Source organism: Indicator indicator, chromosome 24 (genome assembly GCF_027791375.1).
Source record: "Indicator indicator isolate 239-I01 chromosome 24, UM_Iind_1.1, whole genome shotgun sequence".
NCBI lineage: Eukaryota > Metazoa > Chordata > Aves > Piciformes > Indicatoridae > Indicator > Indicator indicator.
In genome coordinates, this window is record NC_072033.1 from 4851853 (window position 1) to 4923941 (window position 72089).

Sequence of the window (72089 nt, forward strand, 5' to 3'; positions counted from 1 at the left end):
ATGTGCTTTAAATGCACATCTAGCAAAGTAAAACTTGTGCTTTGTAAAGCTGAACCTCTCAGTTCTTGGGTGGGATCTCTCCCCTTGCCTGAAGATGCCAACAGGAATGAGCATTACCAGGATGGGGTCATCATAACTCCATACCCAGCTCCAGGTGAATAGAGAAACAACGAGTGAAAAACAATCAGACAAACCAACCCTCACAACTTAGTGTGAAATGGATAGAGGATAATTCCCTCAATTATTAATGTTTTTGTTTGTGGTAGTTTTGACAGAGGTATGTATGAGTAACATAACCTGAGAAGTTGAACATGTTTTAGGTGTGAGAGATGTGTTTGCTGGCAGTCTGATGAATAGATAACAACTTGATTTCTAAACGCATCTTAGGAAAAACTATTTAATTGGCTATAATTATATTGTATCCTACACTTGAGCAAACATACCTGTGTACTTGCATCTCTGCTTAACTTGTGTGTATCACAGGTATGTGGCTGGGTACAACAGGAGCCTCTTTTCCCATCTACTCTTTCTCTTGTATTTATAGCACACAGCCACTGCCTTTCAGCTAAGACCACAGCCATTTGTGAAATAAGGACAGAGAAAACAGCATTATTTTTCTCCTAAGTGGATCTGCATGCACAATACGGGTAAGTAAGAGGGCAGAAATCCTCCCTGATAGACACAGAGCTATGGCTGCAGCAATCCTGGCCAAGCCTCTTGGTGTTATCGTTACCAAATTAGCAGCTGGAGACCCTGCAAAGGGAATAGCTCTAAAATACTTTGCAACATCTCAAGGTCATGGGATGTTGTGCTGCAAGGTTTCCAGACCATGGTGCTGCCTGAACACCACCAGCAGGCCGAAAGACCAGGACTGATAGGCTTTGGCCCTTGACACCTGGGAAGAAAAGAGGGAAATGAAGACTGGGTTTACTACTGATGTTTACCAAAATCTCTAAAATATTAAATAAAACTAGATCATCTTAGGCTAAAAGTGGCTTTACCATATGTACACTGTCCAGCTTGCAAATCTCCCTCTGCATATTTCTCTCTGTTTATAAACATGCACACACACACACACACACACACACATATATATCTCATCAGTAGTAGGAGCTGAATTTTCCACAGGTGTTTTTTTTTTTTTTTTTGTGGCTTGTAATGAGGTGGATAATTTAAAATCTGTTCTGTATGGTCAAGGATCCAGCTCACAAAAAGCATTACACATTATTAGCTTCAATTGGTCTTTTAACATCCGTCTTAAAGGGTCAATAAATGAGTTTGCCTAGAGGTAAAGCAGTTGTTATCATGTGTAGGGTTACAGTCACAGCTGGAGGGCACTGGCAGGGACAGGCTGTCTGCCTGTGTAGGAGACTTCAGTCTCTAGAGTCAGTGTTCTATTAATTTTACAGTACCTTAAATTCATACTGTAATTATGAGAAATAAGCAGAGAGGGAAAGATCTTTTAATAGAAAATAGGTTTTAAAAAATCTGGAGCCTATTACCCCACCACATTCTAATTATGTTACAGCTGGACTTTTATCTCAGTACATTGCAAATAAATTCAGACTGATGTAGCTTGGATGTGTTTCCCAACTTGACAACAGGAACCTGTAGACAGGAAAGAGAAGAGAGCAGAGCAACCAGCATGAAGCCTGGGGAGTGTCAGATTTGGAGTTTTAGCTTTTAATCTTTAAATACCTGGGCTGAAATTGGGTGACTTAATTCAAAAGCCAAAGTAAATTCAGTGGTCTCATACAAGCCCCTAGTGGACATCACTTACCCAGTTGAAGAGAGCACCATGTGTTTAAACATGATGAGGTCTTTGATTAGAAAACAAAGCTTGGAATATCCTTCACTAGGAGGACTAGAAAACTTTTTAAAGGGAAAGCTGATGTACATCATCCCACAGCTGTCTGGGATGAATTGTGATGCAAGGCAGCAACTGCATAGGTATGGCCAGCTCAAAGCTACAGAAGTTGTAGAATTTGTCTGTTGACTTGGTGAGCATTGACTGAAATGTGCTCAAAGCCTGGAGCTATGTTAATTGGATACTTCAGTTCTGGCTTGAAGTGTAGAGTAAAGGAAACTCGCATGACATTGTTAACACAGATATTTTCCCATTTAGCTAAAAAACAACAAGAGAGGATTGCAAACATTACTTCATAGGATAAGTCTTAAGACATCAAGAACTTAAGATGATTTGTAAGCACAAGGCTGGTATTTGACCCTTCCCTCCACAGTGATCAGGACATTGGGTCACAGAGTCTCTGCGTATCTGCAAGCAACATCCAGACATCCAAGAAGGCTGCTGTGACATAAGCTCTGTAAGGAGCGTTTAATATTGGCTTCACATGATCTGCTACAGACTTTGCTCAAATTCCTTCATATATCTGAGGGATGGGATAGTGGTGGTGGAAACGGGGGAGAGAAATTTTGGGAACTGAGACTAACTTCGGTCAGACCTTTATGAGGACAATTTGAAGCTCTCTCCTTGCGAGGTTAAGAGCAAGCGCATGGCTAATCCCTGCAAGCTCCCTCCTGGCTCCTGAGCAGCAGCAGCCTGTGCTGTGCCCATGGTTAGCACATCTCAGGGTGGTCCTGTCTCCTGAGACCTGGCTCATCTGAGCCTTCCTTCTGCCATCTGCTTCATTTTTTCTCTCCTTTTCATAGAATCAGCTGCTTATGAAGAGAAAGCTGTTCAGCAGAGGCCCAAGAAGCCACACTCATTGATATGAGTCTCTCTCATCCCTTGATACAGGCACTGTTAATTTAGAAAAGGACCTGACAGAAGCTCCTCAGGAATAGTGTGTATCTGGCATCTACTTTAGTATGGATGTGGGAAGGTGTTTTGTATAAATCCTGTTCTCTTTTCCAGCTGTGAGGAAGAGCAGGGGCTGTACCTTCCCAGCACCGATATAGGGTCAGGAATGGGACATCTTCTGTTCTTGAGAGATGTCATAGTGCAGATGTACAGTCTCCAGGGAAAAATATATGCTTTTGAGCTGCTCCTGCCCTCTGCTTCTCTTCCTTTCCAGTCTTCTGGGTTTCTTCCACCAGCCTTGTCCTTGTGAATGTATTTATTCTGTGCTTCCTTCCTTCCAGTCGTTCTTATTCCTGATCCAGTGGGTTGTAGCCTGAGCCAGAGTTTTGGGCTGCATCTGCACCACAGCAAACATCACTGCACCATTACAAAAGTCACTACACCACGTGCCACTGCGCTGCAGCAAATGTCACTGCATCACTCACAGCTCTGCTGCCAAGGGACACACAGACTGTGTTTCCCAGGATTGCTCCAAGGTGGGAATATCTGTGGAGACAGAAGCTTTTTCTTAAATGTAAGTATCAGTAAACACTTCACAGAAGGCACTGTTCTAATCCTGGGGAGCATCTATGCCCATATAGATGATTCTTTATTTGTTCCCATCTAATTAAGGAGCCAGAACGTGAGCGATTTGTCCAGAAAAAAACAGCTTAATTTTTCCAGTCCTCCTCTCTCCAGTCTTGCCTACCACGTGAAGACTGGAGTGCCCTTCACACAAGAAGTTATCCAAATAATTTCAAATAGTAATAAGCATAATTAAAATTTAAGGATAGTTTGTGATTGTTCATGAACAGCTAGAAACTGGGGAAAGAGGCAAGGTCAGCTGAAGTGAGCCTTATAACTCTGTTCTGCTGAGGAGATAGATAAGTTGTACATAGTCCTTAGGTTGACCCAATGCATAAAAACAAATCCTGCAGCCAGCTTTAGAGATAAGCATAACTCCAGAGTTCCCTGGACAATGTTTTCCAACACTAATGTACAGTCCAGCCCAGGGACTTCAAGCAAATGAGCAGATTTGGCTGTGGAAAGAGTTTTGCTTCCTCCTTCCCTTGCAGCACAATTTTGGGCAGAGGGAAAAGTTTACTTTTAAAAGTTTCATGCTATTAGTATGATGTTGGTAAGTTACTGTGTCTGTATTTCAGCCCTTAGCAAATATTATGCAGTAAAATATGAGTGTGAGATCTTTTCCAACTTTGCCCCTGCTTTCCTATGCCAGTGCTTTTAGAGGCAGCCAGAACTGTTTGGTACGGTCGTGTGAAAGATGCAAGCTCAAAATAAGTCCCTTATAGACCAAGCTTGTCCCTGTCACAAATTCTGTGATGTGCTCAGCCCAAAGGAAGTGGGATACTTATTGCAGGAAAGGGAACAACTATGCAAACCTGTGGCTTCTAGAAATCTCCTTTCTCTTGGCTGCAGTGGATGTGTTTTGGAAAGAGGGACAAGGGGGCAGGAATGCAAAAGTTTTTGCCAAAGTAATATACCTTCTTCCAAAGGTATCAGTTCAGAACCCTTCCTTGACAAGAAATTAGTGAAGGATTTGATCCAAAGGCTACTTGTCAGGAGCCCATTAACTGTACTGGGGTTTGGACTGGGCCCCAAATCCTACAGCTGTGCCTATTAATTATTAAGTAAAAAGGGTTGGCAAAGTTTTTCATCCACTGTAAACAAACACATTTCCACTATGAAGTGCATTTAATGGAGTTTTGCAGCATTGGTCTCCCGGGCAAGCACGTTAGTCTCTGTTTTCTCTCCACATCCTAATGGCCACAGCCAGGAGGGGGGCTGGTTTTTATCCACATTGAGTGGAGAGGCATAAATTGGCATTCCATATCATCATAAAGAAAAATTCCCAGCAATTATTAAAAGATTCTTATCTCTTGCTCCCTACATGGATAATGAGATCCCTCTCTGCTGGACTGAGACAGCCTGTCTCTCAGCTCACTTAATGAAATGGACCCAAGTTTGCAAATTAGCATAGCCCTGACTCCAAATGTAACCTCTTGTTGTCTAGTTGTACATCAAGGCCCCTGGCTTATGTCTTTTCTTATTAACACCCCGTAATCATGTCAACCCTTTTTAGTTTTCATTTCCTGTTTCCTTTTACAAATTCACTTTTGGGTTTTGAGCACACTGTTGGATGCTTTTGGATGAGCTGGGATTTTATTTTTGTCTCATTTTTAACATCACTGAAGTAGTTTATCTGTAGGTAGTGCTGTGCATCTGGGGAAACTGTTTTCTGTTCCATATTTCTGCTGGTTCCTTGCCTTGTGATCGTAAAGCAACTCTTTTTCTATGTCTCTGCTCGTTTCCACTTCTTGATTTTTATATTTTAGACTGTAGGACTTATGGGGCAGAGGTTTTGTCTTGCCATATGTTTGGTGGGTACCTTGCAGAGTGCTTTTTTGTTTCTGTGAGGACGTCTGTGTAATAGATTATTAATAATAATGAGGCACAGAAATGTTGTACTCTAGCAAACACAACATGCTAAAGGCTTTCTATGAAGTCAAGAAGGCTGAACCCTTTGAAAGTCTTTCTCCTTCTCTCTCCCCTGACGTGAAACTTCATTGCTGGACCTTTAGAGTAATAAATCAAAGCAGCCAAAAGAAGTGAATCATCATTTCTTTTGCCTATTTGTAGCTGACCCAGTCTGGGATTGATAAGGGAATGCCCTTCCACTTTATCCACTACACTACTAATTATCCTTCACTTTCATGAGCGCTAAAATCCACTCACACATTAGAATAAAAAAAAAGAAACAGGGAAGTGACTACTTGTGTACAGATAAGTAGCAGACCACAGTGTTAGCTGGGTAATAATGCTTCCTTAAGATTTCTCTTTTTTACCCTGGAATTCATTTTCTCTCACTCACATCCCTTGCAGTAAAAAATACTTACAGTTTGTAACACAAAAGATAATTCTTCAATGCAAAGCTTAAGTGTACGTCTTCAAAAGATTTATTCCTTTATCAAGTATTAATTTAAGAAGGGGTGCCTTGTAGGTAAGGCAATGACATCAGTGGTAGGTTACAGGGCAGCAGATTTATTAATTTAATAGGTTTATCCATTTTACAGCTTGGATAATCATATTTCACTAAACGGGTACACAAGGAGGCCTCAGCCCATCTGACAGCTTTATTCTTGTGCAAGTTAACAAGCACATTTTGTACTTATGACCTTGTGAATTGTAAAAGTGCGAGGAGCTGGAGAGGAATGACAGACCCAATCCAAGAAACGTGTTAGCATTTTGGTTTTCCTCAGTGAGATTTATAAAGGGAGCAGTGAGGAGTTTCAGCTACAAAGGCAACTTAAACGTTTGTTAATTTATTTGCTTTAAGAAAATATGCAGAACTTAAAAAAAAAAATTGATGGAATGTTAACCTAAAAAATATGAACCTAATTTGTTTATTAAAAAGAAAGAAATAAATCAGTTAATCAAAAGAATTGCTCCCTTGACAATTGAGGAGTTATTCTTGATCTGGGACGACTAGAAAAGAACCAGGCTGGTTTTGCCTAAGGTAAAGCTGTTTGCTATACGCTCCTTGTGCCACTCTGTGCTTGCTGTGGCCACTAAATTCCCTCTAGAAGTGTTTAAAATTCTTGAAACTGGCTGGAAAAATAATGAGAATGAAGTTAGGCTTTTAAAAATGCGTAGTTAAAAGCCATTTTACAGCAAAAACCCTCATGTATACAGTTGTCATTTTAAAGCATTGCATGTTTACTATATAGGACAGCCAGCAAGCATCCACTCCTTTAAGAGTTCTTTTGTTGTTGTTGTTGGGGTTTTTTTGGGTTTTTTTTGTTCTTATTGAAACTCTGGGGAGAAAAAGAAAATATTTTCCTATTTGTGTAAAAGCTCACGCTTAAAACTGGAGGTTTCTGTAAAACCCACGTTTCAGTTTCTTGTTGAAAGGATGATATATTCAGGAAGAAGATATTTCCTGTGCAAAATAACATTCAGCTGAAACCTAGCTTCTCTTCAGAAAATGTAACACAAAAGTAGAGGCTAATCCTACTCTGTCCTTATAATAAAAGCAAAAAGCTGAGCTACTTTTGCTCTACTAACTTCAGGCTCTTCAAATGAAAGAACAAATACCTTGGACCTCATCATAAAATGGTACATTTGGCAACACTGAAAGAATTGTAGACCTCGGGGATTTGTTTGCATTTATATTCCAGCTCCTCTACGCCTTTCTTGACATGTAAAAAGGGATATTTCGTGCAAATCAGAATTAGGCCATGAAGACAGGAATTTGAAATGCTTGGATATTAGTAGAACATGACAGGCCAGTGGTGAGACACAATGTGCTCTTAATTTACTTTCCTCTGCATTCTTCACGTCCTGCATGTCACTCATTTTTGACAGCAGGCGATGGCTGTTTAGCTCTTCCTAACAAGTGGCAAGATCTCTCTGTTCATTTTGAGTGCTGAGGAAAGTGGAACACTTTGTCCAGTGCTTGAGTATGTGGAGGAAATGCCACACTGGGGTGTGCAAGCATAGGGCTGCCTGGTCCAGAAACCCTACACAGCTGGACAAAGCCTCTGGCACGATCCCAGTGAGTTAATGGTATTTGGGGAGCTGCAGTTTTGTCTTGTTTGATAAATTTCATGTCCTCTTCCAGTCACTTGTACTTTCTGGTTCGTACACAGCAGCTTAGTTAATGTTTGGATTTAAGATGTTGCATGAGGGTATTTATGTTTGCAAGAACATTCATTTCTAAAGAAAATATTATAAGTCATGTTACATTTTGAGCTGCTGCATTTACAACAGCATCTGAACTTTCACCCTAAAGCGTACAAACAAGTGTCACAGAAGGAAAACATTTCTTCTAACTTATTGCTTGATATTTAAAGCTATTGTCTGGTCTGCCCTAAGGGGCTGGGGGGTGAGGAATCACATGAACCTCTCCTTTGGCCCTTTTTGAATATGCACAGCCAGAAATTCTCATGGTACCATGCCATTACCTGTGTTCCTGCAGGTCTGGCAGGACTGCTCTGAGGGATGTTCCTGACTTGGGAGAGGTTGGTTTCCTCAGGAGCCTGAGCTCCTATCAATCACATCTTTTTCTGGCCTGGAAGGCTGTGAATGGAGGTAAGGTTTCCAAAGCATTGTCATGTAAATGAAGCATTCATTTTATTTCCTGCCATATGAAGGACACAAAGAAGGTGGCCAGCTGTGTTAGAGGATACCAAAACTCATCTTATCATATAAATGGCCAAAAAAGGGCTTCTTGTTACACATGATTGCATGGTCCCATGAGGCTCCAGAGGCTTTGGTCCTTCCCCCTTATTATTCTTCAAAAAGGAGGATTCTCTGTTCACAGGAACTTGTTCAATCACAGAGATGTTCTATCGGTCGCTGTGGATGTGTTTCCAGTTGGGATCCCTAATCATTACCAATTTGCAGATTGCCTTGAATGTCTTATTAAGGTTCCTGCACAATGATTGATCATAATCAAAAAATTAATCACCAATCAGCCCTGGCAATTAACATTAGCAAGTCTATTTGCATATATCTGAGAATTTATGCTGCTGCTGGAAGAAGGGCCTTTTGCTGAACATTATTGATTAGAGCAGAAGAGCTAGATACTTCTGTCACTGGGACTTTAGGTTTTATTAGATAGGGATGGTAATAAGGAATGAAAAGGTATTCCTGAAAACTGCTGCAGCGTGGGCATCTTCAGGTGTCTATCAGGAATTTTTTAAATGCATCTACTGAAATTTCTTACCTATTGAAAAGTGGGATATTGTGCTTTAAAGAAGTTTTGACTTTTGGCCCTTATTTGCTGCAGATGCTTTAAATATCCATTATGAGAAAAACACTTCATAATATCAGCCTAGATTGTGAGATTTAAATTACAAGAAGTTGTTTAATAGGTGTAGTTATTTACTGTTATGAATAAAAAATGTTCAGGCCTGCGATTAATTTGACTGATTGTGCTATTTAAACTCTGAAGAACTGCATAACAACGTCCTGGAAGTGGTTGACAACAGTCTACACTTTTCAGTGAGTAGATTTTGTTAATGAATATATAATCTTTCTTCACATTTCTTTCTTAAGATGATATATTTATCAATACATTTGTAAAGAAAGGTTTAAAGAGATTTTTGTCTTCAAGTTGTCTTGAAATCACTTACAGGGTAGCACATCTGTTTAAAATGTTGTGAGTTTTGTCCCATTTTCTGATGTTTAGAATCTTTTTTGCACCATAGCTTTTGGGTTTGCTTCAACACCCTTCAGTGTCTCTCATACCTGCTGCTATAATTGCAGCTACATGAAAATGCACAATCTGCTATCATAAATTCAGAGCTGGTTCTCATTTATAGCTGCTTGAAGATTAGGAACAAATTCATTTAAGGCAACATGGAAAGTGATAATAGTTTATCCTCTTTAGCCATTGTGGCCTATAAATGATAGCAGAATTAAATCTATTTCCACTAACCAGAGAGAGTCAACTTTTGAAGTCAAAGAGTTGTATTGAAAACACAAGCTGACAAAACCAGCATTTCCCTCTATGCAAAAGGTAGAAGAATTCAAAAGATATTTTATTTTTAATTTTTTTTTAAATTTGCATTCTTTTGATCAATTTTATTTTTCAGTTGTAGTTTTGTTGCAAGCTCAAAATCTTTGTAGTTTGTAAAGGGTTTTGAAAGAACCTCTTGTACTCAATCTATAAAACTGTGCTGATTTTAAAACTAAAAAGTCCTCTCTTTAAAATACATGAATAAATCTTGAAAAACTATTCTTAACATAGCTAGATTGGTTTATGCTCTGATGTCAGCTCTGTGCTTATCTCAGTCATTCTTGAACAAAGATTTTTGTATTTATCTTTCTGTGTATACTAATCTGTTTTGCAGGCTTTGAATTTCTGTGTCCTTAATGTCATTAATATCTTTTCAAAAGACACTTCATTTTCCTCCCATTGAGGAATTCTGCAGTTGATTCGAAATGGGAAGAGAGTCAGATCCTAGCTCCTACACAATGATTAGACTCCCATTTCAACCCAATAATGGTATTAAAGAAGTCTCAAATCTTATTATTTTCCCAGTAAGCATTAAGTGATCTGAAAAGAGACTAGCACCAAATCTCAACTATCCTAGTTGAGATCTGGGATTAAGCAGTTATAACATCTGTTTGTTGCTGAAGTTAGTTGGTAAACATGAGCTCTTGTCACAGCAAAGTTCAGGGGTTAATTGAAATCAGGGAGGCATAACCCATTCAATTGTCCCATTAATTACGCCCAACTCCTGTCTCCTTTCTCCACCCTCCCATCAACATCAGCCTCCGACCACTGGCTGCCGGCCGAGGGGGAGAGCAGTCGCTGTCCTGCTGTCATTCTGCTTGATGGCCGGGAGATGTTTAACAGCCGAGTCACTTGAGCCGATTATAAATGCCTGCAGCAGGGGGAAGGGGTAGGTGTGTGCGAAGAGGGAGTTGGTGACATCCCCATACATCATCCCCCCGCCCTAACGTGACCAGGTTTTGCTGAAAGCTGGTAATGCTCTGAGATTTATGGCAGGTGTGCTTTGCGGAGTGCGGAGCTGTGGCTGGGAAAATGGGGAGGCGGCGACCGGGATCTTGCAAGGCTGGTAGGGATCTCTGGCAGTGCTTTATTAGGATGGTCTTTATGCTGCAAGAGGTTTTATTGCATTGAGCAAGTAATATATTATGGTTAAAACAGATTAATTTCCTTTCTTCTTTCACCAAACTGACATGAACTGAGGAATTTTGCTACAAACTATTAATTAGCTACCCTGCTTGCTTTCACCAGGGTTTCTGCAGTCAGCAGTGACTCACAGCTTACCTTACAAGTTACAGGACAAGGACAGCAGATTTCAGAACTGAAGGAACATTAAAATATTAAACCAGACCTGAATTTTATAAACTTACTCTGACCTTGGGGGCCAGATAGTGAATCTGGAAATTCTCACCTCGTATATTTGTCCAAAGTTACCTGAGCTGAAACCTAATCTTAATGAATACTAAGCAACAGGCCTGCAAAATCCCTTCCACCTTTTTCTCACAGCCTTCCTTTGTATTCCAGCCAGCCTGGGGATAAGACTCTGGTCCTTGACCAGTTTCTGCTGTTGTCTATCCATACAATTGCCAGTGCCATGTCTCTTGGGAAATGGAGCCTAGAGACAGAACCCTGCTGCCATGTGCTGCATAAACCCAAGACAAAACCACCTCTGGTCTCAAAGCTTTACTCTCCAATTTTAATCTGTCATCTTATCTAGGTTCATGTGACTGTTATTCATCTCCCTATAGGTAGAAACCAAGAGTGTTAACAGCCTGAAATGTGTCCTCATTCTAGTCACAAGAAAGTTTATAAATCACCTAAATGTAACTTTTTGAATACTTCTCCAATATCTTAGTCATCCCCCAGAAGTCACAACATAACAGTGCTAGGAGGATTTTTTTTTCTGCAAACATGCTAAAATGAAAATGCAATATCTTTCTATCTCCTTTCAAAAAGGTAAAATAAAACCCCAAACTGCTGAAATGTTGTTAATGAGAACTGATTTTATTTTTTTTAATTTCACAACTTTTATTAGTTTAAAAGAATAGATATACAAATGAAAAACTCTTACAAATTTGCTTGTTTTTATGGCCAGCAACAACATTTTCTGTTTGTTTGGGGTTTTTTTGTCTTTTGGTGGTGTTTTGTTTTTGTTTGGTAGTGGTGTTGTGGGGGGTTTGTTTGTTTGTTTGTTTTTGTGTAACTAAAAAAATGATCAAAGTTGCCTGGTTGTACTTTATTCTAACACAAAATTATTACATTGGAATGTGACTTCATTTTTGTTGAGCAACTAAAAATGATCATTTCTATTCCTTAGAGCCACTACTTCATAAAAGCTTCTCCTCTGATAGGTGACAGCCTATATATACACAATACACAACCATGAGAGGTGTTTTCTATATAATTTATGTGCCCAAGTCATATACTGAGCCCATGCACTACCGAGGAGGAGAAACTAAATCAATCAAGAGTGATTTCCAGTGAACAGCCATCTCACATCTACCACCCATTTGCTCTTGGCTGGCTGAGAAATGAAGCAATTTAAACCTATTGGGTCAAGCTGAAATGGGGGCCAAAGTCTTATCAATGTGCTGCACACAACTGAGCCTCATTTCATCTTCATTTTCAGAGGTCTGTGGGCTGCAGCAGTTCTCCATAGCCCAGCAATGTCTCTGGCTTTGCACAGTGGCTTCCTGCCTGCTGAGCTGATGCCAGAGGTGGGGAAAACAACTTTTTGGTGAGAAGAGGGAGACTCCAGATTTGAACTTTTTTTGATCTGCAGCAAAATATGGAGGAAAACAAAATTAGTCTTCAGTTATAATGTGGATATGAAGATAAGCTTCAGAAATCCAAGTTTGCTGTGGAATATGAGATGGAAAAGTAAATGTTTTCCCTTTACTTGGTTAATGTTTCATACAGTCTTGGAAACATTCCACTGCCTGACCCTCATCTTTTCAGGTTATTTCCACATCTGTCTCAAAGCCATTCCCCCCTCAAATGGCCCAAGCAGCTTGTTTCTTAGTTAAAATAATAATAATAAAATCTAAGAGCACCCCAAGTGTGCTGAAGATCCCCACAGCTCACTCTCAGTCCAGAAGAGAGCACCTGGAAAGGCTCAGACACTACCTCAAGCTCACAGGCAGAAGTAACACACTGCATGAGTTCACCATTGGGTTTTCCTGTTTCTTGTTGCTTCATATTAAACATGAAATTCCATATGGACCCTTTAATGGTTGCTTGGAAATTGGCTGTCTGTCACCCCAGAGGGCTGAATTGGCATTCTGCACCTGATTGTGTTTCTCCCTTCTCCTCCCACAGGACGAGTCAAAGGTTATGGTTCAGAGGAGAGGGAGTTTGTTAACAGCAGGTTGTCCTCAAGCTGAGGGGAGGCTGTTTCTCTTTAATAACAAGGGTAGGTTATGCATGGATGTAAATAGCTGGGGTTTGTGTGTGTGAATTCAGGAATCCAATCCAAAATAAACTGACATGAAAAAGAAAGATTGAGGCTGACCCCAAAGTAAGCTGTTCTCATCCTAAACATTGGCAAGAGCAAAGCACAGCAAACAGAAACGAAGCAGCAGTTCAGAGCTAGGCACAAATTTCCATCCACATCTTTTCTGAACAGTAACACCACTAAATATCTTTCTGGAACTTTGGAAATTGAAGTATTTTCAATGTCTCTTGCAGTGTTCTCTCCAGCATGATGTTACCTTCGGTGCTATTCCCCCCCTGGGCTGCAACACTCAGCAGTGACTTAACCAACTGATCTGCGGTGGAGCCAGCTCATGAGAGTAAGAGTCCATAGAACACTTCTCCACCCTCTTTTGGTCCAGGTTCCTGAGCCACTGTCTCTGTCCCATATTTTGCTCTTCATATGCACAAGTTCTCCTAAGGTGAGTCCATACCAGCTTCTGCAGTGTGGTGCCATGATGCTCTGGCCTCTTACCTTAATTACATGTGTGTTGGTGGTTAGTAATGCTCCTTCCTTGATTTCACAGTTGGAAATTCAAGCAGAAGGTCCAGGTCCCTGGTATGTGATTCTCCTGAGGGGGCTGGGCTTCTCTGTGTAAGCCAGGGTCACTCAGGATGGTTTATAGCAAACAATACTATCTGCATCTTCTAAAATACAGGAAGGATGGAGCAGGTCTGGAGGAGGGCCATGGAAATGATCAGGGGGCTGGAGCACCTCTGCTACAAGGACAGGCTGAGGGAGTTGAAGAAGAGAAGGCTCTAGGGAGACCTAATAGTGACCTTCCAGTACCTGAAGGGGGATGCAAGAAGGCTGGAGAGTGACTTTGTATGAAGACCTGCAGTGATAGGAGGAGGGGCGATGGTTTGAAATTAGAGAAGAGCAGATTTAGATTGGATGCTAGGGAAGAGTTCTTTACAATGAGGGTGGCTGAACACTGAAACAGGTTGCCCAGAGAGGTGGTTGAGGCCACATCCCTCACATTCAAGGTGAGGCTCGACAGGGCTCTGGACAACCTGATCTAGTTGAAGATGTCCCTGCTCACTGCAGGTGGGTTGGACTAGAGATGACCTTTAGAGGTCCCTTGCAGCCTGGGTGATTCTATGATTCTATGAAAATATATCACATTGCCTGGGGCTGCTCAGCCTTTCAGTGCCTGAAGTGTTCTTTACACAGGTCTACTCTCTTGGGTAGGAGACCAAGTGCCAGCATCTTCTATTGAGTCTAAGCTGTTGAAATATGACTGGGCAATTTTTTTCAAGAAATCAACTCTCTGCAATTTAGTTAGGGAGACAGAAATCTGTCCTTTGGTCTGGGTCATGCTTTGGGAAGCAATGATGAGCTGTTAGGAGCCGTATTTAATTCTGAGTGTTTAGAAATCATGAGTCAGGTTCTCTAAACCTTGGAAACAATGACATGGAGTTTTAAAAAGAATCTTTCCAGATATGTCTTATTTCTGCTTTCTCAACTCTTTGAGTCCAATTGGTTTACTTGTGAAGCATTTAAACAGAAATAAACATGGTTTCCTAAGCTTGCTTTTAAAAGTGACACCCTGCTTCTGACATATTCCTGTGTTCTAGATCTGGGCTTCAACAGCAAGACCAAACATTCCTGATAAAGTTATACGTGCTAATACATGCAGACTCCTTGCCAAGTTCGTATCCCCCACAATATGCAAGGAGCATCAGAAGTGAAAAGTAAATCAAATCTGTCACTGTTTCCTAGTTCTGTGCTAGAGGCTGCACAAGTTTAAAGCAAATGTAGATTATGACTAAATTCTGTTACACTGGTTTCATTCAGGGTTACTGCTGCTGTCAGCTAGCCAGTAATGTCTGCTCTAGCCATCAAACAGGATCACTAAAAATTCAAGATAAGTAGGAAATAGTTAATAACATTTTTTAAATTTGTCTTCTGCATTTCTGCAGCAGTTTCCTTATTGTATTTTCCTCTTTCTCACTTGTAAGTTTTCATAGTTTGTTTTTAATACCGTTTCTTTTAATGGTGACGGCTGAAACTTAAAGCTGAGATTGATAACAACCACCTAATAGCTGAGTCCATTAGCATTGGCCATCTTGAGATCTGTGATATATTCACTAAGATTAATAAAACCAATAGGATTGGCAGCTAAGATGTTTGTTGTTATCAAGCTGCTCTAACTCTGTGTGACTTTCTTGTAAGACTGTTTTTGGATTCCAAAGGTCTTTGAACAGACTTGAATAGACCCAATTCTGATGGGCTTTATACAGTTTTCCTTTTGTTATGTGTTCTTTGTAAGATGTATCCACACAGACTAGCCAAATCCAGCTCCAGACACAGTCTTCATTCTGGAGCTGGTTCTCACTTGGCCAGAGGATTGCCCCATCATTGCTCTCTCCTGCCTCCATGACATTTGTGTCCTACTCTCCAGCACCAGGGTTCAGTCCTCACTGCAGGGAGATTGCTCTGGCACTGTGATAGTGAAAATAAGCTTCACTTTACTTTAGGTGTAGTTATAAACCTTTATAGATACTAAAGTTTTAGTTGCTTCTTGAGTATATGAGCTTCATGGAGTTTAGTGGAGTTCGTAAGAGTTTGGCTGCTCCAAGGATCCACACCAAGGTTTTTAGAAAAGTTTTATGAAAATGTGTATTCCAGTTGTAACCCATAATTGAGATAATCTTGCAAAATCTGTGTAGCTTATTGACCTGACAGAGTGCAAACAGATTTTTGGAAGCCTCCCCATATGAAATATTCCAGCCCTTGTGTTGTTCTTGTAAGTGATGTGCAGATGGATTTCCTTTGAAATCTAATTACTATCCAGGTGCAGACCCCACTTTTCATACTCAAAGATTTCCATCAGTTTAACAAGATTCTTTTAAGCTACAGTACCAGCATCTTCTGACCTGAGCTATTGGTCAGTGCACTGCACATGTGGTACTGGTGAAAATAGAGAGGGATTCACTGCTCAGTTCTCTTTGACCACGGACTTTCTTTTTCCTGAGGATGGTGACTGAGATGCCACTTGGTGTCCACTCTGGCAGTAACCCTCTACTGGGACACACCTGATCCAAGGCAGCTGTACTGAAATTCATTTGGACTTTTCTGAGAGCCAAGCAAGAAGTTGTTTTTTTTTTCCTTCTCTTTTCCTTGCAAGGATCAGAGCAATAAAATTATCATAATGATGATGATGATGATGACGATGATGATAATAATAATAATAGTAATAATAATAATGCATAACCAGTCTCCCCTACCACTCTGACATGCTGAGTGCCAAAACTCAGATCAAGTCTTTAAAGTGAAGTGAAAACAGGAGCTTTATTATGAAAGCAGGGTTGTGAACTTTTTAACTCTCGCAGTGCTCCTGGATGTGCCTCTTCACACTGTACACAGCTGCTGAAGGCTTCCAGGGACTGTGGGTGGTGGGTGAGGAAAGGGAAAGAAGTGGTTTAGCTATGCACAATATTTCCCATAAGAAATAAAGCAACAGAGTCTCACCTCACTGCCTGTTTTTCCACATATATCGAGAGAGGAATGTATTTATATAACCCTATTAAAAGGGAACACTCAGTAGCAAACTTGTCCTTAAATAGCTACTGTTCTGCATACTCCAGGCTCCAAACTCCTCAATTTCAACTCACACCCACTTACATTCTTTTGACATATTCCTCAGGTTTTTTTGTGACTTTGGGGTCAAATCCAAAACTTTTTGGAAGCTGTGGAAAGACACTCAGTGAATTCTGTGGAATTTGGATACTACTCTTAGAGCTCTGATGCCATGGTGATAGGTGCAATAAATTGCATAGACAAAACTTGCCCGTTTGGGGCTAGCTTCACTTCTGCAGAAATAAATTGAACCGCTGCTATTGACTGCCACAGGAATCAGTTCTGCCCCTTCCCTGGTGGCATTTAAGCAGCTCTCAAAAAATGTCACCAATAAGGGGAATATCTTTATCTCCCATTTACAGGTGAATAAACCTAGCCAAGGAACCACAATTAAACCTGCGAGTCGGGCAGTGCAGAAGAGTTAGAATTAGATCCAGGTACCAGTCCCTGGACCACCCAGTGAAAAAAAAAGTGAGCCTATTAGTTATTAGCAGTCTCAGAGTCTCTCGCAGTGCTACTAGGTCCTACTGATGCCAACAGGAGTGAAGAGCAACCAACATCTTCCTATAAATCCCTGAGCGTTAATAACCTGAGCAGCCCTTCATCAGAAGATTGTTTTTACCACCCAGATGCATCATTTCATCCTTTCTCCCCCTGTTCATATTTTCCCTTTGACTCCTGTTATTTTGGTTCCATTTAGCAAATACATTCTTGGGGTTTTTTTTCCCCTGTGTCCCTCCAGCCACCTTAGTTTGCCTTTTTTTTTTTTTTTCCTTCTGTCCTTCTTTCCCTTAAAAACTTTTTTCCTCATTCAGTGCACTAAGTGGATTTACAACCCATTTATGCAGCTTACAGTGGCATTGCTTTTACAGTTCAGAGGTAGAAGGGCCATAAAAAGATTTACAGCTACAGCAAGAGTCGGTTGCATGGAAGTTCGAGATCCAAATTAGACAAAGGGAGCAGGGCTGTGTGAGTGGCCAGCAAAAGAGGCTTGGAAACAAAAACAAATGAAACTGCTGTTAGAGGGGGAGGTTGGGATGGGGGCAGAAAATGAAGAGAAAAAGTTGCCTGTTAACTTCACGTTACTATTGCAACAGCTCTGTTAATTCTCTTACATAAAGCCCTTTTTCCTCCTTTTTTTTTTTTTTTTTTCCCTTTCTCAGTGTTGTTGTTGGACAGATTTCCTTTGCAAACACAAATCTCAAACTGGAGAGCAGTGGCTTCACACAGTAGTTGAGATTCCAAGGCAGATATTCCCAGGATGTTGGCAGCTGCTTTTGCTGCTGCTGAGACTCCAGGATACAAACTCCAGACAATAAAACCAAGTAGCTGAAGGAATGGGACCGGTCAGAATGGAGGACTTCAGGTTGCATTACATGAAGATAATGTGGCATTTAAAAGAAGCTAGAGACTGAGAAATAGATTTTATCCTCTCCCCAACTAGATTTTTTCTACTGACTTCAAAAGAAACAAGACCAGGCTTGACCAAATCCATAACAAGCAAAGGCAACAGGGAGATTTACCACTGACACATCTGGGCATAGAGAGAGGCTGAAGTGTGCAAAATATTGAGGGCTGCATTCTGTGAGATTCAGACCCTATGCCATTCCAGGAAGACCTTATTGTGGCCTTCCAGTACTTAATAGGTTCCTACACAAAAAAAGGGGAGGGAGTCTTCATCATGGAGTGCACTAATAGCATGAGGGGTGATGATTTTAACTGAAAGAACGGAGGTTTAACTTAGATATTAAGAAATTCTTTCCTGTGAGTATGGTGAGGCACTGGAGGAGGTTGTCCAGCAGAGCTGTGGATACCCCCTCCCTGGAAGTGTTCACGGCCAGTTTGGATGGGGCTTTGAGCAACCTGGAAGGTGTTGCTGCTCACTCCAGGTTTGGCTGGACTAGATGATCTTGAAGGTCCCTTCCAACCCAAAGCAGCCTATGATTTTATGATTCTGTTAGAGCTGTGTACAGAAACTATTTTGGAAAGCAATATGTTCTTTACAGGCAGCCTGAGAAGATGCCATTCTAGTTTGAACCTATAGGTGTGTCTGGCTGGATGATCAGAGCCATGTCTTCTCTGCAGTTCTGATGGACTGAGCTGGTTTTGTTACACGCCAGCCACATTTTGGGTTCCACATAGTCTGTACAATGGCACTGCACCTGTTCTAACAGGCCTTTTTGAGGGCTCTGGGCTAACAGGTCAGGGAATGTGCAATGCTAATGCAGCAGCAGTGCTTGAGACTGGTTGGAGCGTAGGTGTAGCAAGCAGCAGACGATCTGCACTTATCTGCAGAGGTGCAACGGTACTGATGATCCTGTGCTCGAGTGCTAACTCCACTTTGTCAGACTTCTATTGTACCTATGTAAGAATGCAGAGTGGAAGCAGTCATGAGCTTGCTGTATACATAAGAAAGGCAACACTTGCATGTTTTGCTCTAAACGCCAATACTTTCTGAAGATAATAGGAAAGAACACTATGGTTTGGGTTTCCTTCCCTAAGCAACTTTCTGTTCAAAATATCACCTGTAGTTTCACACAGACAGAGCATTCACTTCCTGGTCTGCCAGACAGTGATGCTACCCAACTGCCTTCTGGGCACCACTTATTTGATGCCTGCACTTCAGGGGTGGTGATGTGTCTATTGACTGCCTTATTCTTATTTTCTGTGGGCTCTTGCTACATCATTCAGAGTAGCAGCAGCATAGGAGATTTGATGTCCTAATTTGTTGTGTATTTGTTTTGTGAGCTTCACTGGTGAAAAAAACTGTTGGAGCTCTTGACATTGCTGAGTCCCTTGGATTTTATTTCCTTGGTGTTTTGGATATCCTTTACTCACTATGTGCTCATAGTTCTCCAGTGGAATTAGTGGTGGCATAGCTGTTAGTGGGATCGTCTGGATGAAAAAAAGCTTCCCAAAGGAGGTAGATTTTAACCCTTGTTCTCTGCTCCCATACATTCTCACAGGTTCATACTCAGGTGTCAGTTTATCTGTAAGAGGAAAAAAGCAGTCACAATGCTTTCCCTAGATCCCTTTTAGATCTTGTTCTTCCTTCTGTAGAAGAAAAATCTCCTAACAAGAGGAGCAGTAATAATTTAGAAAGGTTTGGCTGGCATTTTGCTCTCTAGGGGAAGAAGCAGCCAGCCTGAGGGAGTGAAGCTTCAGTCTAAACGAAAACCAAAACATCACTCAGGCCCCTATTAAAATTTAAAAGCTAAACAACAGGAATCAGACAGACATCTCTTACCCTTTTTCCTCCCTCCTCCCCATGGCAGTGCATAGATGCAACCATTGCCTTGCATTTCCTGGACGTGGGAAGTGCGTGGTGCTACATTTGTTGAGCTGGGCTCTGCAGCTCAGGCTGTCCTGCCAGCTGGCTCTCATTCCAAATGATGGCTCCTGTGGTGCTGTATGAACATCCAGTGACCAGGCTTTCAGGACACTGACGGATTTCCATGACTCTCACTGGAGATTTTCAACAGGACACTGAACTGTTACCAATTCTGCTGTGTCAGGGCTGTTCCTGTCTCCTCTCTTTTGCTTCACCCCCGCTTTCAGTGCTGGCTCTCAATTCTGTCTCATTCCCCTCTCTTTTTCAATGAGATGGGCCTTGAACTTCTGGTAGAGACTTGACATATGAGGGAAATCACTGAAGAGGAGAAAAGACTGTATTTTATGAGTGATGGTTCAAATATATTCTTGAAGCACAATCTTTTCCAGTTGAATATACTTGTGTGGACAATACAGCAATTCCCATGAAGAATTCTGAGAGTGGTAAAAGCCTTCACTTTATTTTTTTGGTTAAAAAAAAATTGCAAATGAAAACAGTCTTTTTACAGACTTAACAGGTCTGTGTTTCCAGTTGATTTTTCCTCTCCTTCCCTCCTTTTGTTCTTTTTCTTCTATACTTTTGCATAAAGAAAACAGTAAGCCAGTAGCTTTTAGGCTTTCCTTAATGTTAAAACCAAATCAGTGTCTTCCATTTGAATCAAGTTGGTAAAATCTTGAAAAACGTTTTGGAGATATCTTGGAAAGCATTCTGTTCTGCACAGAAATGAGTCTGCATTTCCCAGGGATGGCAGGTTGAGCAACCTTCTTCTTTCTTTCTTTATGCGGAAAATAGGATTTGGAAAGCTATGTTTTAATATCTGGCAGTGTCAGAGGTCAGTACATCCAGGAGCCAGCTCTGGGTTTGAGAGCATCAGAAAAAGTAAGTTAATTTTTCTGCTGTTTGAATTGGTTTAAATCCTTCTGTTTCTGTTTTACCTTCCACAAATCACCTCCTTCCAAGCTGAAAATGGACCGTATGCCTCTACAGAGGACTTGGTGACCCAGTCTACTGCTCTCCTTCATCCTCAGTGGGTCCCCCTGTGCTGGGGCATGGTTAGGGTGTGGAAGGTGCTTCTTTTCTCCCCAACCTCATAGATGGACATGCACAGGGCAAATCCCATGTCCACAGCAGGGCTCAGGCTGTCCAAGAGAGCTATGTATCAGAAACAACTTTTACTTAACCTAGGAGGCCCCCACATCCCCTTTAAGCTGTTTTTGACTGTGTCTTTGAGTGTGTAATGTGCTCCATAAACAAATAACCTGTGTTTTTCTAACTGGGTCACTAAGGAGTTGAGTTGTACTTCAAGCACGGGACGTGGGGAGGAAGTGGTGAGACCAGGAGCAGAAGGGGAGACAGCAGCAGCCTCAGGCCCAGAGGACTGCAAGGAAGCAAAATATGGATGGCTGCCAGAACAAATGCAGAGCCTTTTGGGAAACTGTTTTGAAGCCTCGTGAAAAAGGCAAAGAACAAAGAGGTTAAGGAAGGCACAAATAATGTTGGACCTCCAGTAGAGCTGTTAGCCATGAGCAAGTAGTTCCAACTGGAGCTTGCTCATGCTTCAAGATGGTACTTTGCCATCTTACTCTGTTATCTCACTTTTGATGAAGTTGTCTGTGGGCACTGAGGCTAAAGCCTCTGGACTTTTACAGTCCAGAAAGATGAAGTATTAAAAAAAATGAGTAAAAAAAGAGAGCTTGAAATTAGCAGCAACTTTGTGAATCTCCAAATGTGGTCTGCCTTTTGAGAATAAGATGAGGATTCTCAAAGGCATATATGTGGCTAAAAGTCTGTGAGACCTCATCAAAGCACAGTGTTGTGTGGAGAGCAGCATCTGGGAAATTGCTATGTGTGTTTCCTCCTAGGCTGATCTGTGTGGGTTTATGGCCCTCTGGCCAGGAGTGTGATCAGAGGGGTGGAGCATCTCTCCTATGAGGACAGGCTGAGATAGTTGGGCTTGTTCAGTTTGGAGAAGAGAAGGCTCTGATGAGACCTTATTGTAGCCTTCCAGTATTTGACGAGGGCTACAAGATAGCTGATGAGGGACTTTTTAGGATGTCAGGTAGTGATAGGACTAGGGAGAATGGATCCAAGCTAGAGGAGGAGAGATTTAGATTAGACATTAGCAAGAAGTTCTTCCCCATGAGGGTGGTGAGACACTGGAATGGGTTGCCCAGGGAGGTGGTGGAAACCTCAGCCCTGGAGGTGTTTAAGGCCAGGCTGGATGCGGCTCTGGGCAACCTGATCTAGTGTGAGGTGTCCCTGCCCATGCCAGGGGGGTTGAAACTAGATGATCCTTGAGGTCCCTTCCAACCCTGATAATCCTTAATTAAATTTTACCTTTTGGGTTTAAATCATCACAAAAACTCATTGTGAGAAATAAATGCACACTTTGGCTTCTGTTCACTCAAAACTGAGTCCAAAAAACCCTCATATTTTCAGTCCTCAGTTTCTCTAGGAATTTTAATGTAAGGTCTCCGTTTTTATTCCACAAATCATGATGTTCAGTGTTGATTTAGAATAGTTATCAGTAAACTGCAGTTTCAAAGCCTGCAGGCGGCACCCAAGAGCACTGAATATGACTTCTCCAAAGTTTTCTATTTCTGCTGGCCAGATTCTGATCTTGATCATGTTACAAAGCTTTGCTGGCTGATGGAGGTGAGAATGAGATCCCACATTTTTTGTAAAATGAGGCTTCACTGATTTACAGGTGGAAAAAAAAAAAAAAAGATAAAATTTGCTACAGCTTCTAAGCTTGATGACCTCAGTTTGCTCTTCACCAGTCCACAGAAAGCTTTTTGGGTGCTGGCTTTCAGAGTGGGTATGGCAAGAGACCACTCCTAATGAGCTGAGGAACTGCAGAGCTTCACCCTCATTGACTGGAGCAAGAGAAATGGCTCATGACCATAGTGAAGCAAAATGTGGTGTTGCAGGGATACAATAGTGATACTATAGATAGGTTATCCTGCCAAAATGCTGTCTAAGTAGCCGTTAATGGACATCTGAGTTTGGTTAAATAATTAATGTGTCTGTCATGGGTTGTGTTTTTGTGGTGTTTGTTTTTTTTTTTTTCCCTTATAGATCTTTCAAGGAATTTCATTTCTGCTGCTTTGCATTTAGTTTCTGTTCCCTGAAATGCTGGTTTTGAGCCTGTCTTCTCAAGTATTCATGGGTATTGTCTGTGAGGCAGTTTTCTAATAGAAGCTCATGTCTGTTAAGACCAAAAAGCATTTATCCCCAAGTGTGTAACAAGATAGATGTCTACCTTTCTTTGTTCTCATGATATAGTTTGCCCACTGAGGTGTAGCTTGCCAAAGGCAAGCCATAGGTCCATATAATAGGCAACAACAAGTCTTGTCCTTTGAGCAACACAACAAAAAACTTTAATAGTCCTTTAAAAACTACTAAATGAACTGTCTGAACCCTGGCAACCAAGGGGTTCTGAATACACTCTTTTGTCCATCTTCACCTATGAAGAGTGGTTAGTCTGTTGTTGTCCATACTGAAAATATCAGCATGTCACCCTGGATTTGCATTCTCACTTTGTAATCTCATGCATTGCAGTGTTATAAATGATGGGGTGTAGAAATGCTGGTAAGAACAAGCTCCCCTAGAAAACAGCTGGTCCTTTCCCAGTTTTCCTTTGGCATCTCTGCAGTTGGGCTGGCTGCCCCAGATGACTGGGAAAAGATTCTCTTCCTTGTTTTTCTTATCACCTGAAGACCTCAGAAGTTTTGCCTCCTTTGTCCAAGATCCTGGCTGTTGTGTGAGGAGAATGTCAGCTGCAATATTGCAACTTTTATCCTTATCTTCTTATCACTAGTTATTTTCCCTGAGTGGTGGTTGACCACTTTGGCTTCAGCTTGCAGTCCTCAAAGGGAAAGAACCCAATATAATCATGGTATTAGTGACTATATCAAGCATATCCCAGCAGCCAGGAGAGTAAGCAGGGCTGAGGTTTTGGGTTGGCCTTTGCTGAAGGTAGGAGATGTTCACTAACTTCAGTTGCAGAAGTAGGTGTGGATTCAGGTAAAAAAGGCTGCACATGCAGGGGGATTGGAGGCAGGTGGTAGGTATGGGTGGCTCTGGTCCTTCCAGAGGGGATACAGCACTGAGTGCACTTCTCAGTTCTTCAAAACAGCAGGTAGGTCACAAACTGAGTTGTGAGCTTAACTCTAAATGATGCTCAGTTCCCTGAAACAACCCAAACCTTTCAGTATATCCGCTGAGGACAAGGTGTTCTTCCTTTTCTAAAGCACAAAGGAAGGAAATGTATCTTCAGGAAATGTTTCTGTTGCCCGTGGGCTGTCTGAAGCAAGGTTCGACAATACCCGGAAAAATAAAAATCCCCACAAAATTAATATAAAAATAGGAGGAGCTATTGACAAAATTCATTATCTTTATGAGCTGGAGAGAAGCAAAAGGGTTGCAGTGCTCTAAGCCAGCGGGTAAGAGGGCAGCCGGGCGACCGTGCTGCAGCTGACGTCTAACCCTCAGACCCTGCCGTCCGCGGGCCAGGTGCATCAGGAGGCAGCACCCTGTCCTCATCCCCTCAGCCCTTGGCACGTCTTACAACAGCCATCAGAGAGCAGAACCAGTGAGACACATAGCAATATAAATGTTTACATGCTGGAAGGAGAGATGCTACATGACACCTAACCCAGAGGCATAATTTAAACCCCTAAACCTGCAGCAGGAAGTCTCCTGCTTTCTTCAGAGCCCAGGAGATGTATTAGACAATTTTCTTTTGAATACTGTGGCTCAGTTCTCCCTCATTTTTTTTCTCCTTAACCCACCATTTTTTTTTCTCCTTAACCCACCCTTTTTTTTTTTTCCTAGCCTAGCAGATCTGTAAAGGAAATCTTGAAGGCACTTGATCTATGGAAATGAAACCTATGAGATTTAAAGCCTTAAAGAAGGCTGAAGGGATTGAAAAGGAAATGGAAAGAAATATTTAATTCAATTCTCTGAAGCAGAGAGCTGCCCTGTCCCTTCCTCCCACGTACACACCATTGACACCCCACCACAGAAACCGAACCCCTTGGTTGTTGCACAAGCCCAGCCAGCCTGTCCGTGCAGCCTGCCACAGACCTATAACCTCCTGCTCCTTCAGGCTGGCTCCAGCCTGCTATGCCATGAGGCTGAGCTGACTGAAATGAGCCTGGAGAGAGGCTTCCACAGAAACCTCTAAATGGACTTTAATGTCTCCCCACCATAGGATTCCCGGAATTAATTTGTGTCTGGCTTTTGAAATCAGGGATGCTGTGTTAAGGAAGATGGATGCCCCTAAGAAGTATTGAAAAGATTGAAGGGATGGCAGTGGTGGTTAGTGTAGCCAGCCTGGCCATGGATACAAAGTAGTAAATGTGGTTGGTTGATTGAGATCAGATTTTTTCTTGTGTTTTCAAGCGGCAACGCCCATGCGGTTTATTTATTTATTTCCCCTTTTCACTCCAAAGCACCTAACAACAACACTGTTCTTCATAAATCCCTGTGATTATAAATCTAGAAGGATGTCATTCTTGGTTTCCTCAGAGGCTAGGAGTCTATACCCACAGGAGACAGATGGGAGAAGGAGACAGCGTGCTCTCTATATTATTGCACAGAACTGCAGGAACTGGTTTTGGTTTACACCGCATGAGGGAAGGCAGGGTCTGTACAGAGCATCTCCATTTACTGCTTCCTCTGTGTGCAGCCAAGGCAGGATTGCTTACATTCCCTCAGCACAGTTCTGGGGAGGGAATCATATTGTGCCTGCAGAAGATGCAATCCATTGCTTTGCATCCAGTCTTTCCATTATCTTGCTGGAAGGATACATGCCAAATCCATGTGAAGTTCTTCATGTAGCTGTGCAACTCTGATGTGAGAGTCCAGGCTGGTTCAGCTTCCTTCCTTCACTTCCAATTCTGGGCCTTGCCCCACCAGAATGGCTCCAATAAATGCTTGGAGAAAGCATCCCTTTGCTTTCTCTTGCAGAGCATCAGTGGCTGACAAGATTTTGAGAACCCCAAGACATGGGCAGCAAATGGAGATCATTGCTATGAGTCAGGTTGTGCTGTGCAGTTAAGAAGGTGATTTTTGAAACAGGAGATTTAGTTTACATTTTTTTCATGGGCTACAAGGTCAACTGCAGAGTAAGAGCTGGATTTAGATTTAGAGTAATCTCTGAACTGTGAAAACAAAACAAAAGGGTGTTTGATTTTGGTGCTTTGCTTTATTTTCCTGCTGCCCTGGTAATGGCACTACTTGTGGTGTTGTGGGAGCAGCCCCACAAGATCTCTGATCCTTCCCTCCTCTTCCTATCAGTCACCTCCTCCCTAGCCCTACCATAGTCAAATATAAACTTTCTTAAAATGAACACAAAATTCATTCCACTTGACCAAACCTGACTTCCCAGAAAATAAACAGTGAGAGCAGAGCCAGCCAGGCCCCTCTCCCAGAGCTGCCAGCCTCCAGAGAGGTGATCAGTGAGTCTGAGCCTTTTGCCAGGGTTCCAGGGAGAAGGATCCCACATAAGGTACTTCCTGGGGTCCACTATAAAATAGCAATATCAGTAAGTGCCCTCAGTCTTAAAGGTCATTTTTTAGTCTCAGTTGTATTCTGGATAATTGGACAAAGTATTTTCCCTGCCCTGATAATGGATCAAAAAGAACCAGCTCAGCAGCACCTGTTGGGGTTGTGGATAGAGGAGGGCTCTTCAAAGCTCAGCACTTAAACTAGTCTGAAAAGGGCAATGGTTGATTCCTTTTTGTGATCATTTTTACTGTTGCTCTTCGCTTTCTTTCTAGTCAAAGGAATGAAAGCAACCACCACCATACAATCACCAGAACAGTGCATATTCATTAAAAGAATGGCTAAAGAATAAAGAATAAAATATGCTGAACAATTTTCCAACCCATTTTTGCCTTCAGAGTGGATTAAATTCATTGCTGCTGTGCAGAAGTCACCAGTACCATGCTGGGATATGCCCAAACTGTACCAACTGACCACAAAGGTGGACAAGTGAGTGGACATGGGAAAGGCTTCAGTTCCTACTTTTCAGGGCAGCTCTCCCAGACACTGGACGTCCTCTGGCTGCTGTGCCAAGTCTCATCTGCTTTGTCTTTGGTGTCTGGTAGTGTACTCGAGGCAGTAAAGCTCTGTGGTGCAGCTGCCCTAAAACCACAGGACCAGCTGTGACCTTTTGGACTTGAAGTCCTCACTTTGTGTTAGGCTCCCAACCCTGCGGGTGCTCCCTCTGCAATCCCCTGGGTACAGCTGTGTGCAGGTGTTGCCTACAGTACTAAAATGAGTCTCTCTGAAAGAGCATGGGAAAGAAACAAGTGTAGACAAAATAATAAATACACCTGTACTGGTCTCCTTTTCCTCACAAGGTAATAGATGTTTTGGGACCTGGGTCAGAGTTATCTGATACGTCCCGGATCCCCTTCTCCTGGGCTTGTCACCTTCTCGAACTCTCGATGCTTATCTGCCTTTCCTTTCCCAGGACAGGTATCTTTGATCTTGGCTGGCCTCACTCCTAAACAGTCTCTCTTGCAATGAAAGCCTGAGCTTCTGATCCTCTCTAATCCCAAAACATCCTGTCTGGTGGTGTGAGTCTCTCAAATTTCTTCATCCTACCAGCAATACCTGGCTTGTTATTTAAAAAAAGAAAAAATAGAGAGGCTTTGCACTGCACTTTACAATGCATCAAACCTGCTCTTGGCAGAAACAAATCTTACAATAAGACAGCTGAAGCATTCTCTCCTGATGGCTACCTGCAGTAAGCAGTCACTCAAACACCTTCTTCTGTGGATCTTCTTGCTTGGTCTTTGCTGATATTCACAGGCAGTCCTAGCAAGGGCAAATGTAATTAATGAAGATTGGCCAGCACTTCTGTAAATGATGTATGTGTTGCTGAACATAACTTCACAATTTGAAAAATTAAAAACCAAGGAAAAAGATTTGTTTTCATGTTAGGTTTCAATTTGCTGCCATATATAATTGTTTTTTTTTTAACTCTCTGCTGATTTTCACTATAAGCATTATCTATTCAAGCCAGAACAGATTAAAAGCAATTGTTGTTAGGCCCCCTCTGTTTTCCTTTCTTACTGTTTTATCTCCTAAGCAACTTTATTTGGTACAAGACAAATAATCTGAATTCCTGAAGTCAGAAACAAGGAGTGGGAGTCCGGGAAACTGGCTGCTGATCTAATGCAGTTTTTGCAAGTGTGGTTATGGTTAGAAACTCTAAATATGGCACTATGTTACTGTACACACGGTGTAACTGCACCCTGTGTGTCAATGTCTGAGTCACAGGAGTGTAGCTTACTGACAAAAACATGTTTTACTACTCTTGGCTATGAGGAGTCAGTAGAGCTGGGAGTGAAGAGTTGAGCTCAGTGCATCAAGTGTTACCAACCAACAGACCAGGCTCAGTGCTACCCAGAGTTTGCTCTTGGTGAGAGGGAAGGAAGCAGCAGAAGAGGCATGGGTTGGCAAGCAGATGTTGAGCCAAGTGTCATTGTATTTGATCCTGTCAGTTGAAGATGACAGTGAGTGAGGATTCCTGCTGGCACCAAATGGGGAGGGGCTGTGCTGGGAGGAGTGTAGGCAGGAGAGCTGTCTGATGCCCGTGGGGGTGAACAGATTTCACCTATGTGAAAGGGTTTGAGAAGTTTTGTTTCCAGCACCAGGACGGAAGTGTCTTTCCAAACTTTGATGCTGCAAAGCAGAACTGTCCCCCTGTGGCTCCCTCTCCCCACTGCTGCAGGACAGGATCCTTCCATCATAGAATCCCAGCATGGTGAGGTGTGGAAGGGACCTCTAGGGATCATCTAGTTGAACCTCCCTGCCTAAAGTAGGTCACCCAGAGAGGGCTGCCCAGGATCACAATGTCCAGGTGGGTTTGGAATCTCTCCAGAGAAAGAGACTCCACAACCTGCCTGGGCAGCCTGTTCCAAGGGCTGCAGTACCCTCACAGCAAAGAATTTTTTCTTCATGTTCAGGTGGAACCTCCTGGGTTCCAGTTTGTGCCCATTGCCCCTTTTTCTGTCACTGACTACCACTGAAAAGAGACTGCCCCTACCCACAAATGAACTGGCAAAGGCATCATTTTTTCAACTTGTGAGCAGAACTGAATTGATCTGAATGTTGCTGGCAAAAACTAAATTAGTATAATGTTTTTGCTTTTAACAGAGACCTTTTAAATAATAAGTATCCACCAAGGAGAGCAGCTGGCATTCCCATACTGCACACGTTCATCCCCAACCTTTATTATTGACTGACTCATACAGCATGCATCTGCAAGAGTTATTAATGGAAAGTATTAAATAAATTTGGTTTAATATTTGCTAAATAGGAGGTGTCTTTGTTCTTGAATTTGTTTCAAATGTCTCTGTGTTATTTATATTAATATAGTTCATGGGCTGCTTAATAATAGTAGCAATTAAGAATATAACAATATATACTAATAATACTGAGCTCCTCTGCTTTTCATCAAAGGAGGTCAAGACTCAAGGGTACACCTCTGGGGCTGGTATAATGTAGAGCTGATCTCCTCCTGGTATTGCTTTTTGTGGAAAGTTAGGAGTATCATGCAAAGATCAGAATGCCTGTATTTTGGCCTCTGGAATGTCTCTTAGGCATTATAAATGCCAGTAAGAAATATAAAATTGGAAAGAAAACAAACACCAGGACATTGAAAAATAGAAGCACAAATACTGACCTATTAGAATTTTTTTTTTTTTCTGATTTAGTAGAATGCTATTAATATTATAATTAAAGCTGTTTTGTAGCCTGGGGGCTTGAACACCTGGCTCTTATTAGAGCTGGATCCATAGCATGTGGTGAAAAAAACCCATGAGGACAAGAAGGGATGGTCCAGAGGAGAACACAAGAGGGCACAGTGGCACCTGTGGTGCACATTTTGCTCACTGGCCTTTTGAGACATTGAGGGCAGGGTGAATTCAGGCCTCTGTTTGTGTGTCATAAATAATTACAGTAGCGTGGTTGATTAGTTGGAACAGTAAAAATGTAATTTTGCAACTTGGAGAGGATTGTTTACTAGAATGATATTTTGGTTAGTTAGGAGGGTCAAATGTAAGATGTGGTGATTGTATCACAAAAGGTTACCACAGCAATAACCTCCCTGTAAGTTTGACAGAATGAACCTGGGCAGTCAGTAAAAAAAATACCTGCTGTATTCAATAAGGTACAAAATGCATCTTCCAGGAATGTGTTTTCTGCAGCTTTCCTCACATTCTTCTACTGTATTGCCCTGATTCAAGCTAGTTCTGTGTCTTCACAAGCAAAGGATACTAATGCTGCTTCTAATTTTCTCTTCAAGGAGGACATCTGTTTCTGCAAAGCCTTTTCATGTGGCTGATCAGAAATGACCCACACACAGAAAAGAAGCATTAACTGAACCTTAAGCTACCTCACCTTGGTGGATGCTGCTGGATTGAGAGGTCAGTGATGAAAATTTTCTTCTGAAATTCTAGTGCTCTAAATAGATATTTGGAAGCAAGCAACACGGGATCTTATCCCAGATGTTATTCTGAAGTTCAGAAATCACCATTTTCCTTAGTTATCTTACATAGCATGCTTGTTCAGGGAGCATCCTTGTACCATGGCCACTTGCCTGTGTTGGCTTTTGTGGTGGGAGAATTTGGGTCAGAGCCCTTTCACCAGTCTAAGTCCAGCAAAGGGTTGCAAGTAGTCTTTTCTGGATGTGTTCAGTCCCTATTTCTGACTTTCACAGGGGGCTGCAGACTGAGCCTTTACTATGGGAACTGTGGTCAGAACCTCTGAATGCTATACTCCATGACATGATATTATTTCACTATTAAAAATGAACAACAACCTTCTCTTTTTTTGCAAAGAATTCCTCATCCTTGGGGCTCCCATACATACCATTTTTGAGACATAACTTCTCCTCCCATCCCAACCAGCCTCCAGAACAAGAGGGAATGTCCTCAAGCTATGACTGGGTAGGTTGAGACTGGACATTAGGAAAAAAAAATCACAGTAAGAGTGGCCAGGCATTGGAATATGGTGCCCAGGGAGGTGGTGGTTACCAACCCTGGATGTGTTTAAAAGTCGTTTGGATGTGGTGCTCGGGGATATGGTTTAGGGGTGAGCTTTGTAGAGTAGGGTTATCAGTTGGACTTGGTGATCCTGAGGGTCTTTTCCGACCTGGATGTTTCTGTGATTCTGTGGTTTCCTACCCTCCCAGAAGTCAATCCATCTGTTACTGTATCTGGAGCTGCAAAAGGAAGACGTGATAGTACGCTGCATGCAAAGAAAGTAAAGAAACAGGATCATTAACATCTTAATATCCTGTCCTGACATCTCACAAATTATTTGAGACTTCATAGCCAATGTAAACAGGTTTGTTTTCAACTCCCCTAATTGCCTGCTAATTGAGAGCAGATGCAGGACTTAACTTTCAGCAGATAAAGAGCAGCCTCTTCTCTGGGGTTTCGCATCCATCACAAGGTCTCTGATGTGTGCCCGCAAGCTTCCCTGGTTAGCGATGCTGAGGCAGAGTGCGGTTGGAGCTGCTCCTCTTGAAGCACATCTGAACCTTCAGTGAGACAAAAGGGAAGCCAGAACTGTGGGACTCATCAGTAACATCATCATCATTATTGTTTCATTTCGTACGTCAGTGCACTTTCTGCAACAGTGCAGGTTTCCTTCTGGGGGGGAGAGAGTTCTCCGAATTATAGATGGGTTCTCGTTATGATAGAAATCACTGGGTTTATGAAAAATGCATTGCTGTCATATTCCATTATCTACTTCCTCCCATGCTGCAATCCTGTAGCTTGCAAGTCATTAGATTCTTTTTCAGAGTTCCTTTGAAATAATCCTTTCAAAAAAACACTATTCATTGGGTATGACCCCAGAGAGATACTGTCTGGTACTAAAGCTCTCTTTTAGTTCTGCGAGGGAGACCTGTAACAACAAGATAAGTGCATGTATATTCCAAGTAAAGTCTGGAGTTTGCTGCCTCCCATTACATGCAAGAGGAGCTTGCAGTTTAAATGGTAGAATTTTGCTTTGTAAATGTAGGAGAAAATTTAGTCCAGATATATAGGTAAATTTGCATTTGGTAGTGATTTAATGTTCCATGGTCTGCTCTAGTTCCAACTTAAATATTACATTAAAACCAGCAATAAAAATATAGAAAAAGCATGCTAACTGCTGGGTTCAGAAAGAGTGGATATGATTTTGTTTTTGCTGTCAGTGCAGCAGTGAGCTGCCTTTTACTTTCTCCTCTTCATTTAGCAAGTCAGCAGCAGTAGTTAAATGATAGCCCTCCAGTCTTTCTTCAGGACTGTTTTTGCAAATGAAAGCAGGAACTTCAAATCCTTGTGTTTTTCATATCACTTACAAGGTCTTTTGTGAATTTTAGCAATTTTTGCATCTATGTGCAAAAAAAGGTGGGAGGGCACATGAGTAATTCTTGGTGAGAAGTGTCCTTTGTGCAGGGAGGATGGAAGGGTTTGTACCACTGGGTTCAGGAGGTCATAAAGGAATGTTTAAAACAGAAAAAAATTCAGAAAAATAAAAGAGAGTTTGTTGGTTTGTGAATAATAAATGGATAGGAAAACAGAGGGAAGAGTTCACACCTAGCTAGAGTCATTCAGAAATACCAAAGCACCTGATGTCTAGATTATGAAACATTATTCAGTCCCAGAACCACAAAACCTTCAGGTTTCACTGTGATTTCTTCCTGAAGGCCTTTTTCTTTCCCAGGGCTGGCTCCAGGCCTCCCTGTGAACACAGAGTCACCCCTGCTGACATTATCCTTCTCTGGAAGGTTGCCACAGACCTTGCAGAATAAAGTCCTGATCTGCCAGCAGTGTGAGCAGTTTAATAGGAGGGCAGGGGGCTGGCAGTCAGTAGCACGAGGCATAACAGACTAAAGTCCATTAAATCAGTGCACTGGGGCTGAGGCATTTACAGTCACACAGTCAGATGTTTCCAGTAATTATTTCCCTATAGCATTTTTATTAGGTGCTCCATAAATAATATTCACTGCCATGCTCTTCTCATGGTCTTTATTAAAAAAAAGAAAAAAAAAAAAAAGGAGGAGAGAGGGGAATTCGCTTTGTCTTCAGGTGGATTTTGTGGTAGTTTTGTCTCTCAGACCAAATGAAGCAGATAGAAGAGAACTGGGGCTGTTTAGTCTTGAGAAGAGAAGGCTGAGAGGCCATCTGATCAATGTCTGTAAATGTCTGAGGGGTGGGTGACAAGATGAAGATGCCAGTCTCTTTTTGGCAGTGTCCAGTGAAAGGACAAGGAGCAATGGGTACAAGCTAGAACACAGGAGGTTTCACCTCAACACAAAGGGACACTTCTTTACAGTGAGGGTGGTAGAGCCCTGGAGCAGGCTGCATAGAGAGGTTGTAGAGTCTCCATCTCTGGAGGCTTTCAAAACCTGCCTGGACGCATTCCTGTGTGGCCTGTCCTAGGTGATCCTGCTCTGGCAGGTGGGTTTGACTGGATGATCTCTAGAGGTCCCTTCCAACCCCTACCATTCTGTCATTCTTTGATTCTATGAGTTTGGAAAATATGGGCAAATGAGCTCCTCAATGATCAAATGTGGTTCCCTAAAACCACCATGGGACCAACTGAATTCAAGGGAAGTTTGTTTCAGATTTAGATTTGTCTGCTTGTCATAAATCCCTTACAGACTTGAGATGGACAGGCAGACAAGTGCTGAGACTGAAGTGAGATCTTTCTTCTATAGACTCTTTGCTTAGTTTTAGGTTTTGGGTTTTCATTGTTGGGTTGTTTTTTTGGTGGTAATATATTTATGTAGATCAAATCTAAGGTCATCACATCACCAGACCAGCACTACCTCCTTCTCTGGAAAGACCTTCCCAAATCACAGTGTTGTCACTGTATCTTTAAACTGGTCTGTACATGCAGCACCAACTGACAAATGGAGGTTTTTCAGTAGAGGCTACTGTGCAAATGCTTTTCCCAGAAAATCTCCCTGTGCTGCCTCAGTGTTAGCATTGATGTTAAGAAATACAGCTTCTTTCCTGGCACTAGGGCTTGTGTTTTGCAAAGGCCTTTTACTCAGGTATCTGATTCAATTTTCTAGCCAAAGTAAGGTTCCCCACATAAAGATCTGGGGACTTACTTTTTTATTTACTGGACTGCAATATTGCCGTCAACCCTAAGCAGAACTCAAGAGGAACAACAATGAAAGGAAGCGGAGTAAATAGTCATGGCTCAGGTTTGCTACTATAAGAGTCACAAACTCTTCCCCATGTGTGTGCACAGCCTCTGAGCAGCAGCAGGTGTGTATTTATGTAGAGCTACACACAGGTGCAACACTTCTGTCTGAGCTGGAAATTTGTGCATGCAGTGTAGATGAGCACAGGAAGCCCAGAAATTGTGAATAGCTGGGCAGAAAATAGAGGTCTAAATAAAGAGGATGGTTTTAATTACAGTAACTGTCAATGTCTGCTCAGATTTGGTGGCCTCCATGCTGCTATGTGAAGGTTCAGTGCCACAGGCCTTATTTCAAAGGGAAGAGAACATTTTCTTGCAGCTACTTGTCAGTGTACTAGAGCTGCCTTAGCAGCCCCCATTGCTGGCTGAAATGTGAGGTATGATCATCTGACCCATGACCCAAGACTAGGTGAGACCCAGAATAGCCCTTGCACCCTCTGTAAAAGAGGCACTAAAGCTCTGTCAGGAGCAGGTCACCACTGGAAGGTGCTCTCTCTGCTGTTGGCCATCACTTTAGAAGTGCCAGAGGTTATCATATTGGTAGGAAAAGAAGAATTATCTGTTTCTCACAAAATGTTATTTCCAAGTAATTTCTCAATTCCTTTTGTTCTCTGTTTTGTTTTTGGACAACTCAGGCTGGGGAAGTTGCAGCCTGAAATCAAATGTGAACCCATTCAATATAAATGTGTGTATCTATTCTGTGGTATGGGAAGACTCAGTTCAGTGAACCCAGGCCATTGGCATTTTGTAATTTCTTCTTGCTCCAGCAGGTAAGGGATTAACCCTTTGTTTCTCCTCTGTAAATGAGCAGAGAAAAATATATTCTCTTCAAAGACCCAGATTTTCAAAAGAATAATAGTCCATTGGGTTTGAAAAGAAATATTTTATTGGAACCATAAGGTTTCTCTTTTTTTTTTTGAGAGAGAGAGAAAATTTGAAATCCAGAGTTTATTTTTCCTTCAGTGTCTCTCCTTAGAACCAACAGGAATTGAGAATTTTCTTTTTTTCTCTCTCTCTTGTGTTTGTGCCTACTTATTAAACACACATGTGGCCTGGATTCCTTGCGTAGGTGCAAAGAGGTTTGGGGAGAAAAAAAAAAAAAGGAAAAAAAAAAAAAAAGGTGTGACCCAGTCCATTGACCTGTCTCTTTGCCCTTAGGACTCTTTCGAACAGCTGTGAGAAAAACGAAAAAAAGGGGGGGAGAGGAGGGGGGGACACAGAGAGGAAAAAAAGGAGCAGTTTAACAAGCCAAATCCAGATGTTCATTTCATACACACACCCTGAACAGCTTTTGCATGGTTTATTTCATTTTCTGAAACCATTTTTCACCAGCCTGTTTTCTCAGCTGGGAAACTTCTGGTGTAGTGTTTTCAAAAAAATATTGCATTTGGCATTACAAGAAAACAGAGCCTTTAAGACATTAAAAGGACAATATCCTTGTTTGACTTGGCTCAGGGAAGCAGGGCTATAGGAATTTTAGATTTTTGTACCACCCAAAGAATAGGTAAAAGAAATTTTCCACTCTTAAACACAGTTTACATGGGAATTTGAGAGTTGATTTAGCTTGATTTTTTTTTCTTTTCCTTTTAGAGACTTCTCTGAGGAGTTTGTGTTAGTGCAGTAGGATTTATTAGCATGAAGGGATAATCAAAGTGATAGCAATTGGGTTGTGTCTAGATTCTGATGAACCATAAACTGTGACTGATGCTGAAGGAACCTTATTTTTGTGTTGCAAATATCAGACCATGGTCATTCACATCAACATATACATAATGGAGACAGACAAATTTGAAATTATTTAATACTGGTGCAGTTTCTTTGTGTTTACAGTAAAGGTAAAACATAATGCAAACCACAGTTCATGCCAGCTGTGTGAATAGTGCTGGCAGCAGAGGGAGGCAGCAGAGCTGACAGGACAGTGTCTGCACTGAGTTTAGAGGTACCCCAGCAACTGGCAGGTAAATGAATGAAATTAGGGAAGATTGAGCATAAGCAAGATCTATACTGCTATCAGTTTGGTAAGCAAAGGATTTATTGCCCTTCAGAAAACTCAATGTAAAGCCTCAACTCCACTGAAGCCAGTAAATGATTTGCAGTTTACTGTCCTTCACAACCTAGGTAAGAGTTCATTGAGTCCATTTGTTGAACTCTATGGTCTTAAAGGTCTTTTTCCAATCCAAATGATTTTATCATTCTGAACCCCCCCCCCCCATGTTTTTCACCTGTGAGATCCTACAAGTGTCATTCATGATTACTTATTGTGTTAGAGAGTACCTTGATCCAAATTCCTCCATGTAAAAAAAAAATGTCCATAACTCTGCAAAAAACTTGAGCAATGCTTTGGGGCTCCTTTTTTTCACCTATTCTATAGTAGAGAAAAAGAATCACAGATATTCATATCAGAAATATCCCAACTTGTACAGAACAAAGACCACATCAATGACAGATTTGTAATGTTGGAGAGTTCCCTGTCATCCTCTTTCTCTGGTAGTATGCATTACATATACATATGTATGTGTCTATCTATCTGAATTAGTTTGCATGCATATTTACAGGTACATTACTCTATGCATCTGCACAGCAGCATATATGAAGTACTTGATTTAAAAGGGCAGTCTGTTAGTATGGATATCCAACCTAAAACCTGGGAAGCTTCACATCTGCCTTTGGGTAGTAAGACTTCCTAATGTCTAAGCTCAGATATAAATAAATCCAGGCACTTCTGCACAGGGACTGTCAAGACTCTGTATTTGGAAGGAATCTGTCAGTCAATGAATATGCAGTGCACTTTCACATTTGCCTGGAGAAAGGTAGTTTTAGAGATATACCTATTACAGAGATATACCTGTTGTAGAGATACCTATTAAGGTGCACAAATAACTTATTTTGAACTATATTCTGTCTCTGCTGGAAGTCCTTAAAGAACCAAGGAACTAGTGTCAGGGTTTCATTCTGTGCTTGCACAGAACATGATGGCCATGGCCTGTGGGTGGGACAGTTCTGTACTTCTGTAAGATAAAGTCAGTCAAGATGATACAGGGCTGAGAAGAAATTGAGGAAATACTGGTGTTGTGTGGAGAGGTTCAGAATAATGATGCCTTGTACTGTCACCCTGAACCCTTCCAGCCATGTAAAAGGAAAAGAGTAAGTCTGGTGCAGTGTGAGGGCTCCTATCTCCTTCTGTCTTTCAGCAAAGCAATGGCCCATGCCACATGGCCTCCCAAAAATGTCTTCTTTATTTAGTCAAGAGCTACACACTGTAAACATTCCCCATCACTGCATTGAAATGGTGACATTTATTATAACAGCCTGCCACAAACTTGGGTCCAATAGTCTGTTCCCAGGGGTTAACACATGCTCTGGGAGCACTGGTGTCAGTCACCTTTGTGATCTCATTTGGTGCCCCACAACACAGGAGAGGCTTAGTGTTACTGCACTCCATGCTCCTTTGGGTTTCTTTACAACTTCAGCTCAGGTTTGCCTACAACTTTGCAAAGGATGGAGAAATATTTTCTGTCAAAAAGATCAAGGTCAAGAGGAAATCATCATGTTCCTCTTTGTCACATCCTGGTAAATTCATTTGGTATCACTAATTGTCACTGCAGGACAGTTGTGTGTCATCCATAGTTCTTCTCTCTACAGATTTTACTGTTATGACTGACAGTGAAAACAGAGACATCATATTTTAAGGTAATTTCTGGAGACTAAGATACTAAACTAAGCTACCAAAGCTGCTTTTTGTCCACAGAGTGCATTCATGCCCCTAGTTTAGTGACAGTGAGGAAGGGAGTAAGGCTTACTCACTTCCTGAGATGACAGAGCATGGGACAGTGCAGAACTGGTCCTGGTTACCCACAAATGGTGCCATGTGTTCATGTAGCTCTTAGTACAACACTGCCTTCCTCCACAGTGGGCCTGTTTGTCATAGATGATGAAGACAATGCTCAGAGAGAATCAAAAGCCCTGTCACGATGGCACAAATGGCAAGGGGTGCAGACCATGCTTTCCATAATGCTTTATTCTGTCTTATGGTTTGTAGGAATAAAAGAAAAGGTTTATTTTCAGAGAAGGACATTATGATTGAGGTAGGAGATGAGGATTTCTGAAAGTGATTGTCTATATCACTGCAAAAAATATAATTGGTATTCTCAGAGTCATGAACTAGTCACGATTGAAACTGGCATTTGTAGATCATCTGGCCCCTGCTTAAAAGAGGGCCAGCTTCAAAGGCAGCTAAGGTTTCTCAGGGCCATGTTCTGTCAGGTTTTGAAAATCTGCAAGGTTAGCTGTTTTGCCATCTTTCTGTGCAACCTCTTCCAAAACTTGACTGTCCTCCTTTTGTTTTATTTTATTAAGGAAGGTGGAATTTGTCTTGCTGCAGATTGCGTTTGTTGCCTCTCCTCCTTTCACTGTGCATATCTGAGATGAGCTGGACTCTTTGTAAGCCATCTATCAGTTAGTAGAAGACAACAATTAGATCCTCTTCTTTAAACATACTCTTCTTCAGGCTGAACAAATCTACCTCCCTCAGTCCTCTCCTTGTGTATTCAGCTATCCTGATAGTCTACTGCTGGACTCAGACTAATTTGCTGATATCTTTCTTACACTGTGAGGAGAGAAAATGGTCCAAAGGTAATCTGGGGTTTAATTGTGGTTGGTATTTTGCATTAACTGTCTACTTTGTTGACATCAGATGCAGAAGCTTGGCATAACTGTAATATAAAGGCTCTCATTCAAAAGTTGGGAACATCAGGGTGTACCTGCTTGGCTTCCTTCTTTCCTGAACACACTGTTCTCAGGTTATCCTGTCCCATTCATTTGGCTCTTGGTGAAAGCAATATAGTTAAATGCCTTTTTTTTCCCATTGCTGAACTGACCAGATCATCCTGGACATGCTGAATTTTTCTTCTTTGACAAAGTGCTTACACTCCAATGGAGTTTTACAAAGAAACCAGAAATACCTAGGAAAAAACCAGAAGGAGTGGAAAGCCCTCAATTTCTTTTTCTATGAATAATTTAGTGCCAAGTTAACTGAAACATTTGAAAAAAAGAGATTTTTGGCACCTAGCTTCATTAAACTCTCTGTCCCCAAGTGTATTCTCTACCAGTGTCAGCATCCAACACTTCATCTTGTCCCAGTCACAGCAAAGGACTTGTGGAAATAAAATCACAGAATCACAGAATCAATAAGGTTGGAAAAGACCTCAAGGATCATCAAAATCCAACCTGAAAATGCAGGGGAAAGGAGAGGAAAAGCAGACTATTGTTGCTATTATGCATGTCTCTGTGTGTGTGTATGAACACGTGCTCTATAAGCTTACAGCAAAGGGGAAAAAAAGAATCTACACGCAGAGAAGGAATGACCCCCAAGACACATTGCCTTTCAAAAACCTGCACTCCTTTTGGGGTTTATGAGCCACGTTCTGTCACATTAAAGAATGCTGTGCCACACTCCAGCCCCCTTATCTGCAGCACAGGTTTCAGTCAGAGTATTTATGTTCTTGTCCACTAAGCTTTTACCAGCGCGGCGAGCAGGACCTCCTTCACTTGGCAGTGGTTTCTGTCGGCGATCTGTCTTCTGCAGCTATTTCCGTGGGAAGGCCCTCCATCTGGGGCTTGGCAGGGAGGGGAACTTTCCTCTCAGATGTTTTCTCTCTCTCTCTTTCTTGCCCTGTTTAAGGTATACCCTTTGGAAATCTTCAGCTTTCAAGATTTATTTTTGCACGGGGTACGTACTTTGTTTTCTGTGGCCTGGCTTGCTTTTCTTCTAACGAAACGCCACCCCTGTGCCCTGCTTATCCTGGCAGAAGGAGTAGTATGCTGTTTGCTTTAACATTACCTTTGGGCTCAGTATGCAACAGGTCAAAAGATGTGACAAGTACACATGCTAATCCCTTTCCCTTTCAGTTAATAGAATAACACAGATGGGAAAGTTTACATTGGGATCTGACACTCACTGCAAGCTGATGTTAAGAAGGAGCTGGGGTTGGACATTGCCTTTCAGATCAGAGCAGTTATTATACAAACTTGCCTTCCCACTCAGCAGCAAGTTGGTCCTGTCACCTAAACCCCATTTGCTCTGCTACAAATGATGCCACTCCACTTCTACTGTTCTTCTGAGAGTAATAGATAGAACTGGGTAAGACTTGGAAAGCTTTTGCAGAATGAAATACTCTCCAAGAGTCAATGTCCAAGTGGAAATGTTCAAGGTGTTCAGGTGAAAAATATCAACATTTTCCACTGAAACACCACCATTTGTTTTGAAATGGTGGCTTTTGAAACATTTGGTATTTTTTGAGGATTGAAATACCACACAAGAAAGTAATTCTCACTAACCCCAAATACTTTCTTAGAAGTATTAATTTTATTTCAATAAACCCCAATGTTACCATTTTTGTCTTGTATATGTTTATACTCCATTTGATTCTGTTTTCTGTTTCTTTGTAGCCTTCAGAGTATGTCCTCTGACACTGTGCAGGACATAGCCCATTTGTAAGTTGGCATGCCTGAAGATTTGCCACTTAGAGTATTCCTACAGGAAACACACAGAAGAATAAGACCTTGGATTATGCTTATGATGGGATAAACTGCAGTGACAACTAACTGAAGTGGCTGATCCATCACACACCAAACACCATTTTCTTCCAATCAGGTAGGTACCACTTCACAATGTCTTTCATGATAGCCTTCTGCCACCCTCCTCATCAGGGAGCAAGTTTCTGGTCACCAGGAACTCCTTAAAACTCAGTATTTGAGGGTATCTCTGCAATTAGATTAATAATTCCAATCTATTATTAGACAGACTTGTGCCTCAGAGTATAAATCTACTTAAAACATAACAAATTTAACTGAAAAAGACTCCTGTTTGACCTGAACTTACCAACAACAAAAAACACTTAAGCTGTATTAGAAACTGTGGTTTGCATAACCACAAATGTTGGTGGGAAGCACTCTGTGACCTGCTTTCTGAATTAGAGAGCTACCATTTGTCTTTGAGAATCACTGCCTATCTCTTTCATCTGGTTTCTTCCAACATGGGCAGTTTCAGAACTGCTTTTTGGCACTGCTTTACATGCTTCTCCATTACCATGGTGGCAGATGGTACGCCTCTTTCAGCCTGCTACCTACCGATACCTGTGATAACTCACTAATGCTTGATTCAAAACACCAGGATATCAGGTTCAACATTCAAGATCTCCATTTCTGACCTAGCACCAGCTCTGAGGCTCCATTCTTGCTGAGGAGCCCCTGCCAAAGTAAGTTTCTGGTTAGCAGGAACTCCTTCAAATTGAGGATTTGAGAGTATTTCTGTAATGAGATAATATCTAAGGTCTGTTCTTAGATAGACATGGGCCTTGGTGTGACAGGTGAGAAAGATTCTATGATGAGGGCTGGTCCACTGAGTGGCTTAGATGCACAGATCCAGGACATCTCAGACTATGCAGTTTTCTGAAGTTTTAGCCCTGGGAGTCATGCTGATCTTTCTTTCTTGTTGATGCAGGAGATGGGCACCTTCAGGAGAGCTGAAGGTCCCATAAAAACTCTAACTTCTGGAAATGTCTTTCTTCATCCTTTGGAGAAAAATCTGAAACAGCAGCACTTTGACTATCACTGTAGTGATTACATGTGGGCCAGCTGAGTCCCAGATCCTGATTCCTACATGGGAACCAACATTTCCATTGGTTCTGGTGGAAGTTCAGGCTCCTCATTTGTGTCAAGATACCTAGATACTTTTGCCATCTTGCCCTTTACTCCCTGTTGTAATTTCACTTCTAACTTCTTGACTAAGACCTCTAGCAAAGGAGAGCAATTAGTGCCCATCACAAGGAAAGCTTTTGCAACATGGGTGACTGCCCACAAGAAACACAGTTGAGACCACCAACTGTTTTATTTGTTTTCATTCCAGTTTCTGCTGATGAGAAACTCATGAGATACATCTCATTTCCCTGGGGGGTCCCTAGGGAAGCAGTGGTCACACAATCCTTTTCTAGACTGTTTTGAGCCATGCTGATGGTACAGCACTTCTGGCACTGGTAAGTCTCCTGGCACTGCCAGCTGCATAGGTTATTCAAGTTTGCCTGAATGAAATCTGATTCAATGCAACACGCAGCTTATTTCAGCCACCAAACTCTTGGTGTTAGATGATAAACATTTTATTTCACCCTTGCTCGGAGCCTGATTTGAACAAGTTACCTGGAGAAAAATGGCTTAATGCCCTGGGCTCCAGGTTCTGAAGACTGAAACACAGATCCCTAATAATGGGGATGGTGCTAGAAAGGCTTCATCGTGGGTATGAGCCACTGCCCTAGCTTCCCACTCACTGTAGTTCCAGGTGGAGCTTTTCAGCTCTATACCTCTCTGCAGACTTAATTTTTAAGAGTTCAGATGTCTTTGCATTTCCTGCACTAACTTCTGCCCACAGCTATTGCTCAGCCCAGTAGGTAGCACCTAAACTGCATCGCCCTTGGCTAATTGGAGCAGGAATTTCAGTATCCCCTGGAATCATGCTCTTCCCTGCTTTTCCCACTTCCACCACAGCAATTTGCTGGTGGCCATTTAACCTCAGGAGGCCTTTTTTGCCTTCCCATCTCCTGCCCCACACAGTGGAAGATGCTCTTGCCAACAAGCTGAGCTGAGGCTTGCCTCATTTCCTCCCCTGCAATTCCATTCTTGACTTGGAAGAGAAGGGCGGTGAATAGATTAAACTGACTCCTTCCTCTGTGGCCTGTCTATCAGCCCTTCCTGTGCATGGGAACACAAATCAAGTCACACTGAGTGACTCAGACAGAGACAGAGCCTTCAGTTTAACTGGACTTTGCATGTGAATATCTCAAAGGATTGAAAAATGACAGTTCTGCCACGTAAATAAAACATGCCAGCACAGTCATCTTCTAACAACCCTCTGTGCTGCACGTAGGACTCATCTCTACCAATGCCATTTGGAGCATTTCCACCCAGTTTAGTTTGAACTGGATGATCTTCTTAGAAATCATTTTTTGATGGTGTCATTTATAGTTCTTTTTGGAGTTCTTTAATTTCTTTGCTTCCTAATGGAGTGGGTACAGAACAGACCTGATTCTTGTAACCATACAAGCCAGAACTGGCTTCAAGATCATCTCTACCACAAGTAGTAAAATCTTGGCCTATAAAAAATATCTCATCTACCCAGAAAACCTGCTTTAATAATGGGGCTAAAGCACAGCATGAATGCCAGTTCATTTAAAGCATGTAATTAAATACGTGTGTGTGTGGACTATCAAACTGTTTGGGAAAAAACAGCTAGTGGATAAATATACAATGTGCTATTTGTATGTTAGTATAGCCTGTGTTTATTCTCATTCCAGAGATGATGGGACTGATCAAACCAAATTTATAACAAAACATTCAAAATATAGGTTATTTTTGGACCAAGAGAATAACTTTTTTCCCCTGCCATGATGCCTACAAAAGGAGCTGGCAATGCCAGGGAACATGATGTGCTGAGGAGGCTATTGCTTATCGTAGTTGTCACACAGATCTCTTTTATTTCTTGTTTATTTGTCTCAGACTCTCTTTTGTCCTGCATTCAGATACTAGACTCCTTGGGCAGAATGTGACCTGGCATCCACTGTCACACCAGTCATTATTCCTAAGAAGCTCATGATTTGGGCCAAACAATGAAGAAAATAGACCTTGAATGGCAGTCACAAAAGAAAGCTCTGCAGCTGAGCTGCAATTTGAAATGCAACATCAGAAAACATTTATGAGAATACTTTGCAGAGCCAAGGTTAGTTCCTCTTCCAGTTTCTGGTGTATTCCAGGGAAGAAGTGACCACACCCAGACAGCAAAGTTTCCTCCTGGTGCTATCTCTGTGGTACTTAGTCATCCCCAACATGGCAGAGAACATTTATGTTTCTTATGAGTTTCCTATAAATCATCTCTCCTTTTGTCACCAGAGCATCCCTGGCTTTCTGAGAATTTAGATGACAGATCAATCCTTGGTTTCTTTTTCCTTTGTGTGCTTCTCTTTCCTTTCACTTGATGCCAGTTCTACCTTAGTCCTTGGCACCATTGAGATACATATGTACATTTTAATACTATTTGCAGAGCCTAAGTGTACTGTTTGGACAAAATCCTAGAGGAAGAGGAAAAAGAGGTAGGTGAGAGTGGCACCATTCCTGGAAGACCAGCAGGAGATGGAAAATGCCCATGAATTCAAGGCTGTTTTTAGGCAGCCTAAATCCTACCTGTGTTCTTGTGCCTAATATTGTCCACAACCTATTCTGGACCTTCAGGGTTGCCAAACCAATAGGAAACCAAAGCTGAACTAGGAGAATTAGATGGAACACAGCTGTTGGAGGCTACATGAGTCTGTGTCCTTCACAGTTATGGAACTCCCTGGCAAAGCTATGTGAATAATGAACTATTTTTGTTTTCTGACAATCCTGAAAACATGCAACATAAATATTTGTAAAGAACTTCTGAGCTTATTGAAAACAATCTCTCTCTAAAATGTGTGTGAACTGAAAAGCTGTCAGCCTTCCTTCTCAAGTCATTTCGTTTAACTGTTGGTTTGGGGTTTTTTTGGTGTTTTCTTTCTAGGTTTAAAATAAAATAATAATAATAAAAATACACAAAATTTGAAATAAGTTTAACATTATTAATTAAAAGTACAGATATTTTGCTTGGAAATTTGAACACTAAACATTGGAAGTGTTTAATATAAGACTAGATGAGGCACTTAGTGCCATGGTTTAGTTGATTGGATGGTGTTGGGTGATAGATTGGACTTGATGTTCTCAAAAGTCTTCTCCAACCTGGTTAATTCTGTGTGATTCTGTGTGACTTAAATATTTTTGAACTGTTTGTATTGTTTGAGATGGTTATTTTTAAGCTGTTAGCTCAGAGCTGGTGACTATTTTAGTTGATCAGAAATGAGATTTTTGGCAAAATCTTTGCTATAACTCTTTTGACCAGCTCTAGGCATCAGTTTTGCCTCTTCTTCCTCCTTTAAGATACAACCAAAGACAGCACATTCACTCAAGGCTACAGCTACATGGTCCTAACGTAGAGTTATAGAATCATAGAATCAGTCAGGGTTGGAAGGGACCACAAGGATCATCCAGTTCCAACCCCCCTGCCATGGGCAGGGACACCTCACACTAGATCAGGCTGGCCAGAGCCTCATCCAGCCTGTCCTTAAACACCTCCATCCTTAAGGTTGGAAAAGACTCCTAAGGTCATCCAGTCCAACCATCAGCCCAACACCACCATGGCCACTAAACCATGTCCCAAAGTGCCATGCCTACATGTTTTTTTGAACACCTCCAGAGATGGTGACTCATGACTTACACATGTAGAAGAAAGGTGTCACCATCTCTGCTTCTTGGACTTTTAGACTGTCTAAGGGTTTGTAGTGTAAAGCTGTCCATGCTGCTGCCAGAAAGGCTGCCAGTCTGTAATTGAAAAGGGAGTTCATGCTCCACAGGGCATAGGGCAGTGTACCTCATATTTCTGCGTGGCATTGTTTTGTGTCAGGCAGTGTTGGTCAGATTGCTGAGCTGTGGGTTTGTACTCAGGTGCTCTCTGAAGTAAGGTGCACATTTTTGCATACAACAGAAAAAGTTATTTGCCCATTCATCAAAGAAAGAAGTAAAAGTCCCTTCCACTTGCAGAACATCTATTGATCATCCTTGCAAATGGAGAAGTTCAAGTGCTGGAAGCAAGGTTAATACTTGGACTTTTGCTAGGAGATAGGCCAGTAAAAAATAGCTAAATGACCACAAAGAGTAGAAGATGATCAGTTAACATTTCTTTAGAACAAGGAGGCTGCTGGTACTTCTCCAGGAACTCAGGGTTGGGTCCAGGTTCATAGTCACTGCCAGCTTGTACTTCACTGTGTAAGTCTCGGTCTCATCTGGAGAAGTAATCAGTGAAATAATTTGCCATTTGCCTAGGATCACCCACAGGTGCCCTGGGACATCTGGGAATGCACAATTTTTCCTTTCCTAAGAGGACAGTGTCACTGAATCCACAGCAAGACGTGTCTGGTGCATGTGAGCCTCGTGTGCAATTCCTCTGCTAAGTGCTGAAGCCATGAAATATGGTTAGAATGGACCTGTGTGTCTGCAAGGCAGAAAGTTGATAGCTGACAGACCTCAGCTGTGACTTTCACATGAGAGAACTTAAGGAGTTGTGGTACATATGTTGTGCATCTCACAGCCCCAATGCACTGGGGACTTTTGGCTCTTCACACAAAACTGTGGGGTGATTTTCCTTTTCCAGATCAAGGAGATTTTCTCTTGGAAAGAATGGATCCAGTGAGTTTAAGGAACGAGCTTCTTCAACACCTTTTCCACCTCTTTTTCCTTGCTTAAGATGTTTTATCTTACCTTGGTATTTTAAAGATCCTGCAACTGTGATCTTTCTACTTATACTTACCATAGGATTGTAAACTCTCTTCATGATGTGCTAGTATTTGGCAAATGGGGGCTTGGAACGGTGCAGCTTTGAGTAAACCAAAAAAATTCTGGGCAAGATGCAGCCTTCAGGAGAGCAGAGCTGTCTCTCTACAGTGGTTACAGTGACAAATGTAAAACATTTGTACAGAGGGAATATGTTAGTCACCAGCTGTTATTACAAGCCTTTCACATTATTTAGTGCCCAGAGCAGGCTTTAGGCAGCCAAACAGGGGACTGTATGGCCCCTAAGTGCCTCTTACAGCCTTGTAAAACCAGGGCACGATCTTACCCTCTCTTATCTCTAATGCTATTTGCAAAACAAAACATGCTGGTGTTTGGTTTGCTAACGAGAGATGCAAACCACTGCAAAGCTTCAGGGTGTTCCATTAGATCTCCATTAAAAATGAACAATCAAGATTAAAAAAAAAAAAAAAAATCAGAATCCACAGAGCAAAGCCTCACAATGTAAAACCTGTCTGGTGTCCTTTGCTTTCCTGTGAACACTTGGTGCCATGGTTTAGGTAGTCATGAGGTTTAGGGTGACAGGTTGGACTCGATGATCTTTGAGGTCTCTTCCAGCCTTCTTGATTCTATGATTCTATGTGTTGCTTTTAATTTGGAGTTCTCACAACTATTAGGAGAGGCACAGTGCTTTTTATTTATATATTTATTTAAACAGAGTTTTAAAACCCTTCAAAAATGTGGGGAAAGGCTTGTGAAAGAGAAACTAGCTAAGGCTTGGCATGGTGTTGTTTTGTTCTGCTTTTAGATGCAATTTTATCCCCTGCTGCAGCTGGCTGTTCCTCTTTCGAACAGCCAGGCTCTTCAGCCCATGTGCTTAGGATAGCTTATAAACTGCCAGGCTGGATACAGATGATTGTGTCTGGCAGAATGTCTTTATGGTGTTGGAGGTAAAGGAAAAGCATATGTAATGCTATTGAATGCTGCTGGAAATATGATACCTGGCTGGTGTCTCTCTTGCCATCTATGATCCAAGTGATGGTGGTTCTGAAGTGACAGTCTCCTTGACATTGGTTTTTAAACTATTTTCCTTTAGAAGTGGCAAGCCTGGTGGGTATCTAAAGCAAACTTGAAGAGAATTTAAGACATATGAACTCTGCACAGACTTTTTTTCTTTTCTTTTTTCCTCAAGATTATTTATGACCCAGGGTGATTAAATCTGAACACCTCTGATCTGTGCTAGTACCAGTTGCTAGCGAGATATTTACATGTAGCTGCCAAAAAAAGGCCAGTAAAAGGGTGGTGAAAAGGAAAGAGACAGTTGCCTGGGTACATTGGAAGATGAACACAGAGTTTTGAGTCTGCTGTCATCCGGAAGATGAAATGAAAGTGAGAGCCTGGACATGGTATCACTTTAAGAGTTCAGGGAAGCAAGTGGCAGTAAACTGAAGTCTTCAGGGAACTAAGTTCAAGGCAGTGGTTTGATACAGCATCCAGGTTAGCACAAAGAAATTCAGCCTTGCCCATTCAACATCCTCTAATTAATTGTTTCTTGACTCAATCACTCCTTTTCAGGCACCCTCCCCCTCTCTCAGCCACAGGGCAAATCATAAGCAGGCAGAAGGGGCAGCATTCTGAAGACATTTGCAGTTAACTTTGCTCCTTCCAGCTGTCTTTGGAAAGCAGGTAGATGTGCAAGTTCATAAACACTTGCAGTGCTAGCATCTTACCTCAGAGTGTCTGAAACCACTTTCTTTTTAGCCACTTTTTTACCCAGATGAGCTGAAAATTCAGGGTCTTGAAACACTTGGCAAACATAACTTCAGCATCTTTTGGCAATGTGATCTGACCTGATCACATTGAAAAGCTTTGTTTGATCTTTAGTCTTGAAGGTGTTACTTGTTTATGTATAGAGAAATTCCCATTTTGAGATGAAGAGTTGGTTGTACTAGGTAAAAAAACCCTAGGGGTTATGGTGCCTGACTCTATTAGCACTGTATGTAACTCAGCTTGGCCTTTTTAATTGCTGCTTCTCTCACTGAGGAGCATGTGGTGTGTGTCTGGGACTGTGACTCCTCTGCTCCAGTTCAGGAGCTCACACTGGTGACCAAGCACATTGCCTTTGTGAGGCATTGCTGATGAAGTGAAGGGATCGTGTGCTGCTGGCTCCAAAGTGAAAACAATCACTCTGAAATTTCAGAGCTTCCTTAGAAACGTAAAAAAATGGGGTGGGAGCATAAGTTAATTGTGCTTTTACACACTGTTATCCTTGTCACCCTGCCAGACTCCACATTTCTTCCAAGGGTGAAATGAAAACTCCAAATTCATGTGGTTATGAAACAATTTCAGTATGAGCACTCGGCAAAGAATTATAAAGTGGGAAAGACACAGCCCTGTGTCACAGCTGGTTGAGAAGGGTCTGAATTGATCAAGGCTTCTTCCAGCTTGGAGGAGCCTTTTCAAGTGTATTGAAACCATTCTGCATCTGTGTGATAAATGTGTATAAGGTACTGATTTGTTGTGACGTTTCTTTGATTAGGAGATGAGGCAACTGGCAGAAGGCATCCCCATCATTCCAAGAAATCTCCTTTCTCTGCAGCTGGAGATTTCAGAAATTAATCTGGTTTGCCCTGATTTACACCAGAATAAATTCATACATTGGAAACTGGGCATGGCCAGAAATCACTGGCACTGCAGGGAACTCCAGAGAAATAATGATTGCAGTGGGAGATGGACAAGGACAAAACACCATTTTCTTTCCTTCAGTAATGGAGCCTCAGGTTACCTGAAGACCTTGGTAAACAAATCTGAGGTCAGCCCTGCTTTGTTTCAGTCCTGAGACCAAGGGAGTGCAATGCCATTTTAAAATCTCATTGTTAACCCTTGTGTTTACATCCTGGACCACATGTGCTTCACAGAGACTATAATTGCAAGGTCAGTCCTGATTGGTATCACCATGAAAGGAGAATTGGTATCAAACAAGTATTTCATTGACCAAAGAGTGTTTTCCTTATTTTTGTTATGACAGATGAGTCAAGGGTGAAAAAATGCAGAAAGAGGAGGTCAAAATACCCTGGGCTAAATCTGAACTGGAGTAAATCCATATCATATACCTGAATGTGCCTAAAGTTGGCACATGCAAATCTTTTGGATACATAAACTCAAATTCTTAAAGATGTGTCGTAGCCTAAGTCTCACTTGGGTGTTTAACTCCCATTGATAACACCATGTACTAAGCCAGGCACCCAGGTTTCAGTGGAATGTTCTTACTATGAAGAACAGTTGGTCTGAAGGGAAAACATTTACATAGATGACAGCTATTTTCAGGAAAATGAAAAGTACTGGGTGAAAAAGGAGGCTTTGACATTGTGTGAAATATGGGGTTTACACACAGTAGTCTTTGCTGTGTGTATATAAATGGGTGTTTTACCATATATTGATTCACACACCATTTGTGAGCATCTAATTTATTTATTTATAGAGATGTATGGAAACCATGGTTTGAAAAGCAGTTTGCATAACATCTGGTATGTCAACAGCGTAACCTTTCGATGTACTTGTTGGTGAAAATGTCAATAGAATGAACCTGAACTCAGCCTTGGTTTACACAGATTCCCTGGCAGACAAAGCAGTAATGATTTGCATGTCAGTGTAAAGTGACATGTGCCCTCCAGTTCTGAGTAGTTTACACAGCTAGGAGGTATAAAAGGGGTAGAGCATATGGCTGGTTCCTTACATACATACCCTGGCAGTACAAATGGTGTGTATTTGTGTGGTGGGAAGCTTTTAGTCTCATCTTGACTTCCAATTTTTCCACAGCAGCATTTGATTTTTCACTGAAAGTGCTTTTTTATTTGAACACACGAGAAAAAAGGAGAGTAGGAAAATTGGAGTCCTGAAAGCAAGAAGGTTTACCTTGAGCCTCCTTTTTAGGGATTTTAAGCCTGCTCTGAGAAGTCCTGGAGAAGAGGAGGCTCAGGGGAGACCTTATTGCTCTCTACAACTACCTGAAAGGAGGTTGTAGCCAGGTGGGGGTTGGTCTCTTCTCCCAGGCAACCAGCACCAGAACAAGAGGACAGAGTCTCAAACTGTGCCAGAGGAAGTTTAGGCTCAAAGTGAGGAGAAAGTTCTTCACAGAAAGAGTGATCTGCATTTGGAATGTGCTGCCCAGGGAGGTGGTGGAGTCGCTGTCCCTGTGGGTGTTCATAAAAGGATTGGACATGGCACTTGAAGCCAGGGTTCAGTTAGTCATGAGGTGCTGGGTGATAGGTTGGACTTGATGATCTCTGAGGTCTTTTCCAACCTTGTTGATTCTGTGATTCTATGATTCTAAGTCATTGTCCAGGTCCTCACACCAAGGTATCTGTGTGAAAAAGCAGGAGATTTGGTCTTAGAAAAGTACTTCCAGACACACCTCTCAACTGTGAGTCTCAGTGTGTGGTGTGACACAGGTGGTGGGCAGGGAGGGCTGCACAGTGGCAGCTAGACACTGCCTGAGTCACTGCGAGGTGCAGCTCAGCTTCTGTGCTCTTTGCTTTCACTAGGGAAGGACAGGCACTGGCAGGACAGGTTATCTCCTTTCTTCTCTCTGCCTTCCTCTCCTCCCCTGGCTCCCTATCCCAAGTATCTGCTTTGTGGTTTGGATTCCCATCAAGTTACTAAAAAAGGTGGAGGAGGGAAGGAGACAGTTACGTAACCACTTTGCACGTGACGGTTGTTTTGTTTTTTTTTTTCCTTTTCTCTTTATTTTGTTTCTGGTTTAAGAACCACTTCCCATTGTTCTACCCACACTATCCAGCGTGGATCTGATTTGGATGGTGCCTGTCTGCATATGTGAGAGGGAGGGTCACAGGGAGTGCTTTGCTCATCCTTTATTATCTGATAGCTTTAAAAAAAATTCAAACCATATACAAGCTCACACTCACAGTTGAGAAATGGAAATTCCATCAGGTTTTCCAGGTCCTTCACATTTTGTAGAAGATGTCTGGTAACTTGACTGAATCACAGAATCATAGAATCAACCAATCATAGACTGAACCAATGCCAATTGTCTGTAAAAGTTTATAAGGGTTTTTTAGTCATACTTTACTCACTACATATATTTTCTGTTTGACCATTGTTAATATGTCCTTTGTACAGTTAAAATTTTGTTTTAATGTGATGTTTTCCTTTTAATCCAGTTGGCCAAACTTGATGATGGGAGCCCAGAGCACATCCAGGAGCCCTGGGCAAGGTGCATGCCACAGCTACCTGCAGCTCCTGGACAAGAGCAGATGCTGGAGCAGAGCTCCTCAACATCTCCTTCAAACTCAGTATCCACTTAAGGGAAATACAGGCCAGAAAGGATCTTCAGTGCCATCTAACAGGTATCCTGATCAGGGTGCCCACCATGAAAGACTTGCAATGGAGCAACTTTTCTCTGCAGCCTGGGCAGGTCCTGAGATAGTTCCTGATTCCTCAGGATCTGATAATCTGACTTTTTTTTTTTTTTAATTAAAAAATCACATTAACTCATTGTGCAACACTTCTGATTCCAACACATTTTAAGCAAAGCTTTTTATTGCTACATGACATGCTTTAGGCAAACGCTATCTTAGCCTGAGCCTTTTTAGCAAAATGAACAAATTTAATATGTTACTTGGCAGGTAAGGTGCACCTGAAACTACACATGAATAAGCCTCTCTAAAATTCATGGGGGAAGGAATGAAATGCTGGAGAAGATTGAGCTGGACAAAGCAGGACAGGTTAAGACTGATGAGAAATACTTGTATTTGTAGCATACAAATCACAGGTTGCACAAAGGAAAGGTAGCTAAGAACCAGTGTTGGTTTGGTTTTTTTATGTACCTAAATAATAATAGCAACCCCCCCTATAAATACCTGAATGGTGCTGAAGTTCACTTATTTATTTGTTTAGTGGTTTGAGTGGGACTTCTGCTGAGTTTTCCCTGCAGGCATCCCAACTCTGGACCCTAAGTGGGCCTCTGTGTAACATTCTACACAACACAAAGCATTATTTAGAGTCCCAGGCACACTTCCCACTGCATTAAAATCAAATTGAGTTCTCACAGGCCATGCTGTTGGCCTGGCTGGTATGGTACTCCAAAGATCTTTCCCCCTTTCACCCCTTTCATTGGGCATTCATTCTTTTTCTTCATCTGGAGTGGAAAATGAGGACATGAGTGTGCTGAACCCCTTAATCCCACCAAATTTCTTTGCTGTGCAGCCAAACCCAGCTCGTCTCTTTCCCTGCACTGTATTTTTCCTGTAATATTAACTTTCTCTGCTCCTTGTTGACACAGATGGAGGCAACACGTTTGACTGCAAAAACAGAAGTCCACAAGTGCATCTACAAAACTCCAGCACACAGGAGCAGGCTCTTTCCTGTGACCTCTGCTTTCTCACCTTTTGACTGAATTTAGTTTCTTGATGACTTCAGAGTCCTGGAGAGATGTGATGCTCCTGGGTATCCACTTGACCACTCTTCTACTTTTCAATGCTTGTTTATCTTTCTTGCTTTTTCATGCTCTGGACTAATAATAAAGCAGGAAAGTGCTTCTCAGGCTAGCCACAAAACCACCATCATATCAGTCAAGCATCTTTCTAATGCACAACAGTCATCTGTGGGTGGCTTTTTGGTGGAGACTGAGCCCAGTATTCTAAGGCTGCAAAGAGCCTGGCAGCACAGGCTCATTCCTGGAGAACAAAGCTCCTTGCTTTTCTATATACAGAAATGTATGAGGGCTGAAAGGTAAGCCACTGATTACTGTGCTTTTGGAGGGAAAGCCCTACCAGCCACCTCCAAATGTCCTGGGAGGATTCTTTCTCTTGTGCTACGAAGGGAAGGGCAGTGACTAGAGAAGTGTTTGACTTCACTGGAAATGAGGTGGGATAGAGGATAACAAATACAAGCAAGTTAGTTCAGAGGAGAGGCTCACATGGGGTTCAGTTTCATTTTAAGGTTCTGATTTATCTGAGCTGAGCATGGCATCAGCTGAAATTCAGAATGAAAGTAAGACACAAGCTTAATTGCAGAACCAGCTGAAACCACAGGACAGAGTCACAGAAAATTCTCACTCGTTTGAGGCTGGCATAGGGTTTCACTCTGAGATTCAGCAGGAGGTTTTGGGGGCCCCAAAACAGATTCAGGGAGTTAAAATGCAGTTGCTTTCCCAAATTCAACCCTGACCTAGCAGAGTTATTGAGGGAATGATTAGAGAGCATCCACACAAGTAGAAGTGACAACTGGTTGGCACATTACCTTTCCACCCAACAGTGAGATTTCCAGGGGATGTGTTGTAACTCTCGGTAGAAACAGATATGGTCATCCTAAAATACCTCTGTTCACTGCCATGACAATGAGTGACACAGAAAAGCCAAAGGTCAACCACTGTTCCTCTTGCAAAACAACCAACAAACCAAGAACCTCAGACCAACTGAGACTGGCCAGCTGTGGCTCTCCTGTTGCTTCTAATTGTCAGCTGTTGATGGCTGATTCCTGGAAATAGCCAGGGAGAGAGCGAGGTCTGTGCCTAACATGAACAGACTTGTGGTCTCTTGAAAAAACCAAAACAACAGCTTAAAGAGAGGCATTCCTGCAGCATCTCTCCCTTGCTTGTTGCTGTCTCTCTGCTGCTCCCTAAGAGGGTATCTTCTGCTACAGGCATTCATCCCACTCTGGGTTTCACTCCTCCTGGCACTGTCCTGTTTTTGCCCATAACGGCAGACTTTGTCTGACTCACAGGAGCTTGAAGCCTACTTTTTTGTGTACTAGAAGCAGACAGGGACAGTCTTTTAAGCAGTGCCTGTTGTGGTGGGACAAGGGGCAATGGCTTTAAACTAGAAGAGTGAGATTTAGACTAGATAGAAGGGAGAATTTTTTTACACTGAGGGTGGTGAGACACTGGCCCAGGTTGTCCAGAGAGTTGGTAGATGCCCCATCTTTGGAATTATTCCAGGTCAGGTTGGTTGGGGATCTACGCCACCTGCTTTAGTTGAAGGTGTCCCTGCTGACTGCAGGGAAGTTGGACTTGAAAGTCCTTTCCAGTCTAAAACATTCTATGATGCTGTGGAATGCTCAGGCTCAGGGAAGTGTTACACAGAGAGACATCTTGGCACAGGCACTCACCCTGAGCTATCAAAGAGTCACTCCACCACCTGAGACTCCCTCCTTGCAAAAGGGGAATGGCTGCCAATTTTTTGTTTCTTCATGGCATTTCTGAAAGCCAAGCATTTCTGAGCCATGTTGCCTTCAGCCCTACACTGTGCTCTCGTTGGATATTTTCAGGAGGCCCAGTCCCATGCTGGGGGAAGCTGAGAGTCTGATGCAGAGCCACTTTATATCAGGAAAATGGTTGCTGCTGAGTTGAGTGGGGGGTTGGGTAGCAGAGAGGTGAATCCTGCTGTTGGGATGGGCAAACTGTTGGAACATGCAGGTTTGGCTGGTGCCTTTGGCATTTGGAGTTCATGGGTGTGAAACCAGGCTTTTCTCTTCTGCTCTCTGTCTGTGTGTTTAGAGTGATGTGTGTGTAGGGTGGAGCTTTGCAGTCCGTGGGTTTCCACATCAGTTTTGGGTCCTTTCTCTGATTTTTATGAAGCATGAACGGGATATCACTTCTGGGCAAAGCATGCAGTAGTGTATGGAGGAAGAGAAATCCAAGAAAAATAGTATCTGAATTCTGTTTGTTTTACAAGCAAGCACATGTAGGGGTTTATTATTTCTGAAGGCACTCTTGTCAATCGGACATTGAATGATTGTGACATCTGTGGCAAGTTATTGTCCTCCAGAGTCATTTCACACAGTTTGGAGTTTGTTTTCTTTAAAATCCACCACAAATAAAGCCCAAAATTATCTCCCTGTCTCCAGAGAGGTGAGTGGGAAGCTCCTGGGAAAATGCCTCAGACTCCAAGGAGGTGGAGAGGTTTAGCAGAAGGGAGTGTTTGGGTTGTCTCTGCCCTACCATGGCTTAAAGTGGTGAAACTCCCAATTCACACTGTAAGAGAGAACCCCACTGAGGTCCACAAGAGATGAGATAATGAGCATTTCACTAAAACAAAACCAAAGATGGAGTGCAAATGTTGACCTGGAACTCCAAACCTTCTGCACCATCATCCTGGGCTGCATCAGGGATCCTTGTGCTAATGTTCACAGTTTTGCACGTTGCTGACACCTCCCATACTACTGCTGGGAGCTAGGAAGGCCACATCCAAGTCGGCTTTCCTTTTCAGCCTGTCTGCCTTTATCAGGGAAGAAATACTGTCTGTTTGTTTAGGTGAGATATTAGTCTGCTCCTGGAGCTCCAGGTCACTGTAAATGTAATGCAAGCCTTATTTCCTGTTAGGAAAGGGGAAGAAATGTGCCTGTGAATTGTCTCTGATGTGCTGCCAATTGTCAGAGAAGATTCAATTTGGTGGAGAATTACTGTGTTCTTAAAGAGCTGCACTGGTGACAGAGATTTAGGGCAGCTACTTCTGCCAGAAATGGGAGATTTCTTTGTGATTTCCACAACCCCAGGGCTGCCACTGGTAGCAAGTTGCCCCTGTGCACCACTTGAGGAAAAGTGAATGACTGGGAGGGAAGGTTGAAGCAGCAGATCAGGCTAATGAGACCATTATGGGACATGAAAGGTTCCATGTCTGGTGGAAGGGCAGAGCCTGCAAAGAGGGGTGGTCAGGAATTTGGGGTAAGGCTGGCAGATGCTGGGGCAAAGCTTTCTGGCAACGTTTTGCTATAATAAAGCAAACCCATCATTTTCTTCCCACCTACCTAAAAAGCCAGACCAAAAGAGACAGGAATTTGCTGTCTGTGTGTGATGCACACATATGTTCACTGCTAATCCAATAAAGCAAATATGTGACCTGTGGAATGACCCAAAGCTGCTACAATAAATAGTGCTGTAGATCACTGATGTATTTTGCTTTCTTTTGCATTTCCTGTATCAAAGCCAATTTCAGCTGTCGACTAAGCTGGCTATTTCTTCCACAAACCCAGAGGCATGTGGACAGGTAAAACAGAGTCACCATTTTGATCTCTTCTATGACTGAAAAGAAAAACAAGCACAAATACAAACACACACACACACACCCTGCCCCAAACTGGCAACAAAATGTTTTCCCCTTAGTTTTTATTATGTTTATTGCAAAGAGTGATATTGCAACTTAGGCCTGGTAAAGGTCCAGAGCACTTAGGTAAAGCTGATGTTGGCCAAACAACATTCTTGTCTTCAGAAACATTCATCCTCCAAAGTTTTCTGTGGCAAAGAAATAAAAGAACCCCAAACATAATGGACTATATCCCATGAAATTCCCCCTGTGTTGACTGGATATCAAACAAGCAGCCTGGCATTTTTGATGTGTCTATGGGCTAGTGCTGAACCTCCCACAGAAGACAACATCTCTTTTAAGCTAGCCTTAGTGGCAGAATTATTGTTAAATAAAAGCTGTATCTTCCATAAAAATAACGCTAAAAGGACTTAGTTTTTATTTAACTTACTGCTGCAGCAAACAAAATCTTGCTCAGTGGTGGGAAGGAGACCAGAAAAGCCATTTTGAAGAAGGTAAAGGATATGATGCATGTTCTTTTGCCATTTTGTCCCCTCTCCTAGTTGTTATGACAGAACTGGAGGGGTGACTGGTACTGATTCAGCCAGTGCCTGACACTCTCTTTCTCTCCCCGTGGGTTCAGGTGGAAGGCACACAGTAAAAGCTATTTCTCAATCTACAGGCACTCATCCTGGTAATGTCTGAGTATCTCTGAATCAGCTGGAGCATCCCCAGCATCAGCAAAATTGTCTTCCCCGTGGTCCTTGAAACAAGGTGAGACTCTTTCTGTGCTAGAGTTCAGGCTTGCAGGCATTGCCATGGAGATTTAACCTTTCTTCCCAGCTGTCTTTAAAATCCACCAAAGTTTCTCCTGGAGCACTGTACCTCAGTGGGGTGGGTGAAGCTGAGTTGGTTGGCTGCTGGATTGCCTTGCGGTGGCACAAAGCACCTTGTGCATGCTCCTATGGCCACTCTCTGAGGATGTTCCCAGCCCTTCAGGATTGCCCAGAAGTGCCTTGTTCTTGTGAAAGCACAGAAACTGCTCCTGGGGTGAATAGCTATTTCTGTTCTTCTTTCACTGTGCTTCTGTGTTTCAGAGTAATGCTCTTGCAGGCAGGAAAAAAAAAATAATCAAAATGCATCTTCTTATTTCATCAGAGGCTGCTTAACAGAGATGTGGGGTCAAAAGTCAGCACTGCAGCCTGAATTTTATGTCTACAAGGATCGTGGTTCTCCATTGACCATTGCAGTCCCTGCACGGTGCCATTCTCCCTGCCTCTCTCTAATGTTTGCCATCTTCATCCTTGGTTCTGATGATTTCTCTCTTGTTCCTTCAGAATTTTGCTGGCTGCCTTCTAACCATGTGCCTGTATTAGGCTCCTTGTGCTTTTCCTTGTCATATCTCTGCTGCAGTAAAATACCTGTATGGATATATAATACATAGAGACATATTTTATATCACCACTGAAGAAAATAAGTGACTTGGCACCAGTTGTGCAGTAAAAGAAGGTAAGAGGGTGTAGACAAGCAAAATGTTGGGGAAGGCCCCTCTTTCCATCTCCCTTTGCCTGTATTCTGAAATCCCTTTTAGAGGTAGCTCCTTCTTTCCAGTCACCCTAAATCCTTTTAATCCCTTTTTTGCTGTTTTAGTCAATTGAAAAATATGCCATTATTGCTTGAGAAATTTTGAGATCTACTTTGAAAGTGTAAAATGGACTTAATCTGTTTTTTGTCTGGTAAATACATTTTAAGCTTCTTTGTCTGTCTGCACTGAAGATGTCAAAATGTAATGCTTTAAAATCAATATAAGAGGTAGGTCTTTTAATAGACCTTATAGCTTAACCCTCAAAAATCCTTTCTACCATTACAAATGTACATTTACAGAAGGTCAGTACTGTTTAGGATGTAGGTGAGCATACCTGAAATACCCAGGGGAAAAAGCATCTGCCCAGTATAGTGTCATGAACCGTTGGGAAAAAATAACTATTACTTACCAAATCTAGAATCAAGTTCCTGGGGAAAAGAAAATTTCTCCTGAAAACACCTGCAGGGTAAAGTTTATTCCCCTTCTGTCAGCCTGAGTAACAAAGTAAAGATGCTGTAATAAATGATGGCAGGGGCTGAAAACAAGATGTAAGAAGATGGAAAAGAAATCATTAATCCACTGCACTAACTCTGCTGCATCTGCTCATAGCCAGCAGACCCCGGGCTGCCAGCACATTGCTTTTATCCACAGGTTATCTCCTGGTGAACTGTTTGTTCTGCTTGGGCTTTTTGTTTTGTTTTTCTTTTTTTTTTCCCCCTCTCCAGCAGCTCTGAATCTTGTCCCCTCTGTGAAAAGACTCAGATAGACAGGATTGCCCATCTTTGGCTCAGAGCTCACCACCTTTATCTCCTGCAAAAGTATTTCTCTGCTCCCTCCTTGACCACGATCAACCATAGCTCCATCAGTCACCCATGGAAAGCAGCTTAACAGGGTTGCCACAGTGTCACAGTGAGAGTAGCCAGAAACTCTCTTTCCAGCTTATTATTTGTGCTGTTAAGTACGACCTGGAAATCTGCATTGTTGTATAACCAGATGTCAGGTCCTTCAATTCCTACAAAGACACTCCTTTCCTCCCCTTCCCCCTCTTTCCCTGGCTATCCAGAGAAATGAAAAGCCCACAACATGAGTTCATGCTCCTGACAAGATGAGTGTTGTCAGGAATATGTAAGCTGTGGTTTTGCCTTTCTGCATCCTGAAAGTGAAGGAAAAAAAAGACCTTTGATGTATCCAAAGTCCTGTTATTCTTTCCTCTTCTTTGAGCTAATAAAAGGTATCATTATATTATCACACTTGTGTCCCTTCCATGTTTTTCCTGGCCCATATTCTGCCTTGCAACAACAAGAACATAAAACATCCCATGAGAAACCTTAGGTTGAGTTTATTTGACATTTTTTTTTTCACCTATGTTGTAATCAGGAGTGTTTTCCTAACTTAGTTCACCGAGGTAGTTTTTGGTAAAAGGCTAAGATTTGCTTAAGTGGCCAGAAAGAAAATACATCTGACTGGTTTATGCCTTGCCACCCTGAATTGTAATGCTTTGTTTATTATGACTTTGAGCATGTTTTATTGGTGAGTGGAGAGGTCACAGCCTCATGTTTAGAACCTGTGTTTGTGCTTTACAGGTTCTGGGATTTGAAACCACAAACAGTCACTGAACTTTTTCACTGCCTTAGGTAACTGCGACCAAGTGGTCAGACTAAGTCTCCTCCTCTGTGGTCAGCCTACCAGGAGCAAAAATGTGACATTGACCTGTGACTGGAGGTCTCCAAAAAAAGAGAAGGTAAAAAAGATGAGGCTGAAAATAGCCCTACCACAGTATACTCTACTGTCTTCTCACCACATTCCCAGGCTCTTGTCATAGCATCATAGAATGATTTGGGTTGGAAGGGACCTTTCAAGGTCAACTAGGCCACTGCAGTCAGCAGGGAGAACTGCAACTAAGGCAGCTTGCAGAGCCCCAGACAGCCTGACCTGAAATGGTCCTAGGGATGGGGCATCTACCACCTCTCTTGACAACTTGGGTCAGTGTTTCACCACCATTGGCATAAAACATTTTTTCTTTCTGTCTAGGCTAAATCTCCCTCTTTTAGTTTAAAAAATCACCCCTTGTCCTGTCACAACAAGCCATGCTGAAAAGTGTGTCCTCAGATTTCTTATGGCTCCTTTAAACACTGAAAGGCCACAAGAAGGTCTCCCTTCTTCTTCTCCAGGCTGAAAAACCCCAATTCTCTCGGTCTGTCCTCACAGCAGAGGGGCTCCTGTCCTCTGATCATTGCTGTGGTCTCCTCTGGCCCTGTTCCAACAGGTCTATGTCTCTGCTGTGCTGAGGACTCCAGAGCTGGCCCCAGCACTGCAGGGATGGGGTCTCAGCAGACCATAGCAGAGGGGCAGAATCCCCTCCCTGCCCCTGCTGCCCACACTGCTGGGGATCAGCCCAGGACATGGCTGGCTCTGGGCTGGGAGCACACAGTGCTGGCTCATGGCCAGCTTTGCACCCACCAGCAACCACAAGTCCTCCACAGGGCTGTTCTCAATATCTTGCTCTTTTAAATGTTCTTACATTCAGAGTGTTCAAGCTTTTCTTTTGTTTGTTAATAAATACATATTCACACCCCACCTAGAAAATATTTCTAAGATGCACCCAGCTTCTGCAGTGGTGGATCCCATTAAAACTGGAATGTGTCCAGTGCTTTGTATTTCCAAAGAAATGAGTGGTGGAACAAAAGGACCTTCACTTCAAGAGGGTTTTCTAGACTCAGACTGCTCAGCAAGAGCAGTAGCATTGTCAGGTAATACCTGGGGATGTGACAAGCTTGGAAATATTTGAGGTAGATTTACTTAAAATTCCTTCTTAAAAAGGGATTAAATCTCTCCTAGAAAGCACTGCGTGAAGTGAGGGATGCTGAGGTGTGTGAAGAACACCCATGTGCTGATTGTTGTGCTGTTTGATTTAAAAGCTGAGCAATTATACTATAACACAAACATGTATTTACTGCAATCAGTGGAGTTGCAACATTCCACCCTGGATTCTGAACGTTCAGGTGTTTTACTGCTGTGTGTTTCATGTACAGACTGTGTCAGGGGTATTCAAAATGAGCTTGGTCTGAAGTTCTTCACATGCTGTGTGTGTCCAGAGCAGATGCCATGTTCAAAGAAGGTTCTAAGAATAAAAGAATTCCCATTAATCTAATGGGCTGTAACCTATTTCCCATGTAACAAGGCATAGGATGAGAAGAAACAGACTCAAGTCATGTTAGGGGAGATTTAGGTTGGACATGAGGAACAATTTCTCCCCCAAAAGGGTTGTCAAGTTCTGGAATAGGCTGCCCAGGGCAGTGGTGGCATCCCTATCCCTGCAGGGGTTTCACAGTCACATAGATGTGGTGCTGAGGGACATGGTTTAGTGGTGACCTGGCAGTGCTGGGTTAGTGTTTGGACTTGGTGATCTTAAAGATCTGTTTAAACCAAAAGAATTCTGTGTTTCTGGTCTACAGCAGGGAAAACTGAGGCCCAGGGAATTAATTGACTGCATTTATGCTGCTCAACAAAGAGCAGCTCCCAGGCTGATGATTTTTTTGCCACTTGCTCCCAAATTCTCTTTACCTGATGCTATTTTATGCCCCTAATGGTAACAATGTTAGTACAGCCATTCCCTACCAAAACAAATATTACAGTGCAGCAACCACAACAAACAATTCCTGCTGGCCAACATGAACTGGTAAATCTCCTTTAAATATATCTAAATTTAGCATGTTCAGTTTCACCTCTCTGTTGGAAGCCTCCTTCTATGAAATACAAAATTTTCCAGGCCTTGGTAGGGTGAGTAGAAGAACTGCATTAGTCTGTTAAATCACCCTGGGGAGATCCAGGTTCAGTTCTCACCTCCAGTTATTTTGTTCTAGGTAGTGTGGAAAAAGAGACTGAGAATCAGCCCTTTGACCTCAATCTTTCTTCCTTTTTTTTTTTCCTTGAAGAGTGAAATTGTTCTGCCTAAACCAAATGATCTCTTCAAATGTAGAATTAATACATTATAGCTACAATGAAAATACACAATCTGCTTGCCAAGATGTATATTTTTTCTTCCATTCTCTGTGTATTCTGGTGTTATTTTTGTCATGGCCATTTACTAAGTATATATACATTCTTCCTATTTGCCTCAGTACCCAGCTTCAAGATTTCTTGTGGTTTCCCCAGAATTACACAAATAATTCATAGCTCAGCCCTCAGAGAAAAGATCTAGTGAAAGCCACCCAAGGGAAGAGATCACCCCACTGGTTCCAGGGCTGCCAGGGCTGGACTTGCTGAAGATGTGTGGGGATTGATGAGAAAAAGAACGAGTCCTCTAAAAAGCCTTTACAGATTTTTGGTGCTAATAACTTTACAATTTGGTTTCACAAGCGCAACAAAACTGAAACCCAAGCAAGTGTGGAGTCATAAAGAAAAATAAACAGCAATGTATAGCTGAACCAGAGAATCAGTAAGGTTGGAAAATACCTCTAAGATCATCAAGTCCAACTGTCAACCTAACAGTACCATGCCCACTAAACCAATATCCCAAAGTGCCATTTTTGAGCACTTCCAGCCTCTTGCAGGAAAGAAATGTTTCCTGATTTCCAACCTAAACCTCTACTGGTGCAACTTGAGGCCATTTCCTTTCATTCTATCACTAGTTACTTGGGAGAAGAGACCAACATCTATCCAGTTCCAGCCTCATTTCAGGGAGCTGTAGAGAGTGAGAAGGTCTCCCTGCAGCCTTCTCTTCCCAAGACTGAACAGCCCCAGTTCCCTCAGCCAGTCTTGTGCTCTAGACCCTTCACCAGCTTCACTGCCTTACTCTGGGTACACTCCTGCATGAGCAAAGCCTAAAACTACCACATATGTTGTCCCAGTGCATGGACTTCAGAGGAGGGAAGAGACTAACTAGAGGGAAACAGGCATAAAAGCCATTGTCTTCTGAGGAGATATTTGGGTGCTTGAAATGTATAGAAAATGTACTGTAGAACTGTCTAACAATGAAACCTTTATTTTTTTTTTGCACAGATTGGAATATTTTCACATTTGCTCCAGTTCTCTGTGCTTGATAATGGTCATTTGCCCATCAGCCCACAATGGGACAGCTCTTTCCACCAGTCAGTGTACATTGGCAGGGATTCTGCTTTCCACTCTGAGAACAACTGACTGCTACCAGCAGAAGCTGGGAGAGTTTTGGCTTTGTTTGTTTTCCTTACCCCACTAAGAGGAGTTTGTTCCCGAAAATGCTTATAATTACTTCTCACTTCAGGTATATGTTTTCCCCCCCTGGGATCTCAGGCTGTGGTCTGTGGAGTGTGAATAGCACATGAAGTCATCGCTGCTGATACCCACACTGAAACACTAGAAAATCATGCAAGCATTGGGATCTAGGTGCAGAAGGGCAAATGGACAGCATCACACTTTCTGTATCAAAGCCAGGCCTGGAATTCAGCTCTGGCAAGTGTGCATTTGCAGATCAGTCCTCACTGGGATTGTTCTCCTCTCTTATTTGTGCATGTTTATTTATTCCATCTTTTTTTTTTTTTTTCAGTTCCATTTTGGGCCTGATGGTGCAAGCTCCAGCTGTCAGGGTTGTGCAATCCATTCTCTAGCATCCAAAAGTGCATGTGCTTCATGGCAAAGCCACTGCTGACTCTGGGCTCAGCTGAGCTCTCTGGTTTCTCCTTGCTGCAAGGCAATGCTCTCAGCTGTGTGTGCAGAGTGCAAGGGATGACAGTTTGCTGGCCTGGAAGGGGACCAGGAGCTCGTCCCCTGGGTAAGCTGGCTTGCACGTTAAGTGGAAACTTTCATTATTTACCAACCAGTCAAAATGATTTTGGTATTGACAGAGGCTTCATTATGTCAGCCATTCCATTCTTTGAAAACATGGTCAACACAGTGAAAGAATGGTGGCAGGGAGGGGGAAATTCCATTTCTTCCTAAATTGAGTGGAAACGTCTTCAGGAAAATTAAAGAAAAACCCGAGAGAAGGAGAAGAGCAGAAGAAATAACTGTAGCCAAAGCCACTTTCCTCTTTCTTATTTCAATCTCCCTTCCAACATGCTCCTGGTAAAATCATTACAAAGGCCGTTTATTTTTAAAATTGAAAGATTGGGGGGAGTCATAATGAGATATTATGTGTAAAAGTTGCACATAAATTTCCTTCTGTCATATTTTGGGCTCTCCTAACGCATCCCCTTGGCAGGCCTGAGGGAAGCTGATCGCTTTAGTATAGATTGTGTGTGCCTTGACAATATTGCCCAAGGACAGAGCTACTGGGTGGCTGAGTTGGCTACATGCTGATTTAAAAATTAGCCTGGTTTTTATTGGCCACACTAAATTGCTCTCAAAAAAAAAAAAAAAAAAAAAGGAAAGAAAGAAAGAAGTTTTATGTCAGGATGAAGCAGCATGTTTGGAGAAGTCTCTTCTCCATGCAATGTTTTTACTCACTGGAGAGGTTTTCTTTTCTTCTTTCTCACCTTTGTGGAGAGCTATGGAAGAAAGGATTGTGTAATGCAGAGGGAAAATTTTAAGTTGAGTGTCTTAACACACTTGCATGAATCTCAAATACTTCCCATAGGCCTTTCCTTATGGATTACCCTGCACAGATCTCTAGGACATGGAGCTGAGCTGTAGAGTGTCCATGCTGCAGCCTGGTCTTGGTCTCAGATCAAAGGGGTGTGTCTTTCTTTTTTTAAGGATAAAGATACAAGAAGCCATGAATTTATTACAGAAGAGTCCTAAAATGGTTTTGTTATTGTTTGTGATTAATTGAGTTGGAAATTTACTTTGTCAGCTCTGCAGTCTGGGATCTGTGTCCCTTCTCTGAGTTGTGGGCTTGTCCTGAAGGCCATGGAAATCATGCTCATTTCTTCTGCTGAATTTGGTGAGCCATGAATAAGATTTTGTTTTTTCCTTCATATTTTGTCTTCATAATCCTCATTTCTCTGAGGTTTTAGTACTTCCAGGATCTCAGCTGAGGGATCTCCATAGCTGCCAAGAACTTGGGGCATTTCCTTTTCCTTTCCTTTCTTGGTCTAAACCAGAAACTGGACTTCAAGGAAGCAAAGACCATCAAAGTGCATAAGAATAAATAGTAATTCATAAGTCTTTACTAATATGCTTAATTTAGAGCTCTGGAGTCCAAGTCCTAGCCACATCTCCTCTGTATTTTGGGGTTTTTTTGCAGAGCTTGACCTATTTACTCCATCATTGACCTAGAAGGCTAAGAAATATAAGATGGCAAAGACATGACCAAAATGAGAGGTTTAAATAAATAGCTTTTAGTGTGGGAGAAGGCTAAATTAATTGTAACTGTACACATGTTTATTTGACATGAGTCAGATCAGGATACCTTATATTTTGGGTAAATCTGAGCGTATCTGAATGTCACATCAAGCCTGTCTCAGTCCTGTGCCACACAAAAAATTGAACTGGAATTTGTGTAGCCAATGCTTGAGCTCAGTTGGTTCACGTAATTGTGCTCCAAACAAAACCTGCCAAGCTTGCCTTGTTGGGAGTTGAAGTTAATTAAATTAAGATTTCAGTCTTCTTCACTGGTATCTTCATTTCTGGGTAGCAGCCTTGGGCAAGGTTGAAAGTGAAACTTGCTTCCTTTGCTTCAAGGCAGCTTTGTCTAAAATCAGCTCTGGAATCAACAGCACCATGTGCAGCTATTAAAACTCTCTCACCACAAGCTGCTCTGCCAGCACTGCTGAGTACCCAGTTCCTACAGGTAGCCCAGCATGCTTTCATCTTCTGTGAGCTGTAAAAGAAGGCATCAGGCTTTATTAAAGAGTTTGTGTTGCTACCGTGACATACATCATGCCATTAATTAAAAGAAATTCCTTTTTCCCCAGTTGGGCAGCTACATAATGCTGCCAGCCTGTGTATATTGCCCGTGTCTCTGCACCCTGGCCTAACCCAAATGTTGTATGACTGATTGTACCCCAGAGAAGCTCTAGGCTCTTCAGGTAATTCTCTTGCTGAGTCTTCAAACCCAAGGAATTAAAGAAACCTCTGCACTGGGCTCTGCTTCCCTTGTAATTAGTAGCAGAGCAAGCGGAGCGAAGTGGGGTACAGCGTTCCTCATGTGTTCCAAATCACAGCCCACACAATGCAAATATTTTCTTTCTGGGACAATCAGAAGAAACCTCACAGGGAACTGGGCCTTTTAGATATATAAATATGCATGTAATAATAATAATTATCCTCATTAGGAAGTTAACTCCGAAGTGCTGCAGCGTGCTTTAAAAATCAGTGGGAGAGCTGGATGATGTGCCAGGGAATCCCAGCCCATGTAGGACCTCTCACATCTCCCTGGGTGTTGGGGATAGCAAAACAGGGCTCAGACTGGGGCCAGCCCATGCCTCAGGTGCTGCTATGTGCTGCACCAGGCTGATGTATGCCTACCTGCAGCTGTAGCTGGACAGTTAAGGTGGGTATGTCCTTCATCCATCTGTTTTCCCTCTGGGTGCAGCACATGGAGACTGGTTGCTTTTGTAGTGTTCCTCCACCTGTCTTTGATCCCTCAGCAGCCACAGAGGGTTTTATTCATCCAGGGTGGTCAGAGAAGAAGCATGCACTCACCTAACAGCCCCCCAAATTCCTATGCTTCTCACCAACACTGCCCATCCAAGTTCCTGAGGAGCAGGGACACATCATGAGATTCTGGACTGTGGTTTTACTGAGGGAAACAGAATCAGCTCTCAGACCGAGCCACAGGGTATAATTAGAGCTGTTCAGGAATTCTGTCATTAAAAGGCTTTTGGTTGGAAAATGTTAATTCCTTGAAACAAACGTTTTGGAGTAAAGGGAAAGGTTTCGTGTGTCAGAGGGACAAACTCTGGAATAACCACTAGGCCTGGGTAAAGAAGAGCTCTGTTCAAGCCCCAGCTCCCATGAAAGTGCAGGTTACTTAGATATAAACCCAGCAATAAAACAGCAGTGAAGGACTCTGTGCTTACCCCACACATGAGCAAACTGTAAAGCAAGGGCTTCAAAGAGACTCACCCTGTCTGAGCAGGTGATTATTTCCCACTTCTCAGGAAGCCTAACCAAGTTTAAGGATTTGTGTGGCTCTCAAAAATCAGAACATTTCATTAAAAAGGAATATTGAGAACCTGTGCAAAGAGGGATAACCTTCAGAGATGCTCTTGCTGAAGTGACCTCACCAGTGGCAAGCACTTCTCAATCACAGATACCAGATACTTCTCAATTGCAGACCCAGGCACCAAAAACCACCTTGCAAGTAATTAATTGCCAGCCTGGCACTATCATTGCTAACTGAGTTAACAATGACATTAACACAAATCCCACACACCACTAACTAACAATAACAATTCACTCCATCATGAAGATAAAACAGCTCCATCAGAGGTGGGATGCCTGATCTAATAAGCCATTAGCCCACAATTAATAGCTCACAGGCAAGCATCACTTTGGTACCCAGCAATTGCAGTTAGGCAATCCTGCCTGAATACGGTACTCCTAGGAATAACTCCAACATGCCAGTCAATCCTACTGCCAGGAAGAGCAGAGCTGCAGATGTCCTATAGAAATATCACTCTAGGTTGTAGGATGTCCTGGGCTGGATGGTGCTAGGCAAGCTGTTTGGAAGGCAAGTCAGATTCCCAGCATCTGTGCATTACAGGATATAACAGATTAACCAGAGCAGACAAGCATGCAACATGCTTCAATATGTTTGCTGAGGTCATCTCCTGAGCTATGCATTTAAAAATGTCTTCTCTTTTCTTTTTTTAAATAAAGAATTTTGCTGCTGCTCAAGGAGTTTGGTTTGTTACATGAAGTGGAATCTCCCCAGTTCTCTGGGAAAGGTTGGAGTTGATGAAGGCTGGGATTTGAAGGAATTCTGGAAGAAATCACTGAAATGGGACTGTTTCACATGCAAGCTGTGTTCCTTATTTGCAGGTGACTATGATTTGAAATTTAATTATTTATTTTTTTTTTAAGATAAGAAATGGTCAGATTCTGAACTCATTCTGTTTTTTTTCACTATCTCTATTGATCTGGTATCACTATGATATGTATCTTTTACTATTGCATTATTTGCAGTTATTATATGTTTGAAAACATTCCTTAAAAAAAAAATCTGTTAAGTGATTCAGAAGTTTCAAGAAGTCTTAAAGGTAGGAAAATCATCTCCCTCCTCTTTCAAGTACCATTTGCTTGAATACTATTTAATGTTGATTTTACATTTGGCTGAGTTTCCTCCATTTTAAAGATGTTTAGCCTGCATTTAATTAAAAAGAAAAAAAAAAAGGCAAAAAAAGCTTGGAAATCCATGTGGTGGCCACTGAGAACTTGTGCTGCTGGCAAATGTTGCTAGGAGCTGTGGATCCAAGAAATCAAACACAGGAAACTACTAGAATCTGAGTTTGAGAGGAAGTCAAGAAATTGGAAGAGGGTGGGGAGATCCACGAGTCTATTGCTGGGGTGTGGACATTTGGTGTTGAGGAATATGGGGAATGAATGTCAGAGTTCAGGGACATTGTAGCATAGAGAGCAACCACTGGTGATTAGAAGGATGAGTGAACCAGGGCAGAGAGGAGAATCAAGAAGGATGAGGGTTTATTGATATAAGCTTGTGTCAGTGCTGTATTTCCAAGGGGACAGGCAGGCTGGGGTGACCCACCCTGAGATCGAAGAGCAAAGGATTATTTAATGCTTTATTCCTCCTTTAAAGTCTGTTTATTAGAAGCTCACCTAAAATAATGAAATATGGCTATCAGTTTGTTCATATCAGTTTGTTCATATCAGTTCATTATGTCACTTTATTCAGGCTAAATTTCCCCGTGTGTATGGGGAAGCATCACAGCGAAGCAATAATCTTACATGAGCTCTGCAAACCCTTTGTAAAGTTTCTTAGATAAAAATGGTTTCAGTTTTAGGAATGGTCTCTCCTCTGTTCCATCTCTAGGTACTCTTTGTGATCTGTTATGATCAGTTCACTAGTGTAGGAGTTTTCTTATGAGGCAAAGGACAGACCTTCTGAAGACGCACCAATAACCACCAAATTACCCACACTTGAGATTTTAGGAAAGTTTTCACACTAAGCCTCTTTTGACTCAGAGAGGTTTTTTGCTCTAGATTTTAGTCAGAAACAGAACTCAGTAAACTTGAACATCTGAAGCATCAGAGAGATGCTGCCTCTGAACCTCAGTCTGCTACTGATATTTGTGGCTGTGTCCAGTGTTGCCCAGGGAGGTGGTGGAGGCCCCACCCCTGGATACATTCAGGGTAAGGCTTGATGGGGCTCTGAGCAAGCTGCTCTAGTTGGGGATGCCCCTGGTTACTGCAGGAGTGTTGGACTAGAGGACCTTCAAAGGTGCCTTTCACCCCAGTGCATTCTATGCTTCTGTGGTCTCATGACTCAGTTGTAATTCATACCTGAATACCCTCTTAGTGTGTACAAAGCCAGGGTGAAGTTTTTGCAACCAAACCTCAGTGCTCGCTTTAGTCTAATATTTTTAAACCTGGAAACAAAATCATCTGATCTGGATTTTCCCAGGGTACAGGCATACAAAATGAGGCATTTCATGCACACAACTGCATTTTCAGAAGTTTGTGCATTTGATCCCCCTATTTTGTGAGGACGTTTGCAGGCAGGGCTGTGCAGATGGTCAGAGCTGCAGCGCAGGGACTCTATGGGAACAGCTTAATGGCCATTGAGCATGTGGATTAGGTGGTGCACTTTTTGTGTGTGCAATTAACCACTCCAAAAGTTTGATGGCAAAGGAGTCCTTCTGCTCCTGAAAATGTTTATTACATAAATATTGTCCTTTTGTACAGCCATAACAATGTCCCTGCTCTTGCTCCTCCAAACTGGTGTAACTGGCACGTGGAATGCAACAGCTGGTTAACTCTGCAGTGATCCAAGAGCAGCAGAAGACAAGGAGTGCAGAGGGGGCTGCCTTCTTCTGCCAAGGGTAGAACTAAGCAGCTGCTTTGTGTTTTCACATGAACAAAAATGTTTTGTTAACTGTTTCACTGCCAAGGCAGAGAGCATGTATAATGGGTATAATGCTTGCTGGCCTGCGGGGTTGCTCAGCTTCCAGAGGCTTAGTGATCCTCCTTTTGTTCCAAGTAGTGGCTGACAGCATCTAGCACAAAGGCTCCTGTCACAGGAGGAATGATTGTAGGGCAGTGTTCAAGCAACTTTATTTTCTCTCCATTGCATTAAGCATGCCCATAGGTGCAAAATCTCCCCTGAAAAGAACATTGTTGAATTGCTTAGGCTTAAAAGCTAGGAAGTGCCAATGGAGAAATATGCTTTCTGATCATCTTTAATTGTGCAAAAGAATAGACTTCTAGAGGGGTAATGTGGAAGAGACCTTAAGATGTCATCTGGTACTCCCTACTCAAGGCAGGATTGGTTCCATCATCTAACAGTTGTCAAACCTGTTCTATAAGGGCTCAGGTTTTCCTGATTTGTTTTTTAAAGAAGTGTGGCTTTTTGGGATCCTAGGGAGGTCATGTTGAACCTGTCCAGAACTGAAGGCCTGCATCTTTTTATGAAGATGGGATGGTGAATGGAAAAAAAAAAAAAAAGGTGCTATTAATTAAAAGAAAAGTGAGATTCCTCTGTTTAGAGTATCAGAAGTGATACTGACAGCATTTTACCCTTCAAAGGAAATACAGCCTGGAGAGACTGAGATAAGAACTACAAGGGCAGAAGTTGAATCCTGTGTAGTATATTTGCATCCAGTTTTGCTCCTGCTTCTCTTGTGCACAGATTCTGTGGCAAGGGTAATTAGGAGGAGGCTAATCAAGAGCCTCAAGATGTTGTGTCTGATACGTACTCAGGTACAAATAAAAGAGATGGTGTAGGGGAGGTGCAGTTGCCATCTCAAAGAGAGGTTCTAGAGGACGTGGAAAATATGCACTGGAGATATTCATGCTCCAGGCTCCAACTAGAAAAAGAACAAAGCCCATGAGGCTGTGAAATGCCAGAAACCAGCCCATAAGTAAGGTGCTGGAAAGTCAGCTTGTGTAGCCTGTGGGTGTGGTGGAAATGCTGACCTATTGGGAACTCCACTCCTTAGCATCTGGAAATGAGCTCCTGATGGCACACAGCACTGCAGCCTTCAGTAGTGTGGAGAACAAGCCCATGGTCACTGCACACATGAAACTCAGTAGTGAGCTGAATGTGTCTAGCTGGGCTGTGAAACACACTGTGTCTAACTTGGGGTGTCTGTGAAGTTGGGTGCTGACAGCAAGCTCTACAAAGTCAGGAGATTGCAGATAGAAAGGAAACATTTGCCTACAATATGATGTGAGGAAATGGGACAGACTTCACCCCCATGGGCATGCAGCAGGGAATCATGGAACACCAGGCTTCAAGATGAGTATTTGCATTTATCTCCCAGCCTTTGCCATGTGCACTCTGATGTGCAGGGCAAGACCTGCTGAATTCTAGACAAAGACAAGACAATTAGAGAGTGATCCAACTGCAGTGCTGGGTGCCTCAGCTTTATCTTCTGCTTATTCATAACCTTCTGTTTAAAGTCTTGAGTTTAACTTGATAAATAAACATTTCTTTGTTCATAATCCTTTCTGTTTTGAAGGACGGAGGTGAAATGAAGCAAGGTGAGACTGACAAACAGGTGGTGTTGGGGAGGACAGTGACTCTCTTTATAGAGATGCCAGCTTGCTGAGCAGCACAGACCCAGGAATATTTCTAGGGAAACCAGGGAGTGGAGAACATTTGCAGCCAAAATGGAATGGGTCAGGGACAGAAGCTAGCAAGGCCAAGTGCCAAGTCTAGGAAGCAATACTAAGCATGCCCAGACAAGGGGAGACAGCACTTCTTTGGGTGAATTTAAAAAAAAAAAAAAAAGCTTTGAAGCTTTGGTGAATATTCAGATGTTTGTTAGGTAGATCCTGGCCCTCAAATTAGATGAGCTATAGAGCGGGGAGGACTTATCATAAGCAGATCAGATCCTGAGCTGAATATGGTCTAGAGGATGCATTTTCAAAGTCTGATGGAGGAATGAGCTAGCTCCTCAGACAGAGTTTTGGATGCCCAGTGCAAATACGTCTCAGTTATGTATCACTGACTTATTTTATGACATGGCTTCAGGAAAAAGTGGTGGAAACACACATTTTTTAAAAACAAATT